The 72,089-nt window shown below is 34.7% G+C and overlaps 3 protein-coding genes across 6 annotated transcripts; 1 reads left to right on the plus strand and 2 right to left on the minus strand.

The window, feature by feature from the left end:
* Positions 1–26,231: 26,231 nt before the first annotated feature.
* LOC142617442 (uncharacterized) lies at positions 26,232–33,361 on the plus strand. 4 transcript variants are annotated; one of them, XM_075790313.1, is made up of 22 exons: positions 26,232–26,362; positions 26,856–27,000; positions 27,521–27,600; positions 27,905–27,991; positions 28,122–28,172; positions 28,265–28,382; positions 28,463–28,519; positions 28,623–28,687; positions 28,846–28,929; positions 29,075–29,125; positions 29,245–29,307; positions 29,394–29,440; positions 29,590–29,659; positions 29,746–29,808; positions 30,892–30,981; positions 31,063–31,101; positions 31,227–31,454; positions 31,560–31,645; positions 31,867–31,915; positions 32,028–32,108; positions 32,258–32,351; positions 32,805–33,361. In XM_075790313.1, exons 2-22 carry the CDS (start codon positions 26,883–26,885, stop codon positions 33,047–33,049), a joined length of 1,866 nt encoding a protein of 621 aa, XP_075646428.1. In that variant the 5' UTR covers positions 26,232–26,362; positions 26,856–26,882; the 3' UTR covers positions 33,050–33,361. The 4 variants fall into 4 exon arrangements, with proteins under 4 accessions (XP_075646428.1, XP_075646431.1, XP_075646429.1 ...); XM_075790314.1 differs by having other exon boundaries at positions 26,239–26,352; XM_075790315.1 differs by lacking the exon at positions 26,232–26,362 and adding an exon at positions 26,522–26,647.
* Positions 33,362–34,320: 959 nt separating this feature from the next.
* LOC142617891 (ABC transporter D family member 2, chloroplastic) lies at positions 34,321–42,164 on the minus strand. Its single transcript, XM_075790870.1, has 9 exons — positions 41,494–42,164; positions 41,345–41,412; positions 40,146–40,472; positions 39,887–40,051; positions 37,782–38,010; positions 36,979–37,217; positions 36,527–36,851; positions 35,131–35,402; positions 34,321–34,715 (listed from the first exon to the last, which is right to left on the minus strand). Exons 1-9 carry the CDS (start codon positions 41,984–41,986, stop codon positions 34,530–34,532), a joined length of 2,304 nt encoding a protein of 767 aa, XP_075646985.1. The 5' UTR covers positions 41,987–42,164; the 3' UTR covers positions 34,321–34,529.
* Positions 42,165–43,063: 899 nt separating this feature from the next.
* Positions 43,064–54,913, minus strand: LOC142617210 (zinc finger CCCH domain-containing protein 37). Its single transcript, XM_075789976.1, has 12 exons — positions 54,540–54,913; positions 52,688–52,935; positions 46,974–47,036; positions 46,807–46,884; positions 46,651–46,713; positions 46,340–46,558; positions 45,929–45,966; positions 45,751–45,797; positions 45,502–45,632; positions 44,623–44,670; positions 43,782–43,922; positions 43,064–43,461 (listed from the first exon to the last, which is right to left on the minus strand). The coding sequence occupies exons 1-12, from the start codon at positions 54,871–54,873 to the stop codon at positions 43,285–43,287; spliced, it is 1,587 nt and encodes a 528-aa protein (XP_075646091.1). The 5' UTR covers positions 54,874–54,913; the 3' UTR covers positions 43,064–43,284.
* Between the last annotated feature and the right edge of the window lie 17,176 nt (positions 54,914–72,089).

Consider the following 72,089-nt stretch of genomic DNA (forward strand, 5'->3'; position numbering starts at 1 on the left):
TAATAACATAATAATTATTTTAATAATAATTACTATGAAAAAAAATAAAATAAGTGTGAAAAAAATTAGCAATCTAAACCAAAAAATGGTATATAAAGATGTTAAAATATATCTTAATTGAAATTTAGATGATATTTCTTCTAATTTGTTGCAAAGATTAGATAATTTATTCAAAATATTTCAGTGAATTTGTAATATATTGATATTATTAGGCAAATGTAATACATTTAAAGTTTATTTTATTAAAAAAAAAAAAACTAACAGGGGCGGGGCAGATGTTCAAGAAGTTAAAAAATAAAAAGCAAAAATCATGGGATAAGAAGCAAGTGTGCGGCCCGGAATTCTTTGGTTTAAAAAAAAAAATCTCAGTTTCCCATGTTAGTTTTTACAGTCCAGTTATTTAGGAACTGTTTGGTTGCGTGATTTTAACACACATTTTCACATTTTAAATAATTTTATATATATTTTAGAACACTTTTTCACTCACACGTATATAAAAAATACTCAAATAGCATTACTCAAACTCTTTTACCAAATGGACCCCTAGATATACTAGCGTCTGAGCGAGCACGTGCTAAGAGGCTTTTCTATTTTGTTGGATAAAGGTTAATAATTTGTATCAATTATAATTTGGAATTACTATATTTTTTAATCACAAAAAACCTAAGGGTGTGATAAGAATTATGCATTTGCAAATAAAATAATTTTTTATCACACCTCTAGGCATTTTTATAATTAAAAAATGTAATAATCCTAAATTATAATGGCTACAAATTATTAATCTTTGCCTATTCTCTCCTGCAAAATAGAATGAGTTTATTTCAAATCCAACTACTGCTACTAGACCTTACCAAAAAAAACTACTGCTACTTGATAGGGATAAATTGTTGCAATTATTTGAATAACTTGGCTGTAGCATTCTGTCGTGTGGCTTTGGGGCCCATGTATATCAGTGAAAAATCTAAAATAAAAATCTAAATCAAACCAATCAGATTCAATTAGAAAAGAAGAAGAAGAAATCAGAGAGAGACAAATAGAGGAGAGACTCTTATGGGAGTGGCAGTCTTTGTTATTCTGAGGAAACAATAATCCTAAACATGAAGTTATTTGAATCAATTGGGACTCAAATTTAAGAAATTAAAAAGTAGAATTCAAATTAGCAAAAAAAAAAAAAAAATACTAGCAATTAGAAAAAAGAAATTCAAATCTTGATAAACTTAATTGACATGGCCATAGCCATGCTTGTTGTGTCCACCATTCCTCCACTTGGTTCTACAAATGAGTCAGAAAAATTAGAACCAAAAAAAAAAAAAAAACCTTTATTTAATATTTATTTTTCATGTTTTTCACCAAAAAGAAAAGTGAAACATGCAACTTACAATGTTCCAATTTGGTAGCTTGAAGAGACATTCGTGAGATCCCCTTGGAGAGTCTTATGAGTATTTTTGGCAAATAGAGGAAAATTTTTATGGAGAAATTGTATCAAAGTTGTGCCAGGAAAATAAATAATCAAAGAGAGGAAGAGAGAGAGAAGCAAATAAAAAAAATAAAATAAGAATGAAGTGGATTTTTTTTTTTTAATATAAGATTGAATTTTACTCTAGCCTAATTTAAGTATATATATGTATGAAGCTTTTTCTTAGAAACTTGAATCCTAACCCTTGCCCCCCACACCCCACGAGTACTTATACTTGTGGAATGACCATCGTACCAAAGATATGCGGTGGTATGAAATGGATTTTTTTAGTGGGAAGGAATATGAAATGTGTAAAACTTGTAACTACCCAGGAGCCAGAAAGATTGAATTTTCATGGTAGTTTAGTGGGAAGTTTGTATTCTATAGTGGGATTGTATGTAAGTCGTAGGAGGAGTTTTTGTTTTGTAGTGGAAAGTTGAAGACGTGAGAGAAGTTATTCAAAAATAGTTTTTGTTTTGTAGATAGTACTTTAAGTGAGAGTTAAAAAATTATTTTTACCAAATTTTGCCCCTACTTTAACGTAGGTTGTAGGGGTATTTTGGAACAAAAAAATCCGATCTAAATAGGAGAAACTCCTTAAATAGTATTATAGATTAAAGAATAGTTACTAAGATTTTTAAAAAATACTAGCTTCATCACACGTGCAAAGCGCGTGCAATGAGGTTTTTTTTTTTTTTAGTGGCCCTATTAAGTAGAATAAAAAAAAAACTGAGTCTTTTTATTTTATATATATAATCTTTATTTTGAAAATCTAATTTCTTAGTGGATAAAGTAATTTAAAAATTTGCAAGAAATTAGTCATATTTTTTATGCAATATTTTAGTATGAGTTAGAGTTGCATTTTTACCAGATGTAGGGGTATATAGGCATTTTTGAACTAAAAAAAATAAGGAATCCAAATAGGAAAAACCCTTTAAATAATAGTAAGTATAGATAATAGTATAGAAAATAAAAAATCAATGATCCACTCGAGGAAAAGTATTTCTCCGTGGGCATTAAGGACTAATTTATTTTTAACGTTTAACTAAATCAGCTAATCTTTCAAATTAAAAAAATTAAGAAAAGATGCTCTTTTTTTTTTCTTTTTTCTTTTTTTGTTCCTTGTCTTCTTACCCATCGTATTATTATTATTTTAAAAAAAAAAAAAAAAAAAAAAACACACATGATCCTAATCATACACCTCATATGTTCAGATTCCCTCAAACATTTTATTGTTGCCCTTTATATTTCTTTATATATTCTTTAAAACTTTGTAATGTGTGACAAATCTTAAATCATCCTTCTATATCACAGTTTACACAATAATTTTAACATTTAGGCCCTTTTTTCCACAAAACAATATAATGTTACAATTTCTTTAGAGAACCTCACCCTTTTAAGAACAAATATTAAGCATTATATTTCTCATTCACTTCCCTCTTTTAAATCTCTAAGTCATCTCTCTATTTATATAGCCAGTGTCCTATTATATCATTCTATTATAAGACATATTTTCTTCTCTTGACCATTAACTTGCAAACTTTTTGGCAATGGAACAAAGATCCTTTTCTCAAGGAAAGAAATAAGAGGCTATGTTTGGTAACAAATTTTGCATGTTTTTAATTTTCCTCACAAATTGAGTTTTGAGAATAATCTTTATATTCTGTCCATTTTTGGTTGCCAAACAAATTTTTAAGTTAAAAATAAAAAATTATTTTGAAAAATAGAAAATAAGAAAAAAAAAAAGTTACCAAACATGTTTGTCATGACAGTTACAGAAAATAGTAAGTATTTTACTCATTATTTTATCATGACAGTCATCTTTCTGTCTCACGCACATCTTGCTATTTTAACGAGTTTTTGATGTAGAATATGATAACAAACTTTAAGGCCATGTATATCATACACCTGGCTTTGCCTTTAAGGCGATGCATTTCATAAAATGTTTCCACAAGAGATATGTATGGACACTTGGATAAGTCTATAATGCAATTCATTTCATAAAATGCTTCCATAAGATATGTGTATGGACGCTTGGCTACCATGTATTTCATAGATATTTTCCTATAAAGCCTGTATATGAACTGTGGGGGGTAAGAGCTATTAAATGAACAAATGGGTTTTGGGCTTGATCAATTGGTACCAGTTTATTTTTGTCATTGGGCCTCTAAGCCCACGAGTCAGCCTACACTACAGAGGTCCGAGGAGTTGTCCGAGGATGAATGTCTCCTCGAACAGGTCCGCTGATGACCCTGGGACTTGCTAAGAAGGTTAAAGGCATAGTTCTGGAGAAAGCTAATGGGTAAGAGGATAATCCAAGCACCCTTTAGAAGTAAGGATGTGAGAAAAATATCTAAGGAAAAGGCTGCAACCTCCACATTAAAGACCCTGCACCTACCTCCCTAGCCGCATTAATGGGGAAATGACCTCTGAATAGTAGAGTTCAGCCTTCCTGCTATTGTTTGAAGACTTCAAGAAGGTGGCGGATGGGACAAGTATTTAGAAGGAAGATTTGTATGACACATGGAGGAGCCAGTAAAGAAGAAGTATATAAAGAGGCAAGAGAGGAAAGAGAAGGGGATCCCGACCTTTCTATTAAACAAAAATAGGAACCAAGGATTGTAAACATTGGCCTAGAAAGAGAACATTTATACGAATCATCATCGGCTTACGTCCGAGGAGATCTATTTGTCATATTTGTTCATCATTTGCACGGATTGCAACAATTCTAATAACCTATTAATTGAACTTCCAACATCCCGAACTTAGATTTCAAACTCATACTCTAAAAATTATATTGTATAAGGCTCATTGGGCCCGAGCCCAACATTCGTTTGTGGGTCCGGGTACAATTGTGCACTTACATGAACACTAGGCAAGGCCTTAGTTATGCATTTCAGAGGAAATGTTTCCATAGAAGACGTGGATGAACCACTTGGCTAATTAAGCCTTTAAACCCATGCATTCATACACTTGGCTAAGCCCTTTAAGCTCATACATTTGTCCAAGCCTTTAGCCATCCATTTCTTACACTTTAAACTGGTAAGCATTTCATACACTTCTTTAAGCCTTTCAGCTCATGCATGTCATACACCTGGCTAAGCCTTTAAGGGCATGTATTTCATAAAATGTTTCCATAAGAGATGTGTGTGGGCAGTTGGCTAAGTCTGTAAGGCCATTCATTTCATACACTTTGCGACGCCTTAAAGGCCAATAATATATTTCATAGGAAAATATTTTTATAAAACTCATACACGAACACTTGGTCTCTTCATAAGGCCTTGCATTTCATAAAATGTTTTCGTAAGATATGTGCTATATGGACTCTTGGCTATATATGAAGCATTTCATAGGAAATGTTTCTATAAAACATGTATATGAACACTTGTTTTGTGTACACCCACTTGTTTTGGAGGATGCCCCCACCTCTGGCTTTTCCCTGGTTTCCTATACACTAACTACCATAATTTTGAGAATGATTAACTACCATATTGATTGTAATAAAAGGTGATTATGGATTGTTTGATATGAAAGATGGGGATATTAAGCACTTGTTTTCCCGAAAACATATTCATTTCTTGATTTCCAAACCTGCCAATTCCCAAACGTTAAAAAAAAAAAAAAAAAAATCATGTTCCGAAGTATGTAAATATGACAATTGGAGTTTGCTAGTTAAATTGTTTTAGAGCCAAGTAAATAGAGGGAAATTGAAAAAGGTCCAAGGAAAAAATGCCCGGGATGTCTAGAATTCATGTGCCCAAGGGCAGTACCGGCCGGAGAACAATGATTGTGGTTTCCGGCCTAGAGCATCGAGAACAAGCTTGAGCAAACTCACCTCACTTCTTAGCTAAACATGCACTCCCTAGTGGGTACTCAATTATTGTTGACATGATTGGCTTTTTAATTACTTTTTTCCTTTTTCCTCTTTCTTTCAAACAGCAATAAGAAATGATTTTTGGTGACTTAATTTAAAGAAAATCAACAACCAAAAAATGAATTATGTCATTTTGAGGGTTACTAACAGCTCTTTTTTATTAACACTAACAAAAGAACTAAATTGAATAAAGTTGAAACTTGGAGGATTGAATTGAATAAAAAGTGAAGATAGAAGGCTGAATTGAATTTTAAGAAAAGTTAGAGGATGCAATTTATAAGTTAGCCTTACATAAATTAACTAAACGGCAAATTAGCAAATAAAATGAGAAAAATGTGAGAGTTACACATATGGTTATTGAAAAGTTAATATTTTAATCTAAATCTCACGTTGAGAGAGAGAGAGAAAGAGTCCTTATTATTTATAAGTGTGGAGATTTATTGAGTTTGTGTAATGCAGGAGAAAATGTGTCTAACGACTCTAACCCACGCACATTGGGGAATGTGAGGAGGGGGAGGAGGTATGAAAATACCATTTACACACTACAGTCATGAGAATAAATGACCAGTGACCCACTAATTGGACTAGTTGTTAGGCCTCTTAACTCCTTTGAAACTCTTAATCACACTCATTAATTAAAACATGACCATTGACCCACTAATTGGACTAGCCATTGAACCTTTATAACTCCAATGAAACTCCTCATCAGACTCCTTTTTTTCTTTTTTTCTTTTTTTGAGAATCCAGACTAAACTTTGATTAAAGAGAGTCGGCTAAATCAGTCTGAAGTACAACTGAAAATTGTGGTGGAATATCCTCCATTCACACTAAAAAATCCAAAATATCAAAAGCATCTCTTGCTAAACAATGAGCGGCAAAATTACATTCTCTCCTTACATGAGAGTAAAGCAATTGATCGAAATTTCCTGCGCTAAACTTAACGTCATTTATTATCAACCAACTCCTCATCAGACTCATTAAAACAAATAACTCCAACATCTAATTAATTGGGTAATTACTCTTGGGAGGTTTATGATCTAAAAAAATAAACAACCATCGACCTACTAATTGGACTAGCCATTGGGCCTCTTAACTTCTTTAAAATTCCTCAAACCCATTAAAACATATAACTCCAACATCTGAATAATTAGGCTATTAATATCGAGAGGCCGAATGGACCTATAAACAGACTACCTCATAAATATTTACACTAATTTTTGTGCCTTAGTTCAATATTTTTGAGATATTCAATAAAAAATTATTGCAATTCATATTTCCATATTTAAACCCTCCTCCATATAAAAACGCAACGTTTATATTGATACAATTTTAGAAGTTCAAGGTTCGATTTAGAACAAACCAAACTATAAAAAGTAATATGTAATTGTCCTTTTCACGGTTTAATTTGATACATTTAAAATTATGGTTCTTATAATTTATAACCACCCTTAAAATATTGTTAAATTTTTTAGGTAGTTAAAATAAACCAAGTATCAAAAGAACATTTAAAAAAAATCATATAATAATGATGAAAATCAAAGCTTCGTATCAATTGAATGTTTCAACACTACAAAAAACGGGGTCTATAGCCGCGTTTCAAAAACGCGGCTATAGACACCGAAAACGCGGCTATAGACCTGAAGCCGCGTTTTCTATGGCTGCGTTTACAACCCCGGCCTAAGTGGCGCAGCAACAGACCCTGCGGGTCTATAGCCGCGTTTTTAAAAACGCGGCTACAGACTTGACCTGAAGCCGCGTTTTTGAACCATGGCTATAGGCTTCAGGTCTATAGCCACGTTTTTTAAAAACGCGGCTACAGACCATACTTGAGCTGCGTTTAAACCGCGGCTATAGCCCCTCCCTAAAAACAAAAAAAAAATTTACTGGGGTTTTTTTTTCCCCAAAAAATTCATAAATTCAGCTTTTTTTTTTTTAAACAAAAATAATTTGATGGGTTTTTTTTCTCCGAAAAATTCAAAATTCAAACAAAAAGAATTTTTAAATTAAACACAAACCCAAAAAATTCAAAATCAAACACAAACCCAAAAAGTTTAAAATCAAACACACCCAAAAAATTCAAAATCAAACACCATATACTGACAGTACAAATGCAACGTGCTCCAAATTTAAACAAAACCAATCCAAATTTAACACTAAATCCATTCAAAGAACACAAAAGCTCAAGAACACAAACCTATTTAAACATAAGCACAATATCAGCAACACAATAGCAAAAATAACTTCTAGAAAAAGTATAATACCCATTAAAAAATTAGAGAATTTTTACCTCAAATAGTAGAGATGAGTGAGCCTTTAGCTTTGCTTATGAAGTTTTCCAGTGACCCTTGCTTGAAAAATGAAGTATAAGGTGGTGTGGAGTGTACCGGTGAGAGGAGTGTGCGTTGTGTTGAAAGAAAAAAAGAAGGAAAGAGAGAAAAAAAGAAGGAAAGAGAGAAAAAAAAGAAAAGAAGCAGCAGCAAAGAAACAAAGAAAAAAAAAAGAGCTGTGTTGGAGTGAAGAAGGAAAAAAAAAAAAAAAAGAGAAAGAAAGGAGTTCGGCGTGACTTGCAGAGAAGAAGGAAAGAAAGAACCCAGGAAAGCAGAGATTGACGAAAGAAAGAAAAGATAAGAAAGAAAAGATAAGAGTGGGGGTAGGTGGGAAAGTGGGTTCAAGGGTTTTTAATTGGTGTTACCTATAGCCGCGTTTTTGAAAACGCGGCTATAGCCCCTCCCTTATACTAAAAAAATTTATTCGGATGCACAGGTCATCCTTTTAAAAAATATATATATTATTTGACTGGACCTATAGCCGCGTTTTCAGAAACGCGGCTATAGCCCCTCCCTTATAAAAAAAAAATTTATTCGGATGCACAGGTAATCTTTTTAACATATATATATTATTTGACTGGACCTATAGCCGCGTTTTCAGAAACGCGGCTATAGTCCCTCCCTTATATATATAAAAAAATTTATTTGGATATACAAGTCATGTTTTTAAAATATATATATTATTTGACTGGATCTATAGCCGCGTTTTTGTGAAACGCGGCTATAACCCTCTCTTATAAAAAATTTGTTCTACTGTACATAGCACCCTATTAAAAAAAATATTTTTGTCTGTACCTATAGCCGCGTTTTGATAAACGCGGCTATAGTCCGGACGTAAAATGCAGCTCAAGGCACTAGAAACGCGGCTTCAGACCGAACCTATGGCCGCGTTTAACAAAACGCAGCTATAGATTGGGTCTGAAGCCACGTTTCTAGGAAACGGGGCTATAGGTTTGGTCTATAGCCGCGTTTCTTTTAAACGCAGCTATAGGTCAGGTATAGCCGCTTTTTTTTATAAACGCGGCTAAAAAACGCGGCTATAACCCTCCCTTATAAAAAATTTGTTCTACTGTACATAGCACCCTATTAAAAAAAATATTTTTGTCTGGACCTATAGCCGCGTTTTGATAAACGCGGCTATAGTCCGGACGTAAAACGCAGCTCAAGGCACTAGAAACGCGGCTTCAGACCGAACCTATGGCCGCGTTTAACAAAACGCAGCTATAGATTGGGTCTGAAGCCACGTTTCTAGGAAAAGGGGCTATAGGTTTGGTCTATAGCCGCGTTTCTTTTAAACGCGGCTATAGGTCAGGTATAGCCGCTTTTTTTTATAAACGCGGCTAAAAAACGCGGCTATAGCGCGCGTTTTTTGTAGTGCAATAAGATTTGATTAATAAAATATTCAACATAGAACTTGATAATAGCACATTCACTAACTTTAACTAATGACTAATATTGCAAATGCGCGTGGGTTTTTAATTTTTAGTTGATTAATTAATAAAAGGTGAGATGAGATATAGGGTAGATTTTTACATCAAAAATTGTCGATATATATTTTTTAAAAATATTTTTTCTTTCAAGTAATAATTAAAGAAGAATTAATTGGAATTGAAGATAAGAAGTAAAAAAAAAGAAACATGGAAGGCAAGGGCAATCCAAATAGTTGCAAGAAAGAGTCATAATTATGTTAAGAACTCAGTATTCATAATTATGCTTCTTTTTGTTTTCTCAGTTGTATTAATTAACTTGTTTATTTTTTTCATTTACTTTCTGTTTACAATCATGTTTAATACAAATTAAAATATTTCATCCCACTCCTTAGATATTAGAATATGAGTTGTCGATTACGTATCTTCTAAATTAAGTCGGATCAAAATTTCATCAGATTGTTTATTTTTTCTCGCTTATTTTAATTATTTTCATAGCAATTATTATTTTCTTATAAAAAAAAATAATTGCTATGAAAATAAACAATCTGAACCAAAAAATGGTATATAAAGATGTTAAAATATATCTTAATTGAAGTTTAGATGATATTTCTTCTAATTTGTTGCAAAGATTAAATAATTTATTCAAAATATTTTAGTGCATTTGTAATATATTAATAATAGTAGGCAAATGTAATACATTTAAAGTTTATTTTATTAAAAAAAAATAACAGGGGGCGGAGCAGGTGTTCAAGAAGTTTAAAAATAAAAAGCAAAAGTCATGGGATAAGAAACAAGTGTGCGGCCCGGAATTCTTTGGTTTAAAAAAAAAAAAATCTCAGTTTCCCATAACGGTATTCCACTCTTTTACGAGCCAGTTACTTAGCAACCGTTAGTTGTGTATTATAACACACATTTTTATATTTTAAATAACTTTATATATATTTTAATATATTTTTTCACTTACATATATATCAAATATACCTAAATAATGTTACTTAAACTCTTCTATCAAACGCGCCCTTAGATGTATTAGCGTCTGAGCAAGTACGTGTTCAAAAACTCTTCTATTTTGTTGAATAAAAGTTAATAATTTGTATCAATTATAATTTGAAATTACTATATTTTTTAATCACAAAAAACTTAAAGGTGTGATAAGTATTATGCGTTTACAAATGAAATAATTTTTCATCACACCCTTAACTTTTTTGTAATTAAAAAATATAGTAATCTCAAATTATAATTGATGCAAATTATTAATCTTTACCCATTCTCTTCTGCAAAATAAAATGAGTTTATTTCAAATCCAACTACTCCTACTGGACCCTACCCAAAAAAAAAACTACTGCTACTTGATAGGGATAAATTACTGCAATTATTTGAATAACTTGGCGGTTGCATTCTGCCGTGTGGCTTTGGGGCCCATGTATATCACTGAAAAATCTAAAATAAAAATCTAAATCAAACCAATTAGATTCAATTAGAAAAGAAGAAGAAGAAATCAGAGAGACAAATAGAGGAGAGACTCTTACAGGAGTGGCAGTCTTTGTTATTATGAGGAGACAATAATCCTGAACATGAAGTTATTTAAATCAATTGGGACTCAAATTTAAGAAATTAAAAAATAGAATTCAAATTAGCAAAAAAAAAAAAAATACCAGCGATTAGAAAAAAATTCAGATTTTGATAAACTTAATTGACATGGCCATAGCCATGCTTGTTGTGTCCGCCATTCCTCCACTTGGTTCTACAAATGAGTCGAAAAAAAAAAAAAAAAACCTTTATTTAATATTTATTTTTCATATTTTTCACCAAAAAGAAAAGTGAAACATGCAACTTACAGTGTTCCAATTTTGTAGACATTCGTGAGATCCCCTTGGAGAGTCTTATGAGTATTTTTGGCAAATAAAGGAAATTTTTTATGGAGAAATTGTATCAAAGTTGTGCAGGAAAATAAATTATTAGAGAGAGGAAGAGAGAGAGAAGCAAATAAAAAAAAAAAAAAGAATGAAGTGGATTTTTTGAGTGGGAAGGAATATGAAAGGTGTAAAACTTGTAAACTACCCAGGAGCCAAAAAGATTGAATTTTCATAGTAGTTTAGTGGGAAGTTTGTATTCTGTAGTGGGATTGTATGTAAGTCATGTGAGGAGTTTTTGTTTTGTAGTGGGAAGTTGAAGACATGAGAGAAGGAAGTTATTTAAAAGTAGTTTTTGTTTTAAATATAGTGTTTTACGTCAAAGTTAAAAAAGTATTTTATTAAGTTTTGCCCCTACTTTAACGTAGGTTGTAGGAGTATTTTGGAAAAAAATATTCAGTCTAAATAAGAGAAGCCCCTTAAATAGTAGTATAGATTAGAAAATAGTTACTAAGATTTTTTAAAAATACTAGTTTCATCACGCGCACAAAGTGCGTGCAATAAGGTTTTTTTTTTTAGTGGTCCTATTTAGTAGAAAAAAAAATGTGTTTATTTTATTTTATATATATAATCTTTATTTTGAAAATCTGATTTATCTATACTATTATTTAAGGAATTGCCTCTATTTGGACCGGAATTTTTTTTTGTCCAAAATACCCTTATTTTCCTAAATTTAAGTAGAGACAGAACTAAATGATAGTCTGGTAAAAATACATGTCTAACTTGTACTAAAACAGTGCCTACAAAATAGAAACACTTTTCCACTAACCCACTTCTTCAAAATAACTATACGTTTTTTTTATAAAAAAAATAAAATAAAATAAGTTAAACAACCCACTGTTGTTTTTTTCCCTAAAAAAAACACATCATGTTTATCCATAAACAAAACTAAATATCAAAAAAAAAAAAAACTAAACTAAACTAAATAGATATAAACACTTTTTTTATATATAAATAAATACATCTTTAACTCCCACTAAAATGTTGCCTACAAAACAGGACCACTCTCCTAATGGTTCTCAAAATAAAAATTATATATATAAAATAAAAAAAATAGATTTTTTTTTTTTTTGCTACTACCACTAAAAAAAAAAGTCTTATCGCACACGCGAAGCGCGTGTGATGGGGATAGTTAGTGGATAAAGTAATTTGAAAATTTACAGAAAAGTGGTCATATTTTTTAGGTAATTTTAGTAGGAGTTAGAGTTGCATTTTTATCAGATTGTCCTTTAGTTTTATCTCTACTTAAACATAGGGGTATATGGGCATTTTTTAACAAAAAAATGAGGAATCCAAACAGGAAAAACTCTTTAAATAATAGTACAAATAATAGTATAGAAAATAAAAAATCAATGATCACTCAAGGAAAAGTATTTCTCCCCGGGCATTAAGGACTAATTTATTTTTAACATTTAATTAATCAGCTAATCTTTCAAATTAAAAAAATTAAGAAAAGAAGCTCTTTTCTTATTCTTCTTTTTTTTTCGGTTCCTTTTCTTCTTACCCATCTTATTTCTTAAAAAAAAAAAAAAAAAAAAAAAAACACATGATCCTAATCATACACCTCATATGTTCAGATTCCCTCAAACAATTTATTTCTGCCCTTTATATTTCTTTATATATTCTTTAAAACTTTGTAATGTGTGACAAGTCTTAAATCATCCTTCTATATCACAGTTTACACAATAATTTTAACATTTAGGCCCTTTTTTCCACAAAACAATATAATGTTACAATTTCTTTAGAGAACCTCACCCTTTTAAGAACAAATATTAAGCATTATATTTCTCATTCACTTCCCTCTTTTAAATCTCTAAGTCATCTATCTATATAGCCAGTGTTCTATTATAGCATTCTATTATAAGACATATTTTCTTCTCTTGACCATTAACTTACAAACTTTTTGGCAATGGAACAAAGATCCTTTTCTCAAGGAAAGAAATAAGAGGCTATATTTGGTCACAAATTTTGCACGTTTTCAATTGTCCTCACAAATTGAGTTTTGAGAATAATCTTTATTTTCTGTCCATTTTAGGTTGTCAAACAAATTTTTAAGTCTTAAAAAAAATTATTTTTAAAAATAGAAAATAAGGAAAAAAAAATTCAGTTACCAAACATGTTTATCATGACAGTTACAGAAAATAGTAAGCATTTTACTCATTATTTTATCATGACAGTCATCTTTCTGTCTCACGCACATCTTGCTATTTTAACGAAGTTTTGATGTAGAATATGATAACAAACTATAAGGCCATGCATATCATACACCTGGCTATGCCTTTAAGGCGATGCATTTCATAAAATGTTTCCATAAGAGATGTGTATGGACACTTGGATAAGTCTTTAATGCAATTCATTAGATAAAATGCTTCCATAAGATACGTGTATGGACACTTGGCTACCATGTATTTCATAGAAATTTTCCTATAAAGCCTGTATATGAACACTAGGCAAAGCCTTAGTTATGCATTTCAGAGGAAATGTTTCCATAGAAGACGTGGATGAACCACTTGGCTAATTAAGCCTTTAAAGCCATGCATTTCATACACTTGGCTAAGCCCTTTAAGCTCATACATTTGTCCAAGCCTTTAGCCATCCATTTCTTACGCTTTAAAGTTTAAAGGGTAAGCATTTCATACACTTGGATAAGCCCTTTAAGCTCATACATTTAACCAAGCCTTTCAGCTCATGCATTTCATACACCTGGCTAAGCCTTTAAGGGCATGTGTATTTCATAAAATGTTTCCATAAGAGATGTGTGTGGGCACTTGGCTAAGTCTGTAAGGCCATTCATTTCATACACTTTGCTACGCCTTAAAGGCCAATAATATATTTCATAGGAAAATGTTTTTATAAAACTCATACACGAACACTTGGTCTCTTCATAAGGCCATGCATTTCATAAAATGTTTTCATAAGATATGTGCTATGTGGACTCTTGGCCATATATGAAGCATTTCATAGGAAATGTTTCTATAGAAACGTGAGAGTTACACATATGGTTATTGAAGAGTTAATATTTTAATGTAAATCTCACATTGAGAGAGAGAAAGAGAGAGAGTCCTTATCATTTATAAGTGTGGAGATTTATTGAGTTTGTGTAATGTATGAGAAAATGGGTCTAACGACTCTAACCCACTCACAGTGGGGAATGTGAGGAGGAGGAGGTATGAAAATACTGTTTACCGACTATAGTTAAGGGAATAAATGACCATTGACTCACTAATTGGACTAGTTGTTGGGCCTCTTAACTCCTTTAAAACTCTTAATCACACTCATTAATTAAAACATGACCATTGACCCACTAATTGGACCAGCCATTGAACCATTTTAACTCCAATGAAACTCCTCATCATACTCTTTTTCTTTTTCTTTTTTTTTCTTTTTTGAGAATTCAGACTAAACTTTGATTAAAGAGAATCGGCTAAATCAACCTGAAGTACAACTGAAAATTGTGGTGAGACATCCTCCATCCATACTAAAAAAATCCGAAATATCAAAAGCATGTCTTGCTAAACAATGAGCGACAGAATTACATTCTCTCCTTACATAAGAGTAAAGCAATTGATCAAAATTTCCTGCACTAAACTTAATGTCATTTATTATCAACCAATTCCTCATTAGACTCATTAGAACAAATAACTCCAACATCTAATTAATTGGGTAATTAATCTTGGGAAGTCCATGATCTAAAAAAATAAACAACCATTGACCTACTAATTATTGGAAGAGCCATCGGGCCTCTTAACTTCTTTAAAATCCTCAAACCCATTAAAACATATAACTCCAACATATGAATAATTAGGCTATTAATATCGAGAGACTGAACGAACCTATAAACAGACTACCTCATAAACATTTACACTAATTTTTGTGCCTCAGTTCAATATTTTTGAGATATTCAATATAAAAAATTATTGCAATTCATATTTCCACATTTAAACCCTCCTCCATATAAAAACACAATGTTTATATTGATACAATTTTAAAAGTTCAAGGTTCGATTTAGAACAAACCAAACTATAAAAAGTAATATGTAATAGTCCTTTTCATGGTTTAATTTGATACTTTTAAAATTATAGTTCTTATAATTTATAACCACCCTTAAAATATTGTTGAATTTTTTAGGTAGTTAACATAAACCAAGTATCAAAACAACATTTAAAAAAATCATATAATAATGATGAAAATCAAAGCTTCGTATCAATTGAATTTTTCAATAAGATTTGATCACTAACTTTAACTAATGACTTAAATTGCAAATGCGCGTGGGTTTTTACTTTTTAGTTGATTAATAAAAGGTGAGATGAGATTTAGGGTAGATTTTTACATTAAAAATTGTCAATATATATATTTTTTAAAATATATATTTTCTTTCAAGTAATAACTAAAGAAAAATTAATTGAAATTGAAGATAAGAAGTAAAAAAAAGAAACATGGAAGGCAAGGGCAATCCAAATAGTTGCAAGAAAGAGGCATAATTATGTTAAGAACTCAGCATTCATAATTATGCTTCTTTTTGTTTTCTCAGTTGTATTAATTAACTTGTTTATTTTTTTCATTTACTTTCTGTTTACAATCATGTTTTATACAAATAAAAATATTTCATCCCACTTAGATATTAGAATATGAGTTGTAGATAACATATCTTTTAAAGTCGGATCAAAATTTCATCAGATTGTCTATTTTTTTCTCACTTATTTTATTTATTTTCATAGCAATTATTATTTTCTTATGAAAAAATAATTGCTATGAAAATAAATAAAATAAGTGTGAAAAAATAAACAATCTGAACCAAAAAATGGTATATAAAGATGTTAAAATATATCTTAATTGAAGTTTAGATGATATTTCTTCTAATTTGTTGCAAAGATTAGATAATTTATTCAAAATATTTTAGTGAATTTGTAATATATTGATATTATTAGGCAAATGTAATACATTTAAAGTTTATTTTATTAAAAAAAATAACAGGGGACGGAGCAGGTGTTCAAGAAATTAAAAAATAAAAAGCAAAAGTCATGGGATAAGAAACAAGTGTGCGGCCCGGAATTCTTTGGTTTAAAATAAAATATATATATCTCAGTTTCCCATAACGGTCTTCCACTCTTTTACGAACCGGTTATTTAGCAATTTTTGCTCGCGCGCGAGTCTAATGCATATTTTTATATTTTAAACAACTTTATATTTATTTTAATATATTTTTTTACTTACATGTTAATCAAAAATATCCAAACAATGTTATTTAAACTCTTTTACCAAACAGGCCCTTAGATGTACTAGCGTTTGAGCGAGCACGAGTTCAGATGCTCTTTTATTTTATTGAATAAAAGTTAATAATTTGTATCAATTATAATTTAGAATTACTATATTTTTTAATCACAAAAAATTTAAAGATGTGATAAATATTATGCATTTACAAATAAAGTAATTTTTCATCACACTCTTAAACTTTTTTATAATTAAAAAAATATAATAATTTCAAATTATAATTAACCGTAAACTATTAATTTTTACACATCCCCTTTTGCAAAATAGAATGAGTTCAAATCCAACTACTCCTACTGGACCCTACCCAAAAAAAAAAAAAAAAAAAAAAACCTACTGCTGCTTGATAGGGATAAATTGCTGCAATTATTTGAATAACTTGGCTGTTGCATTCTGCCGTGTGGCTATGGGGCCCATGTATATCACTTAAAAATCTAAAATAAAAATCTAAATCAAACCAATCAGATTCAATTAGGAAAGAAGAAGAAGAAATCAGAGAGAGACAAATAGAGGAGAGACTCTTACAGGAGTGTCAGTCTTTGTTATTCTGACGAGAAAATAATCCTAAACATGAAGTTATTTAAATCAATTGGGACTCAAATTTAAGAAATTAAAAAATAGAATTCAAATTAGCAAAAAAAAATACCAGCGATTAGAAAAAAAATTCAGATCTTGATAAACTTAATTGACATGGCCATAGCCATGCTTGTTGTGTCCACCATTCCTCCACTTAGTTCTACAAATGAGTCAGAAAAAATAGAACAAAAAAAAACCTTTATTTAATATTTATTTTTCATATTTTTCACCAAAAAGAAAAGTGAAACATGCAACTTACAGTGTTTCAATTTTTCACCAAAAAACCTTAATTGAAACACTGTAAGTTGCATGTTTCACTTTTGTAGCTTGAAGAGACATTTATGAGATCCCCTTGGAGAGCCTTATGAGTATTTTTGGCAAATAGAGGAAAATTTTTATGGAAAAATTGTATCAAAGTTGTGCAGGAAAATAAATTATCAAAGAGAGGAAGAGGGAGAGAAGCAAATGAAAAAAATAAAATAAGAATGAAGTGGATTTTTTGAGTGGGAAGGAATATGAAAGGTGTAAAACTTGTAAACTACCCAGGAGCCAAAAAGATTGAATTTTCATAGTAGTTTAGTGGGAAGTTTGTATTCTGTAGTGGGATTGTATGTAACTCGTGTGAGGAGTTTTAGTTTTGTAGTGGGAAGTTGAAGACGTGAGGGAAGGAAGTTATTTAAAAGTAGTTTTTGTTTTGAAGATAGTGTTTTATGTGAGAGTTAAAAGGGTATTTTTACCAAGTTTTGCCCCTATTTTAATGTAGGTTGTAGGGGGTATTTTGGAAGAAAAAAAAAATCAAGTCCAAATAGGAGAAGCCCCTTAAATAGTAGTATAGATTAGAGAATAGTTACTAAGATTTTTAAAAAATACTAGCATCTGAGCATGCGTTCACGCGCGTACTCAGAGGCTCTTCTGTTGTTTGAGTAAGGGTTAATTTAGAGCATTTATTATAATTTGAGAGTATTATATTTTCCAATCACAAAAAAAAAAAAAAAAAAAACTAAGAGTGTGATGAATATTATGCGTTAGTAAGTGAAATAATTTTTCATCACACCTGCTAACACATAATATTCATCACATCCCTAGGTTTGGGATTTTTTTTTTTGGCTTGAAGTTGTAAAAAAATAGGAAACCAATGTTGAAGTGCTCACCACCCTTAAAAAAAAAAAAAAAAAAAAAAAATAAAAAAATAAAACATTGATGCAAATTTATTAACTAAGGACACATAACACTTGATGCAAATTCAAAAGACATGGTTTGTTTGGAGTCTTTTTGTCTTGCGGTAAGTTATTTTGGATCAAATTAAATTTTACCAATTTTAAAAATTTTAAAATCCAAAATGAAGTAACATTTTAAACTATCAAATATAAGATATATTTAAGGGTGTAGATTTTTATTCCTAAAAGTTAGTCTATTATTTAGAAGCAATTTTCACCGCAATTTATCGAAAAACAAATTGTGGGTTTCATCAATCACAATAGCATACAGTAATCTAAAGAAACAATAACAACATGAAAGTGAAAAGAAATTATAGAAATTCACAAAATGTACCTATTGAAATTCATCCCTATAACAAATTGGGAGGGGGAAAAAAAACCCCCTACCATACTAAAAAGGAGAGACACTTCTCTGCAAACTGCTTTTGCTCATCTCCACAACCAGTGATTTGCTACTCCAAAACAAAGACTCGTGAGATACTTTAAAGGCTACATTGAAAGAAATGATTGAATTCTCTTGCAAGGTTTTCATTATTGGGTCAGAGAATTGCAACATGTCCATACCACTGCCTCTATCAGCACGAATCAGTAATTCTAGCCACCCACATGTCACTTCATCACTATCATCATTAAAGCTTATGGTAAAAGTGTAAAACAACAAATAGCCAAAACACAATAAGACCCAAAAATTTACATAATCGAACTGTAAAAGGAAAAGAAAGAAAGAGATTTTTATAAATAAAAAAAATTCAAACAATGACCTTTTGTGTTCTGTTTTGATTCTTTGCCTCCCTTGGTCCATTCTTGCTCTCAATAAAATCCAAGAACATTTTGTACTTGCAGTCATGTTACAGCCATATTGCAGATAGTTTTCAGTTGCATAAGAAAAGTAATGGATAGAAAAGTAGTTGGGCAATGAAGGATCTACTTGTTGAATTTCATGATCAGTTATTTCAGCCAATTTTGAGTTTAAAACTGTGAGAGTGGTACTATTTTTTAGATGGTGTTTTACGTGGAAGTTAAATGAGCAATTTTACCAAGTTTTGCCCCTATTTAAACATAGGATGTAGGGGTATTTTGGAACAAAAAAAAATCGATCCAAACAGGTACAGCCCCTTAAATAGTAGTATAGGCTAGCCTTTGAGATGAGGCTTTTTTTTTTTTAGTGGTAGTAGGAAAAAAATCTATGTTTTTTTATTATATTTATAATTTTTATTTTGAGAATATAATTTATAAGTGGATAAATAAATTTGAAAATCAATAGGAAAGTGATCTTATTTTTTAGACAATGTTTTAGTGGAAGTTAGGGTTTTATTTTTACTGGATTGTCCTTTAGTTTTGTCTCTACTTAAACATAGGAATGTAAGGGTATTTTAGAACAAAAACAATCTGGATTGGCTTTTTTATATTTATAATTTTTATTTTGAGAATATAATTTATAAGTGAATAAATAAATTTGAAAATCAATAGGAAAGTGATCCTATTTTTTAGATAATATTTTAGTGGAAGTTAAGGTTTTATTTTTACCGGATTGTCCTTTAGTTTTATTTCTACTTAAACATAGGAATGTAAGGGTATTTTAGAACAAAAACAATCTGGATTGTCCTTTAGTTTATATATATATATATATATATATATATATATATATATATATATATATATATTTGTTTTTGAATAAACGTTGGGTGTTTAACTTATTTTTCTATTTAAAAAAAAAACAATAAACGTGTAGTTACTGTGTGGGGCAAAAGGATCCTGGTGGGAATGTGGGCCTTTTGGGCCTTGTTAAAGAAGGCCGACCTGACCCTGGGGTTAGAGATTGTTGGTGCTATGGGTCGGCCTATACGCCGAGGATCCTAGGATCCAGCCGAGGATGGTTTTCCCCTCGGACTGACATCAAAGAACCTGAGACTTCATGGTAAAGATTAGGGAATGATACGGTCAAGACCAACGGTTAAAGGGAGAGAACCCTTGAATGTCCTAGAAGCGCCGATGTTGGAAGAATATTAAAGGTAAAGGCTGCTACCTCCACATTAAAGACCCTGCACCTACCACCCTGGCCGCATTAATGAGGAAGTGACACTTAAACAGTGGAAGGGAAACTTCTAGTTACTGTTCAAAGGCACTAAGAAAAGAAATATCTAGGCTAAGGGAGGAATTGGGGGGCAACACGTGGATAAAGTATTAAAAAGAGGAGTATTTAAGGAGGGACCGGAAACAGAAACAGGACGGAACTTTTTGTAACCTAAAAAGAAGAAGGAAAAAGAGAGAGATATAATATAAGAACAGCTTTCGGCTTACGTCCGAGGAGGTCTATTTACATTACTCCTTTTTGTCTCTAAGTACTTGGAATCTTTAGTTTGTCATTTCATCCTCATACACTTCTAACCTGGGTTTCAAGCCCACACTCTACAAATTCTTATTGTTTAAGGCTCATTGGGTCTGAGCCCATAACTATTCTTGGGTCCAGGTGCAATTGTGCACTTACAGTTACTTTGAAGAAGTGGGTTAGTGGAAGAGTGTTCCTATTTTGTAAGCAATATTTTAGTGTAAGTTAGACATGTATTTTTACCAAACTATTTTTTAGTTTTGTCTCTACTTCAACCTAGGGGGTGTAAGGGTATTTTGGAACAAATAAAATCCGGTCCAAACAGGTGTAGCTGCTTAAATAGTAGTATCTATGTATTTTTACCAAACAATCTTTTAGTTTTGTCTCTACTTCAACCTAGGGTTGTAGGGGTATTTTGGAACAAAAAAAAAAAAAAGGTTCAAATAGGTGCAACCGCTTAAATAATAATATAGACTAGCTTCATTACACACGCATAGCGCATGCAATAAAGTTTTTTTTTTTAGTGGTCCTATTTAGTAAAAAAAAAAAACCATGTTTTATTTTATTTTATATATATAATCTTTATTTTGAAAATCTGATTTATTAGTGGATAAAGTAAGTTTAAAATTTACAGAAAAGTAGTCTTATTTTTTAGGCAATATTTTAGTGGGAGTTAGAGTTGCATTTTTATCAGATTGTTCTTTAGTTTTATCTCTACTTAAACATAGGAGCATATGTCATTTTTGAACTAAAAAATGAGGAATTCAAATAGGAAAAATCCTTTAAATAATAGTATAGATAATAATATAGAAAATAAAAAATTAATGATCCACTCAAGGAAAAGTATTTTTCCGCGGGCATTAAGGATTTATTTAGTTTTAACGTTTAATTAAATCAGCTAATCTTTCAAATTAAAAAATTAAGAAAAGAAGCTCTTTTCTTATTCTTCTTTTTTTTTCTTTTTTTTCTTTTTTGGTTCCTTTTCTTCTTACCCATCTTATTTCTTTTTCTTTTTTTTTTAAACACATGATCCTAATCATACACCTCATATGTTCAGATTCCCTCAAACAATTTATTGTTGCCCTTTATATTTCTTTATATATTCTTTAAAACTTTGTAATGTGTGACAAATCTTAAATCATCCTTCTATATCACAGTTTACACAATAATTTTAACATTTAGACCCTTCTTTCCACAAAACAATATAATGTTACAATTTCTTTAGAGAAACTCACCCTTTTAAGAACAAATATTAAGCATTATATTTCTCATTCACTGCCCTCTTTTAAATCTCTAAGTCATCTCTCTATTTATATAGCCAGTGTCCTATTATAGCATTCTATTATAAGACATATTTTCTTCTCTTGACCGTTAACTTACAAACTTTTTGGCAATGGAACAAAGATCCTTTTCTCAAGGAAAGAAATAAGAGGCTATGTTTGGTAACAAATTTTGCATGTTTTCAATTTTCCTCACAAATTGAGTTTTGAAAATAATCTTTATTTCCTATCAATTTTAGGTTGTCAAACAAATTTTTAAGTCTTAAAAATATATAGAAAATAAGGAAAAAAAAAAAACAGTTACCAAACATGTTTATCATGTTAGTTACAGAAAATAGTTAAGTATTTTACTCATTATTTTATCATGACAGTCATCTTTTTGTTTCACGCACATCTTGCTATTTTAACGAAGTTTTGATGTAGAGTATGATAACAAACTTTAAGGCCATGCATATCATACACCTGGCTACGCCTTTAAGGCGATGCATTTCATAAAATGTTTCCATTAGAGATGAGTATGGACACTTGGATAAGCCTTTAATGCAATTCATTTCATAAAATGCTTCCATAAGATATGTGTATGGACACTTGGCTACCATGTATTTCATAGAAATTTTCCTATTAAGCCTGTATATGAACACTAGGCAAAGCCTTAGTTATGCATTTCAGAGGAAATGTTTCCATTGAAGACGTGGATGAACCACTTGGCTGATTAAGCCTTTAAAGCCATGCATTTCATACACTTGGCTAAGCCCTTTAAGCTCATACATTTGTCCAAGCCTTTTGCCATGCATTTCTTACACTGTAAAGTTTAAAGGGTAAGCATTTCATACACTTCTTTAAGCCTTTGGCTCATGCATGTCATACACATGGCTAAGCTTTTAAGGGCATGTGTATTTCATAAAATGTTTCCATAAGAGATGTGTGTGGGCACTTGGCTAAGTCTGTAAGGCCATTCATTTCATACACTTTGCGACGCCTTAAAGGCCAATAATATATTTCATAGGAAAATGTTTTTATAAAACTCATACATGAACACTTGGTCTCTTCATAAGGCCATGCATTTCATAAAATGTTTTCATAAGATATGTGCTATATGGACTCTTGGCTATATATGAAGCATTTCATAGGAAATGTTTCTATAAAACATGTATATGAACACTTGTTTTGTGTAGACCCACCTGTTTTGGAGGATGCCCCCACCTCTGGCTTTTCTCTGGTTTCCTATAACACTAACTACCATAGTTTTGAGAATGATTAACTACCATTTTGATTGTAATAAAAGGTGATTATGGATTGTTTGATATGAAAGCTGGGGATATTAAGCACTTGTTTTTCCCGAAAACATATTCATTTCTTGATTTCCAAACCTGCCAATTCCCAAACGTAAAAAAATAAAAATAAAAAAAATAAAATAAAATCATGTTCCAAAGTATGTAAATATGACAATTGGAGTTTGCTAGTTAAATTGTTTTAGAGCCAAGTAAATAGAGGGAAATTGAGAAAGGTCCAAGGAAAAAAAGCCCGAGAGGGTTGTCTAGAATTCATGTGCACAAGGGCAGTACCGGCCGGAGAACAATGATTGTGGTTTCCGGCCTAGAGCATCGAGAACAAGCTTGAGTAAACTCACCTCACTTCTTTGCTAAACACTCCCTAGTAGGTACTCAATTATTGTTTACATGATTGGTTTTTTAATTACTTTTTTTCCTTTTTCCTCTTTCTTTCAAATAGCAATAAGAAATGTTTTTTTGGTGCTTTAATTTAAAGAAAATCAACAACCAAAAAATGAAATGATGTCATTTTGAGGGTAACTAACAGCTCTTTTTTACGAACACTAACAAAAGAACTAAATTGAATAAAGTTGAAATTTGGAGGATTGAATTGAATAAAAAGTGAACATAGAAGGCTGAATTGAATTTTAAGAAAAGTTCGAGGATGCAAGTTGTAATTTAGCCTTAAATAAATAAATTAAACGGCAAATTAGCAAATAAAATGAGAAAAATGTGAGAGTTACACATATGGTTATTGAAGAGTTAATATTATAATCTAAATCTCACATTGAGAGAGAGAGAAAGAGTCCTTATTATTTATAAGTGTGGAGATCTATCGAGTTTGTGTAATGTAGGAGAAAATGTGTCTAACGACTCTAACCCACACACATTGGGGAATGTGAGGAGGAGGAGGTATGAAAATACCATTTACACACTATAGTTAAGGGAATAAATGACCATTGACCCACTAATTGGACTAGTTGTTAGGCCTTTTAACTCCTTTGAAACTCTAAATCACACTCATTAATTAAAACATGACCATTGACCCACTAATTGGACTAGCCATTGAACCTTTTTAACTCCAGTGAAACTCCTCATCAGACTCTTTTTTTTTTTTTTTTTGAGAATCCAAACTAAACTTTGATTAAAGAGAGTTGGCTAAATTAGCCTGAAGTACAACTAAAAATTGTGGTGGGACATCTTCCATCCACACTAAAAAATCCGAAATATCAAAAGCATGTCTTGCTAAACAATGAGCGACAGAATTACATTCTCTCCTTACATGAGAGTAAAGCAATTGATCGAAATTTCCTGCACTAAACTTAACGTCATTTATTATCAACCAACTCCTCATCAGACTCATTAAACACAAATAACTCCAACATCTAATTAATTGGATAATTGATCTTGGGAGGTCCATGATCTAAAAAAATAAACAACCATCGACCTACTAATTGGACTAGCCATTGGGCCTCTTAACTTCTTTAAAACTCCTCAAACCCATTAAAACATATAACTCCAACATCTGAATAATTAGGCTATTAATATCGAGAGACCGAATGAACCTATAAACAGACTACCTCAGAAATATTTACACTAATTTTTGTGTCCCAGTTCAATATTTTTGAGATGTTCAATAGAAAATTATTGCAATTCATATTTCCACATTTAAACCCTTCTCCATATAAAAACGCAATGTTTATATTGATACAATTTTAAAAGTTCAAGGTTTGATTTAGAACAAACCAAACTATAAAAAGTAATATGTAATAGTCTTTTTCATGGTTTAATTTGATACTTTTAAAATTATAGTTCTTATAATTTATAACCACCCTTAAAATATTGTTGAATTTTTTAGGTAGTTAAAATAAACCAATTATCAAAAGAACATTTAAAAAAATCATATAATAATGATGAAAATCAAAGCTTCGTATCAATTGAATTTTTCAATTAGATTTGATTAATAAAATATTCAACATAGAACTTGATAATGGCACATTCACTAACTTTAAGTAATGGCTAATATTGCAAATGCGCGTGGGTTTTTACTTTTTAGTTGATTAATAAAAGGTGAGATGAGATTTAGGTTAGGTTTTTACATTAAAAATTGTCAATATATATATTTTTTATAAATATATTTTCTTTCAAGTAATAACTAAAGAAAAACTATTTGGAATTGAAGATAAGAAGTAAAAAAAAGAAACATGGAAGGTAAGGGCAATCCAAATAGTTGGAAGAAAGAGGCATAAAAAATAGTTTGTAATATAAGAATACTGAGGAAAAGGTGAACATGATGTAACCTAAGTAAGGGATAACGTAAACAAAGGTAGAGAAAATCATCGTTAAAAACTAATGTAAAATAAAAAGTAGGGCCTGGCAAGTGGCAAAGCATGGGGTATGGCCTCTTTAGCTGATTGGTTTTTATTTTTTATTTTTTATTTTTTATTTTTTATTTTTTTGTGGGTAGGCATCATTGGATTAGACTAGATTAGACAGGCAACGAGCTAACAATATTATATACTATATACTATATACTATATAGTCTATGATAATAATATAAAAAGTCTCTATAGGTAGCACTAAGGCATGGGAATGAACTTAATTTGTTTGCCTTTTGTCCCGTGTGAATGAATGAATAATTGGTCTATGTGACTAACATAACATCCTCTAATTGTCTGTCTATGTAAACACTTAACACCGTCTGCTTCCTTTTGTTTTGATGCTTCCAACTTTGAAAAATCTTTTTAGGAAATGACCAATTATAGAAAAGCTATAAAAATAATAAATAAATAAAAGGCCAAAAAAGAGAAACCCTAGTAAGTCAAAATGACAAATAGTAATAATAATAATGCCACACTAGGAATTTTGATAAATTTTTGCTGGTTCTTATTTAGGTTTATTACAATATTATTTTGTCATTTATATTAATAATAATAATGCCATATTGGGAATTTTGATAGATTTTTATTAGTTCTTATTTAAACCTATTATTACAATATCATATTGTCATTTATATTAATAATAATAATAATAATAATAATGAAATTTTAATAGATTTTTATTAGTTCTTATTTGGGTCTATTATTACAATATTATTTTTTCATTTATATTAATAATTAGTCAATGAAATATTTTGTAGATATTTTTTCGGTTTTTAGAGTTATTTAAGGAAAACAAAAAGGAGAAAAAAAATCAAGAGGCCGATATTGTTGTTGTTGTTGTTGTTTTTTTTTTTTTTTTTTTTTTGTATTTATAAGAAAAAGGAAAAAGAAAAAAGAAAAAAGAAAAGAGGAGGCATAAAAAGAGAGCGAAGAGACAGTTTAAGAGCTAAGAGTTTTGAGAGCCCGCCGCCTGAGAGAGAGATTGTGAACTCATCTCTGAACTCAAAAACTGAAAGACACAGAAACAAAGGTAAACAAAGGTAGGTTTGTGTACTAATGACAAACTCTTTCTTGGTACAATACTAAGCTTTAACACACAAAAAACACGGTTCCAAAATTACTTTCATTTGAATCCAATTCTACTTTCTTGTCTCATTCTTTCATTTTCTGGTCTTTCTTTTCTTTTTTATTAGTCTTTATTCAAAAGCAGAATCTTTTTCTTTTTGAGAGAGAGAGAGAGAGAGAGAGAGAGACCCACCACAAATCCCAGAAAAGAAAAGAAGAGAAAAAGTATAGACTTTGTAAAAACCGCCATTGCGAACAAGGTTACATTTTTCTCTCCGTTCAGACTGTCTGTTTGATAATATTGTATATAAAATCCCAAAAGGAGAACTGGGTCTTTCTGGATTACTTAAAACCACTGCTATTCTAATAACAGTTTTTGTTTTTTTGGGTTGTGTGTGCTTTTGAGTTTGTGTAATTTAATTAATTGTGTTGTTGTGATTGTTGCTGTTGTTTGGTTTCGTTTGGAAGGAATTGATATAAAAAGAGAGAGAGAAAATGAAGTATGTATTGGTGACGGGTGGTGTAGTAAGCGGTCTTGGCAAAGGGGTCACTGCTAGTAGTATTGGACTTCTGCTTATAGCTTGTGGACTTCGTGTAACTTCAATTAAGATTGGTATACCACTCTTTCATTCCTCATTTTCTCGTTTACAGCCATTGCTTGCATTTGGATTTTAATCAAAATGGGATTTTTTTTATATATATTAATTATAATGGAAATATGATGATTTTTTTGCCCCTTTTCTTATTTAATTTTTTATTGCTAATGAAGTTTTTTAATTATTGGATTGGCTGAACAACCATATTAAGCAGCTATTTTGCTTATAATATAAACCAATGTTTCTATTGTAAGGAATCGAATTCTTAATTTTTCATAGATATGGCAATCCTTTTAGTGCCATTATCTTGTTAAAAGTGCTGGTGCTTAATTTAAATTTACCATCTTGAATGCCAAATTCTTGAAAATATAAGTTATGCAGGTCAATGCACTCTTTCTTTTACATGTCACTAAAAGGGTCACTTCCCATTGCTGGTCCAAACCTTAGTGAGGTATTGGGAGGGATGTGGCTTGAAAAGGTTCAAACTATATATTTGCATTATTCTTATTGTGTTCTAAATTGGTTCCATACATGCAGATCCTTACCTGAACACCGATGCGGGAACCATGTCCCCTTTTGAGCATGGGGAGGTATTTGTCTTAGACGATGGCGGTGAGGTAAGTTAAATTCTGGATTATTTTCTGTTTGTCTATTATCATACAAGGTGGGAAAGAACAAATGCATACCAAATATCAGCTTTTCCTAAATATAATTATAAATGCAAATGCAAGCCAAAGAGTGTTCTGATTCTACTTTGAACCATACTTTCACTGGTTTTATGGGTTATCTGTGTTCATCTCCTATTCTTGAAAGCACATGCATTGATGTTCTGATTACTATGCTTTCTCTAAGGAGGGTGTGTGTGTTTCACGTTTTCATTTTATAGAAGGAATATGACTGGTTTTTTGTTTTGTTTTGAAGGTGGACCTTGACCTTGGAAACTATGAACGGTTTTTAGATGTTAAGTTAACCCGTGACAACAATATTACAACTGGAAAAATATATCAGGTATACTGAAATGAATTCTCCCACTGTTTGTAGTGAAGTCTACCAATTTGAATTAGTATGAAAAATCAAGTGAGCTTAGTATCCCAGAGAATTATTGCTGTCTTTAATTCTTTGTCTTGATGTTTAACAGTCTGTTCTTGAGAAGGAGAGAAAAGGAGACTACCTTGGAAAGACTGTCCAGGTCTTTTTGACATTCAACTTCTTTCCTTTTACTAAGCTTTCCATTTTATTATATGGATTCTGAATTTTTTTTTTCCCTTTGCTTTACTCTAGGTTGTTCCACACATTACAGATGCCATTCAAGAGTGGATAGAGCGTGTTGCAAAAATACCAGTAGATGGACAAGAAGGTCCAGCTGATGTTTGTGTCATTGAATTGGGTGGAACTATAGGTATCTTAAAATAATTTGTGTATTAACATGAGCCCTTCCCTTGTTATTATAAAGATTAAAATAAATTTGTCTTGATTCAGGCGACATTGAATCTATGCCATTCATTGAGGCGCTTGTCCAATTTTCATACCGTGTGGGTAAGATCAATGAGAGCATCATCTAATTTTGCAGGTTCTTGTAAATAACATTGTTATATTGAGTTTATTTGAGCTGGTTTTACCCAAGTGTTTCTGGTATTAGGCCCTGGTAATTTCTGCTTAATTCACGTCAGCCTCGTCCCTGTTCTCAATGTTGTTGGTGAGCAGGTATATAATGCATCATTTTTTATTCGCGGGGCATACTAGTTCTAAGTTTTGTAAATGTGAATTGCACTTAAGTATATAATCATTGATTTTGCTAACTTATATTTTCCAAAAACAGCATGGCTATAATTAATAGTGTACTCAAAATTTTCAATTTATAGAAAACAAAACCTACCCAGCATAGTGTTCGGGGACTCAGAGGAATGGGGTTGACACCAAATATTCTTGCTTGTCGTAGTACAAAGGTTTCCTTCTTTCCCTTTATTTTTCTTTCAGCAACTTAATTTGACAGCAGTAGTCTCAAAGATCCTTTCTTTCTTTCTTTTTCTTTTTCTTTTTCTTTTTTTTTATTTTAATTTTTAGTTTTTTAATTTTTTATGATTTTGACAGGCACTTGATGAGAATGTTAAGGGGAAACTTGCTCAATTTTGCCATGTGCCGGTAAAATCACCTAGATACTTGCACATATGCATATGCGTGTGTGCTGGATGTTCTTTCCGTTGTGTTTCTCTAAACCATTAGTTACAATATTATTCTAAGAAGAACTGACTTATTTACAGGCAGAAAACATTGTCACTCTCTATGATGTTCCAAACATATGGCACATTCCCTTGCTATTAAGAGTAAGTAGTTTCTTTTATCAATTCTGAAACTGTTTGCGGTTATAATTGTTGCACAGCAAGAAATTGAAAATCTCTCTCTGAAATAGAATCAGAAGGCACATGAAGCAATCCTGAAAGAGCTGAACCTTCTAGGGTTTGTCTTTCTAACTCACTCTATTTTTGCTGTGTAATCTGTTTCTCGCTTCTTTCGCTGCATCTCTTTTATGGGATTAAAATTGCGTCAACAGTGTTTAAGAGTCTATTGTTTTTCTTGTGGCCCATTAACGTTTCTATAATTTTCAGTGTTGCTAGAGAGCCTGCTTTAAAGGAATGGACTGTGAGGACAAAACTTTATGACACGTTACAAAAGCCTGTGGGTCTCAAGCATCTCATATATGCTTTGGATTGATTTATTGAATAATGTGAAGAATAATGCTCTAACTTCCTTCTACGTTACAGGTTAGAATTGCCATGGTTGGAAAATACACTGGCCTTTCAGATGCATACCTCTCTGTTTTAAAGGTAAGTTGCTTTATTGTTCAATGATTTGGGAATCCAGTTTCCATTAATTATCATAATTATCTTTTTCAATGTCATATTTGTGTGTTACTTATTTGTTTACCTCTCCTCTCCCATCTTCCTCTGTTCCAAACATACTCTTACATTTATCATAGTTCTGCATCTAGTCTAATTAACTTAGAGCAATAGTATTTGCATTTTTATAATTTGCATTAACTACATGTACAATTTGAAATAACATATTGTGTACCTGCCCTGGTGTATGCATGTGCAAATTTGCCTTTTGTTACATGACTAAATATTTGTCTTATTTTCTATTTAGTGCTTGTTAATGTTGAGGGTATTTTTTTTCTAATGAAGTTGCTCGAAAATGGGTCACACATAATTATACTTTTAGAAAAGCTTGTAAACAGTAAAGGATAGATTATCATTTGAAGTTAATTGTTTCACATTTTGTATGGTCATATATTTATATTTAATATTTCAATATAGATACTTTCAACAGTTTAGTGACTATTATATGCAACTCAAACTGTCTCATGGCAGCAGATGCGTGTTTAGGGATTATATGACTGTAGCTTGGTGGACCAATTATGCGTGTAACACCATTTTGAAACTGCCTACTTGGTCCTTATTTCAGATGTGTGTTTAGGGATTATATGCTCCCCACCTCCTGGTGCAGGATAGCAACCTTCTTAATTTTGACTGGACAGATTTTCCTTCAATTTACACTTGAAATAAGGCTACTGGGCGTATTTGTGCATGCACACTAGGGTTAAAGATATGTATAAACAATTTGCCTTAGTTATCTGGCTGCAAGGGTTAAAGATAAACCTTTACAATATACCATTCTTTCATGCTATAGATGGATGTCATGCATACATTTTGTATGTATTAAGTGTTCTTTATTTATTTTTTGTACACATAATGCCAATGAATGGAGCTATAGCTCATAATAATGGGATGAAGGGTGAAATCGTGGGTTCAAGAACCACTAGGTCCGTGTGTGACCAATAAAAAAACCATACATATCATGCCTCTAAAGTTGTGACACTTCAGGTCATAATATGTAGCTTCTTCTTCCAGGCTCTTTTGCATGCCTCTGTTGCTTGCCACAGGAAGCTTGTTGTAGATTGGGTTGCAGCAGGAGAACTTGAAGACATTACTGCAAAAGAGGTGGGTACTGAATTGTACTTATCTTACGCTTGTTTATTGTAAATGTTTTACAAATTGACTATTATTTCCTAATACTTGCAGGCCCCTGATGTTTATAAGGCAGCATGGGATCTTTTGAAGGTGATTCTACTTGAAGAATTGATTGCCTTATAATAATCTTCTGTTTCTATGTACATTACATTGAATTTATAAATTAATGTAGATTTGTTTTGCCCATTACCCTTCTAAACAGTCTTCCATTGCAGGGTGCTGATGGCGTTCTTGTTCCAGGAGGGTTTGGTGATAGAGGAGTGCAAGGGAAAATTCTTGCAGCAAAATATGCTCGAGAGAATAATGTTCCGTACCTAGGTATTTGCCTTGGGATGCAAATTGCTGTCATTGAGTTTGCACGATCTGTTCTTGGTTTGCATGATGCCGACAGTACTGAGTTTAATGCTGAAACAACAAATCCTTGTGTAATATTTATGCCAGAGGTAAGTAATTGTAAAAGAGTTTAAGTGTGTGTTTGTGTGAGTATATATCTTTGTATGGTAATCAATGTTCAATCTAATTAAGCTAGTGTCTGTTCTACTTACTAGGGTTCAAAAACTCATATGGGAGGTACCATGCGTCTGGGATCAAGGAGGACTCACTTCAATGTTCCTGATTGCATATCTGCAAAGTTGTAAGGACTTCAGACTGACTTAAGATTGCATGCTTTCATATGCCACTCACACTTCACAACTTGCTTGGGGTATCCTTTAATGATGATAAATGTGCTTTGTGTTCAATAATTTATCTCCATATAGGAACTTATGATAACACCATATCACATGATTATAGAAATGGATCCTCATCAAACATTCTCAGCTCTAACCTGGCAATATGATTTGGAATTATGTTTAGGTATGGGAATGTAGGTTTTGTTGATGAGCGACATCGGCATAGATATGAGGTAAATTTCTCCACTGTCTTACATGGTCAAGGCATACACTCTTTATCAAAAAGATGCAGTATATGCTACACTCCTGATTGAGAAGTCACTAGAAGTTATTGATGGTGTACAGGTCAATCCAAATATGATATCACAACTTGAAAATGCTGGTCTATCATTTGTTGGCAAAGATGAAACTGGTCAGCGCATGGAGGTAAGTATTGTAGCAGGAGATGTCATACTGTATTCTATATAAATTAACTTTATGGGGTCGAACCAAATACTAGAATCTTCAGTTCTTCGACTTCATATTTATTTTTATTTATAGTAAGTATGAACATTTTATTCGTATAATGAATGCAGATTATTGAGTTGCCCAGTCATCCATACTTTGTTGGTGTTCAGTTCCATCCTGAATTTAAGTCAAGACCTGGGAAACCATCTGCCCTGTTCTTAGGTACTTCTAAATCCCAATTGTTGATTTCATTAGCATCTCTCTCCCTTTTAACCAAGTGCTGATGCAAGGCAAGTACTAATAAAATTATTTGATATGTTGGTGATTGTTACTAAAAGGCTAAGCCAGTACTTATATGTCAACAATGCATTGATTTATAGATTATTTCCAACCTTCATCATCTACATAGTAAATATGCACCTTTGTGAACACTTGGCATATAAAATATGCACCTTTGTGCCTGTTCCCCAAAAATGGGACTATACTTGTCCATTTTTTCTCATGTACCATCTGCGAATAGAAATATTTCCTAGTTATGTACTGTTAGTCATCATTTATGTTTGCTATAAAAGTATATATGCACCCTATTCACTAAATGGCTAGAATTCAATGGCTTACTTCATGAATGTGCATCTGTAATAATGGGCTGATATAAATTCTATGTCATGTTTACAGGACTAATTGCAGCAGCATGTAAGAATTTGGAGCCTTTCCTACATGATAATGGGCATGTAAGAAAGTCAGTGACTAATGGGATGAGTAATGGACACTCAATGGTGAAAACCCACATAAATGGAGGCACAATTAAGTCATCCAATGGTCCTGTACATGGTGTGTATAGCAATGGTAATGGTCATAGCAATGGTAATGGTCATGGTCATAGCAATGGTAATGGCGTGCACTTGGAAGGAAGTTGCTGATTCTCTTATAGCAGTTTCTTCCGCACACGCCCTTCTCTCAAAAGGGCTTTTTGGTAGCCATCGGTTTTGTCTGTACAGCTGTTGAGGATGGGTAGAAGTTTTAGCTTGGGAGATGTCTTTTGGATGAGGGTGGTGGTTAAGTCTTTTGTATGACGGCTTATGTTTCCAAGAAGTATATGCTGAAGTTGTAATTTTGTTGGACTGAGTTTCCTATTTTCGCAAGGACAAACTTGCTGGCTATGGAAAAGAAAAAGAGAGATGTATGGACCAGTTTCTAATACATGAGAGCAAATCTTTTTTTTTTTTTTTAAATATATTTTGTTATGAATCTAATATACGTTTTCGCCATGATTGAAAATCACTAGGAAGTGTACGTGCAAATGTGCAATAGTAACATTACTTGATTTTTAAGTCGCATGGCATAGAACAGAACAGCTTATACAACTTGAAGTTTTGAAAGAGAAACATTATTTAAGTTGAAATGGTTGTTTAAGGGACATTTCTTTTTTCTATAGAAACTAGTTCCTAGGCCCACAGCCCTCTTAACGGCCAGTACTGTCAGATTTGAAAGAGAAACATGAGGTGGATATATGGTCGTTATTTTAGAAACTGACTCCTAATAGTCCTTATAAGGGGCCACTACTGTCGGTTCTTAAAACAGAAACATGAGGTGGATAAATGGTTGTTAAAGGGACAGATTTTCTATAGAAACTAGGTCCTACGCCCCTCTAAGGGCCACCCTTTCATATTAAATTAGGACTACTTATTGTTTCAGAGGCCGAGGAGCCATTAGGCCCCCCCGCCCTCTATCCTCTATCCGTAAGGTAACCCCCATATCTCATGGAGCTTCCAGATTCGATACCATTTGTCTCCATACGAGAGAGCATCATATCCAAAAATGATTTTGCCTGTAGGATTCATCTTAATTGACCTATTGCTTGTCCGATGTGGGATCTAGCACATGACCACAGAACTCATCCAATAGACACTCTCAATCTGGATATCATAATTAATGCCCTGATTCATTGAAATTTTATCCTACAACAGCGCATGAAAAGACAGGATGCAAGAATTTGGGACCCCAAGTCATGCCATCTCCCTTGAACTCGATGATACAAAATTTGCAACACCAAGAACTCGGCATTAGAATTTTGGTCCAAAAATGGAATACGAAATCCTCACCCCACTTTTAAAAAGAACAAAGACATAGTGGAACTCCATCTAGTTCTCTGTTAAGCCACTAGAGACATTAAGGTGGAAAATAGAGAATTCATTGAAAGTGGAAGAGGAAAATTTGAATAACTGCTTGAAAACATAGTGGCTATAAGTATATACAGGCATAGACGTGTATGACCAAGCAATTCAACTGCCATTTTCAAGTACAAATCTCAATTTAGAGTTCTCCTTCCCATTTTGGAGCATTGAAGCTACCTTACAAAAGACAGCAAACAACACTGAATAATTTCCAGGAATCCCACAATTATAGCTTTAATTTATTATACACTGTGTCACGATTAATCAATTCAATGTGCCAGTTGCGCTGCGTACTATTGGGTTCTGTTGTGGATATACTTAAGTTCCTGTTGTGGTAGTCATAAAGAGTTCGCCGATGGCCGATGCTAATATATGTGATGCCTGCTGCTCCAATCTGCCGGTATAAATGAGCCTGCAAACAGAAGCACAACCATTAAAATCTCAAGTTGAATTGAAGAGGGATCATGCCATCTTAACTCAACTCAACAACCTCTTGGCTGCCTGAAATATTAGCAGCCTAGTAGTCTTGACTTCAAATGTACACACAAATTTGATTTGCATGCCTGGAGTACAAGAAAATGGAAATTCTGCCACTATAATTTCTTCCAGACTTCCAGTGGATCCATATCTCATTGTCTAGTATTTACACATACCGTACAAAACTTGGAACCTCCAGAAAATTTACTTAACAAGAAGTCCACAGGATCCATATTTACAGGACAGGAAAGGTACATTATTTTAAACAAAAACATCTTTCAATGTGGTGCATTCCCTAATCTAAAAATAAAACTTGCATTGTAGAATAGAAGATTAAAAATCCATGATACCTCATTGGCTTCATCTAAAGCACTGGTAGATTCATCCAGTAGAACCAATTTTGGTTTTGAAAGCAAAAGACGTGCAAAAGCAAGTCGTTGCTGCTCTCCAAGTGAAAGAACACTAGACCATTCACATGTTGAATCCAGACTACCAAAACGAGGCAATATATAGCCAAGACGGACGTCCTCTAAGGCCTGTATTAGATCATCGTTTGTGGGCTTAATAGGTTTCTCAATTTCATTTCCTGAGATTTGTGCACGCATCAAGAAAGGCAGTAAACCTGAAACAAATTTGATTACACTCAAAACATCAAAGCTGAGAATGCTTAAATAAAAAGGACTTGATACATGGCAAAGATGAATAGCCAAGGATATAAAATCACTCAATATAATAAGAACAAAGTTTCTCTCCAAACTAGTTTGGAGAGAAACACTTCAAACTTCTCATATATTTCTTTTTTGGGTGTGAATTTTGAGAATCTAACCGTTGAATTTCATGTTTCTTATGTTCTTAACATACGTATCAAATTTCGTTTAAATTGGATATTATTTACTATTTGATCAATTAACTTATTTTTTATACACAACTTTAAATCACAAAAACTTGAAATTATAACATTTATTTGATGACATAACAATTGATCTTTGATCTTCTTGAAATTTTGTAATCATTAAGAATGTAATAAGAACATGCAATCTAATGGTTAGATTTTCAAAATTCACACTCAATATAAAGATATATGATGAGTTTGTAGGGTTTCTCTCCAAACTAGTCTGGAGAGAAACTTTGTTCATATAATAATTAGATAAATCAACATGGCATGTTTTTCATCAATTAGTGTATAAGCTAATATAGAAAGCATAGAGGTATCTGAACTCTTAAGGTCTTTGTTAGTACATCAATGTATGATGTGTTTGATATACATTGTTGGTCCACTTCTTAACAGCTTAAGCTTTTAGGACAAGTGGTTTAAAACAGAGCATCGGAGCCTTGGTTATCAAAGAAGTCTTCAGATCGAATTCTAATAATCAAACCCCTGTTTGTTCTAATTATTTTTCAGTGTTTATGACTCTGTGGAAGGACCGCATTTAGTTCATGGTGTTGGATGTGCTTGCACATTTAGGAGATGAATTATAATGTATAAGCTTAAAATGCATTGTTGAACACATTTCTTATCAAGGTAAGCTTTTCATACAATCATTGTCTAACACTCTCTGATCATAATCCAATATCCTATAGCAAAGATCCATCAATTACCATATATATTTAACTAAGAATTTTTTATTTCCACTTTCTTGTTCAAAAGTCCTTCAAATTACAAACGAATTGAGCAGAAAATGCTAGAGATATTATCTACTAAAGTTTTTAACATTTGAAATTAAAAAATAAAAAATAATTACATACCAGTTGGTTTAGCACTATCTGAGTTGGCAACTGCATCTTCAGCCCACATAGGATAAAGCAATTGTTGACGAAGTGTTCCCAAAACCATATACGGTCTTTGAGGAAGGAAAAATATGCCTCTAGAATTTCTATTTATGTTTCTTTTAAATTCCCCGTGTGTATCATGTATTGTATTTGCTTCAGGAAGATCCCCATCTGAAGAAATTGATGACTGAGGATATTGCCCATCATCTACATAGAATGTGACTGTTCCTCTTCCAGTACTCCAAAGACCAGCCAAAGCTCTTAACAAGGAAGTCTTACCACTCCCGCTAGGTCCTGTTACCTGTTAACACAGGTACATACCAGAATATGTCTTCAACACCCATAAGCTTGCAGAGATTATTCCCCCCCCCCCCCCCCCCCTTCCCCAAAAAAAAATAATAATAATAATAATTAAACAAACCACTCACCAGCAAATGATCCTTCTCATTAATCACCAATGATAAGTCTCTAACCAGTGTAGCTTTGCTTGGAGTCCGTAGGGTCAAATTCTCTATATCCAGTAATTTTTTATACTTGTCTTTGGGCATTGATCCATTAGACTCCAGTACAGGTGAGCTTCTAACACTATTGTATTCAAGACATATCTCTTCTGAGGGGTCAGAAAGACTTTTAGAGCTGCTGCTATCTAAAATGTCATCAAATTCACCTGCATATGTGGAGGGCCAAGTCTGTTATCATTAGGTAAATAAGCATTCAAATTCAAAGATCTACAGCTACCCCATAGAGGATTCCCAATTTCATTAAGTCATGCTAAATGGATTGCACATTTGAGAATACCTTGAATCATTGATAAATTTATGAATGTGTGAATTTTTTTTTTTTTTTGATAAACGTGTGTGAATGAATTTTTAAATCTCCTAGAGATACACTACTTACAGATAATAGCTGAAAAAAAAATGTGTATAGGAAAAAAAAAATCTCACACACGGTGACATTGAGATGCTTTTATCCCATTACACTATATATCCATGGTGAACTCCAGGAACACAAAGGGATAAGAATAAGCACAGCAAGCTTTCCAGACATGGTATATCTATAGCAGAGTAAAAAATGCACCCATGTTTCCCCAAATCTTGTATCTTATCCCTTTTTCATTGAGATTTCCAAGCACGATGGGCCACATGGGTAGCTCACTTAACAGTGTTGTAATTGCTCAAAGATGTAATGGAGCCTAATTATAAAAGGAGAAAAAAGGGCCAAAGTACAGCACCTAGTCGATCAATGACAGCTGAAAATGCGCTGATAGCCTGAAACTGGTAAACAATGAGAGAGAAGTCTCCAAGGATATGATTGAAAGCAGATACTGACTGATTAATGACACCAAACTCAATTTTTCCTGAAAAGTACATGGGCGCAACAACAGCAGCAGGAAGAATTTGAATGAGGTAACGATAGCCATTGGTGAAGAACTCTAGATTTCTAGAAGATATCAATAATTGCTGCAAAGAAAAACAATAAAAGTATTCCATCCTTTAGAGTGGACCACAGGTATCATTTAAATAATAGGACTTCAACATGATAATAAAAACTTGAATTAATTGAGAATCAATGAGAAGCTAGATGAGAACCAATCAAAAGGAAAGTAGGGAGAGTAAAACGATTTGGCCCTGATTAGTATCCATTTGGAAAAAAAAAAAAAAGCAAAATGCTTTTTGCTTTTTGTCTATGTTTTAAAAAAGTTGAAATTAAGCCAACTTTTATCTTTTTGTCTCAAATTTAGCAATAAGCTACCGAAAACCACACAATACCAAACGGACACTTAATGGTATTAATATCAAAGGAAATATCAATATCGATTTGATAATCTATGAAAATTAATAGCAAAAAACATAGATGCAAATAAGAAAAATTTTAGTTGATAATTCATCACTTAAAACAAAATTTTTATAAATAAAATGCATATGTGGTTAGTATATGAGTAGGGTACTTACCAGTACACATTGTCAAATAAATTATATCCAGCAATAAAGTTATGTGAAATGAGTTCACAAATATTCAAAGTATAAGTATCACAACATGATAACACACTACAAGTTTAATATTAGCTGCCTACAACCAGATAGAGTTTTTGATCTCATTGAGTGAGGGTCACGGGAGTGTAACATGGTTTCTAACAATACTTATACCCTGTCACTAAATGTTCATAAAAGAAGAGAAATTCTCATCAAGAAATTCAATAAATGTTGTTGTTTTTATGGCGATATTGGGCATATAGTCACATTATGTATAGACAAACATAGGGGAGCTGTGTGTGTATGGGCTGGAAAAGTCTATAGTCGTCACTTCAAAGAGAAGCACAAATATGAGTTCTGTCTGCAAAGAGCTTTGCAGGCTGGAAACACTACCAAGTAAGATTGAGATCATGTTCTCCAAAAATTAGGTTTCCCTCCGTGGGGAAGAAAGGCAATCAATACCAACTTAACAGTTCCATAAGATTAAGGCCAAAATTTGACTACAAAAAAATAACCAAAAGCTAGGTCACTTGAATAAAGCTGACCGTACCACTTGTATGGATGTTGAAGTCAACCAAAATGACTCTAACCTCAGTGGCATTTTCTGTTATAAGAACTATCCTTTTATAAAAAAAATAGGTAATCAAAGAAATATTATTCATGAAAATAGAAAGTAAAAATACAAGTTGTTAATGATGATGAACAACAAGAAACGGATAAAACAAGCAACAAAAAAGAGGGAAATCAAAAAAGAAACTAATCTAAGAGAAAGCATAAACTCAAAGAGAGAAGAACAATCAGTAAAACCCCAACAACAAGACCACTCAAAAAGACTACGCTGGCATAAAACCTTTAACTCTTCCAAAGTCTTCTCAGTGGCCTCAAAGGAACAACATTTTCGTTCCAACCAAGCAACCCACATCAAGCAACCTGGAATCAAATTCTAAATATTTGAAGTATTCAATTAGGCTCTCCCACTCAAACAATAGACAAACCCTAAACTCACACATGCATTCATTTTTCAACCCCAAAAGAACTACCGAACTACTCTTCAAAGAAACCTGCTCATGTTCTTTTAATAAAATTCTCCTATTCCTATATGAGAGAACCATATGAGCCAAAGCCACCAAAACCCTCAATATTGATGCTTATATCTAAGGCTCTAACTCCAATTCGTTGGTGAATGAGGAATACAAAATTACTTTTTTTGACTAGTAACACCAATTACTTTTGCCATGGAACAAACTTTCCTTCCACTAAAAAAAAACCCAAATAGGTAACTGGGCCAAAATAGGAATTTGAGGCCATTTTTAATAATAGGAAAATGGAAACAGCATAAGGAAAAGAGTGAAAACATCCATACAGTCAAATTTTCAAAAGCACTTCTGAAGCGCTGCAGCAGAAGTTGCATTTCGTTATCTTCGCCACCATAAAAAGCAATTGATTCAGCATTTTCTCTAACGCGTACAAGTCCATAACGAAAATCTGCTTCTTTCTTCTCTTGCAAGAAATTTAGAGTCACCAAACCCTGAAATTAGTAGTGAAACAGTCTCCAGTCAGTCAAACTGGTATCATCTTTATGGGAAAAATTCTACTGTATGTTGAAAACATAGGGTATTCACCTTTCCAAGAAAAACACTTAAAGCTGTTCCACCAATTGAATACACAAGAAGAACGATAAACAGTGGAGGATAGATGCCATACAAGATGTTACTAAATGATATCAAGTCTACAGCAGCATTGAATAGTGTCAAAGAGAAAGAAAGGGCTGTCCCAGTAAAGGAACTTAGATCATCAACAATCCGCTGATCTGGGTTGTCAATAATTGATTGTGATTGAATTTTGTAGAATGTCTGATTCTTCAGATAGCGTTCCATGTAATATCTAGTCATCCATGACCTCCATCTCAAAGCTAGAATTTCTCTTGCATAATCTCTCAATACAAAAAACTGTGAAACAACAACATATAATTGGACAATTATATAAATATGATTAGATCAATGGTAATGAAGGCAACGGCATCAACATAGCAAGATACTGCACACAAATTCTATGGTGGCAAAGAAAATGGATAGAAGTGGCTGCTCATACATAGGAACCCCAAGGACCAATTGGTTCATTTATATTTTCAAACCGGTACGAATATGTTTGATATATCCATTTACGTGTCATTCTCATCTCCTTTTCTAATAAAAAATTTTACTTACCATAAAAATATGTTTGATATATGTGGAATTGGATACTTATCTCTAATATGCAGCCAAACAAAAACTGCAAAATAAACAAATCCCATGTTTCCATGATCTAATGGTAATTTCAAGTTCTATGTCTGTACTTGAATAATTTATGCAGATGGGTGTCAGCATTTATATAGAGATCACTTAGAAAAAATAAGACTTTACTTTAAAATAATTGAGGAAGGAAGGGTAGATCACAAATTTGTTCAAAACAAGTGGTTATGATCAAAGCTCTATTTTTTCTTTTGTGGGGGGTGTTTGTAATGCATTCAAATAGCTAGAACAGAGGGCTGAATTAATGGGGTTTCCTAAGTAATGAAAAATGTCAAGTTAATTGAACAATGTTTGACATTAAAAGTTAGGGGGAGTGTTTTTCCTTGTTTATCTCACTCACATAACATTAAGTAATAGGCCTATAGGGTGTTGTTGACAAGCTAAGGAAAAACCAATCTAACGTTAAATTATGAACTATACTAAACAACATTGCAGGAAATCGTTTTTCAAAGAAGAAACAGGCAGGTATTAGCAGAGGAAATGGAAATGGAAATGGGATACCTAAGAAAGTGGAGCAAAATTGTGCTCACCGGAATTCCACCAGCAAAGGCACCCAGGTAATACAGAAGTTGCTTCGTGAATTCTTCTTGGTCCTTGTCTAAAAAAGTTTACAAAAAAAAGTTATAGTAATTATAGAGAAGAGAAAAAAATGGTAGTTAGAAAGTAGTAGAGAAAGTACTGGCAAGAGCATTGTAGAAGTCACGGCCGAGGAAGTTGAAGCCGACACTGATGCCTGTGGTTCCTAGAGTGAGAGCAAACACAGCCGCCAACTGCCATCTGGCTTGGACTTTGTCTTCTTCACAATACCAATATGGGGCTGCCACCTTCCAGAATCTCCTCGCAAGCGTTTTGAGATCAGGGCCCTTTCTATTACTGTTATTATTGTTGTTATCCACTTCTTCTTTTTCATTTGACTTTGGGGTTGAGGTTGAAGAAGAGTCATTAGATGATGATGATCTGGGTGCAAAACTGGTCCTCCTCCTACTTCTGGGTCGACTCCTAACATTGGTAACACTGGACATAATAGTTGATGAATGTCTAGAGAAACAGAAACCAACTTTTACTACTTTACTTTGCTTTTGGTTTTGGTATCGGTTTGTGCAACTGCAACACATGGATGACAGACTCTGTGCTTGTTGAGTCTGTACTACTCCAACTCCAACTCCCATCATTTTTCTTTTTCTTTTTTTCTGGGTAAAACCTACAAAATTATAACTCACTCATTTTAGCCATTATTTTTGAACTAATACATTGTAATTGCCCCCTAAGCTATGCTAGCAAGTAGAAACTCTCTCTCCTTCTTTCGGTTGCTTTCTCTGAGTTATGGTTTGACTTTTTCAACTTTTTCTCTTCTGTTTATCTATCAACCAATTATCTTTATCTGCTACTTCATGGGGGAAGTTTTGTCTTAACTCCTTGCGATCCTAGATATGCCACGCCTCCCTCACATCTTCTCTACATTTTCAGCCTTTCTTTTTTCCATCTATACAATTTTTCCCTTCTTTGATTTGCTGGCCTGTCATTATATAAATACAAAAGATAACCTTTTAATTCTTGAAGGGGGGAAAAAATCCCATTGAGAGAAGGAAAAAAAAAAAAAGGTTACTTCTGAGTGCAAGTAAAATGGAAAGATTACCGTAAAATTTATAAGAGTTCGTTCGGAATCCGCTTCTTTTATTAAGACTGAAATTTTTTTACTAAAACTACTTTGTACCTATTTGGATACCGAGTAAGGCGCTGCATGTTTGCATTTTGACTTTTTTCTTTTTTCTTTTTTCGAAGAGCATCATAAGTGAGATTATGCACTGTTTAGTAGGTTTTGTGCACTGTTTATGAAACTCACAAACTTCTTTATTCAAGAAAAAAAAAATTTTAAATTGAGTCTCACAGTATTACTCACATTTAAAAATTATTTTGCTACAATATTTTCAATTTTCAGTTTCTGCAATATAAGTGGTATCCAAACACACCATTTAGATAAAAATAAAAGTTAATTGAAATAATACAGTGAAACTCATAAATAGTACCAAAAAGTGCAATAAAGCCCATAACTAGTAGCAAAAATAAGTTAAATAGTAAAATAAACTAGCTTTTTTTTAATTTAGAGCTGGCACACTAAATAACGTTTAGAGACCTCACATTGATTAAACTGGTGCAAACAAAGCTTACAAATGGAAAGAAACTACACATTCCTCAATGATAAGATTTAATTGCCAAGCAATGAAAATCCAAGGTATAGAAAATCCAACTCAGCCCCAACCACATATTCACTAAATTTAATTAACACATAATAATAAAAACTAAATTACGTCAATAAAGAGCGTTTGGGTTCATCACTCAAGACTTACACCAAAATCACACAATACAGAGTGCTAATAGAACAAGTCATTCATGTACATTATCTGAATTACATTTGCGCAACATCAAAAAAAAAAAAGAAAAAAAAAGAGGGCCCTTCTGTTAAGTGACCTCACTGTTGCTGTTCCTGCAACAATTCAACCTCTTTCTCATCCCCTTCAACAGCTGCGGATGTTCCTTGCGATGTTGCCATTGCCATTACCTCTCCAGGAGGTGGGTGGTCGAACTTACAGGTTGCACCAAACTTGCATGTGCCGGTTTTCAAATAATACGGGCAGAGAACAGCACCCTGTCAGAGCGTGTCGCCATATTAGTGCTCTCATATAGCGGCATTTATATGCATGTATAAACAAATGTAAACTACATATATAAATAAAGGAAATTTTCAATTGTATCTCATCCCATTACCATTTCTTGCATATTTATATTTCCTAATGTGCCAGAACTCTTTGGCACCTGAGGCACTTGCCTGAGCACTAAAGTATCTACTAGTACAGTCTACTTGCCTGAGTGCAAAATTTCTTGCAAAGATTGAAGAGACAAGAAATGTTTGTGTGTGAAATATGTGGATATACTACATTTAATTCTAAGAACATGTACATTGCCTACCTCTCTCCTAGGTAAACCTGCAAGAGTGAGCTTAACAGCTTGTTGCTGAGCTTGTTTTAACAGTGATGGTGCAGAACGGTCAATAGGGTGATGGAACTTGCAGTTTTCCCCGAACTTACACTCCCCAGTCTTCATATAGAACTACAACATTTTTAAAAAGACAATATAGAATCATCAAGGGAGCATTGGTTTATTAATAAATAAAAAATTGACTTTGACAAAGTAAACCAAATCTAGATACAGACTGGAAATAAGAAATCTGTAGACTGGATAAAACAGCCTTGAGACCTGTCATAGCATTACAATACAAGCAGTGTAACAAGAACTAGCCAGATGGCCAGTTGGCCTCCAAATGTGTCAAAATCTAGTTGTTAATAATAACCCCCACCCCCCAACTTCTCTCCCAAACACTACAAAATCAGTTAAACCCCCTAGAGCCTCAAAATTGATAATCCTAGCAACATTAAATAATTACAATTTGACAGAAGTTAATAACTATAATAAGGCACTATTTGCAATTTTGAGAATTTAGCAGGTTGATAGCTCAGTTTTCAAGTTTAAGAGACACACAGTACATCGGGTGGTAGTTTAGGGTGGTTTTTCTTGCAATTATTCCCATTAATAATAGAAATAGTAGTAAATGTTTCTACCGGTGCATCAACAAACATCTTCATAGTTGAATTGCTTCTTAATAGTTGAACCCCCAATTTTCATTCCATTTCAAGTAATCATCTAAAACTCTAGGTCTGTGACAAGCCAAACATCATATGCATTCAAAACTCAACCCAACAATGTAGACCTCCATTATAACTAGAGTACAAGTCAGGAAAAATGTACGCACGTCACATTCAATCTGTCCAGGTCGTTGAGGGTAAACAGTTGGGCCCACCTGCAGCAAGCAAAACAAGAAACATTCATCAGTCTTTCTTTTCTTTTTTTCCTGAAGTAAAAAACATGCACCAGTTCTTAAGTAATTATGACCATAATCACAGTGTCTAAAAAGATGAAGAAAATTTATATCTTTGCACCAAATGCAGCAAATTATGTTTTTCTGGCAGGTAAAAAAATTGCAAAGCATACAAAGGACTGCTGGAACTAGAATTTCAAGAATGAGGGGGGCCAAGTAAAAACAAATATAAAAATTTAACCTACTTAAGATCATTAAAAATATGAAGCAGTTGGGGGGGAAATCCATATATATATATATATATATATATATATATATATATTAAATTTACATAAATATAAAGGTGAAAAATCTAATTCTTGAAAAGTCTTCTATGTAGTTCCGCTCCTGAAAGGAACTCTTGAACAACCCATGACACAAATTTAATAACAGAACATCTTTCTGTAATCATAAATTACACACATCAATTTGTAATAGATGGAAGTACAGGGCATGTGCAAAGAACTTGATATAGGGTCCAGGGTTTGTCCTGAGCCTGTGTGCACAAGGCACAAGCCGGACATACCACGTCTCAGATGACTTGTGATGCATCCAGTTTGTGTCCTATGCACATAGGACATCGGATGCAAGCAAAGTATGTATATGCTAAAGGACAATCAGTAAAATGGAAAAATGAATCTGAACTTTGAGCCAAACCATCCCAATTCATTCTAGTGCAGAGAGAGCTAAACCTAATAATAGACCTTTTTATTTTGGTGGGGGGGGGGGGGGGGGAAGGGAGGGGACAAACAATAGTAACAGTTTCCAATTTACCGTTGGCTGAGCCAATCTAGGGTCAATAGTCTGATAAATGGAAGCTGCTGGATTGACAACTCCAATGTTCAGATTGGTTGCTGGGGAGGCAACAATGGGAAGGCCTATTGCAGCGGCAGGTGGATTAATCGCTGCACAAAAATCTCAGTGAAACTTTGAATCACAAGTATTTAAATCAACAGTTGAATTAAGATAAATCATATATGCATCTGAAATCAGAAAGAATGAATTTCAGCTTTGTAGGCCTACCATGCCGGTCAGGATGGTTGTAGCGGCAAGTGGCACCATACTTGCAACTGATACACAAAAAAATGAAAAAAAGTTAAGAACTTTTGCTATTCTATACAAATTCTTAAGTCAATTGGGCATATATATCCAAAATATTTATTAAAAAAAAAAAACTGAGCATAAATAGGCAAATAGTCACCTGCCAGTTTTGAGGTAGAATGGACAATCAGCTTCACCCTGTTAGAAGCAAACGATATGTGAGTAATGGAAAACCAGATTTTACTACATTGCAGAACCAATGAAACGAACAAAACAAGGAAAAGGTAAGAGTGTCAGCTAGCATTTTGATGGCAGAAAAATCCCCCCTCTATGGGAGGCCATGAAGCAAAAAGAACAGAACACCAAATTGACACCCCAAAAAGCACGAGGAGAGAAGGGGAGGCAGAAAGGCATAAAATATGTCCAGAAAAATACTTAGAGGTGAAGCTAATAAACCATAATATCAAACTTCACCCAGAAATTAATATAAATTCACAAATTTAATTGAACATTACATATAAATAATGGCAGAATGAATTTAGCAATCCCTTAATTGTCAAAATTACATTACCGGTCTAACAGGAAGTCCCTTGGAGTTATATATTAATGCTGGGGTGTATGAAGCAAGACTATTAGCTAGTATTGCATCTGCAGTTGCTAGTGCCTTAATTGCTAATTCAGTCTGTTCACCATTACCATTCTCTTGCCCAAGCAAAGGTATCTGAATATCTTTTGGGTGATTGAACTTGCAGGTTGGACCAAATTTACATTTTCCAGTCTTCATATAGAACTGTTTAACATTAAACAGTATAAAAGAAAGCCAAATTAACAACACAAATAGACAACAATGCTCAAGAAGAAAAGAAGAGTTAAATATCTAACAGCACATGGGGGCTCAGATGGCCTCTCAGGTAATGCATATATGCCAGCATTCTCTGCAGCAACCTGAAACCAGGCAATGCATTACATTACTATAAATAAGGGGAATCAATCCACATAACAGCTAGATGTGGCAAATTTTGAGAAAATAGAACCAACCTCAGCCACCAACTTATCTTTTGGATGATTAAACTTACACCTCAATCCAAACTTGCATCTTTGAGTTTTCAGAAAAAACTACACATGGATGGGAAATGAAATAGTTACTTCAAATGATCAAATGCATATAAAGAAAAAAGAGAACAATAACTTAATGTACAACTCACTGGACAATCTGGCATCCCTGGTCTCTCAGGAAGGGATTCAGTTGTTGTAGCAAGAGGTGGAACCTGAATAAACAAGATATCAAATTATAGTTTCACTCTTTCAGAAATGATCAGCAAATAGGCAGAAACATATAATCCAAAAATGATGTGCCAACAAGGAAACAAAAGTAGATACAGAAATAGATTTCTAATTACAACAACCAAGCCTTATCACCAAAAATTTTGGGTTAGCTATGGATTCTCAACAAACTAGTCAGGGTTCGCGATGTAGGGAGCATTAGCACCAAATTCATTTAAGATTTTCTTTCTAAATTTGAAATTTTTTTTGAATTTAGTTTTTAATGTTTAGGGTTTTAAGAGATTTGATTAAGCATTTTCCATATTGGTGTACTCCCTAAACCCTATTAAAATAGTGCTCTTGTAATTATGAAAGTGGTACTATTTGAATAAGAATTATATTATTATGATGAGTTGAGAATATGTCACTTCCTTTGTTCTCTTTGTTTGGTGGTGATGTCAAACGCCCTTAGGTGGTGATGCCTAGGGTTTCCAAGCATATTCTAGGTGGTAGGGGTTGTTATGTTGTTCCATTTTGCTACTATTTTTTCTCTACTTTCCTATTGTGTTAAGCATCATTCTTTTCATCCATTCTATTCTATCCAAGGTCATACTCTATTACTTCCTTAATTGACAAGTCATTTTCACTACTTCTATTAATACTATTTTTGGCCTTCCTCTACCTCTTTTCATACCCACAACTTGAATCAACTCATTTTGTCATTGTTGCATTAATCACTCTCCTATGAACATAACCAAACAATCTCAAATAACTCTCCCTTGTCGTTTCATCAATAAGGGCCACCTCTATCTTTTAGCAAAAAAAATTCTCATTTCAAATCCTATCTTTTCTTCTCAATAGGCCATAACCATCAGGCATAGTTAGCCTTATAGCAGTCTAACAAAATTTTCCTTTGAACATGCCTAGGGCCTTATAGCTCAGCGCCTATGTGTGGTCTCGTTTATGAGGTGAATATAGGTCGAATCCCCCCATGTGTAACAACTAGATTATATTAAAAAATAAAAAAATAAAACCCTTTTAACTTAATAGGTATTCTACAATCACCTCAAATACTCCTGATGTAATTCTAAACTTCATCTACCTTGCTCTAATCTTATACTTTTATTCTATGATTCATATCCTCTTTAATCTTTCCATTCTTATGAATTATTAAATCCAAGATATCAAAAAATTTCGCACGTTGGTATCTCTTTGTTTCTACTTTTACTAAACTTGCATTCCATGTACTTTGTTCTAGTCCTACTTTACCAAAAACTTTTGGATCCTAAAGCATCTCGCCAAATTTCTAATTTACATTTTTTTAAGGGCAAAACTTAGATACAATACCTTATATATTGTTCCTTAAATTCCCCTCTTAGCCATCTGTCTAATTTAAAAACTAAGTAAATGGGGCTAGGAATAGTGTCTTTCTATTTTCTTCTTCTTCTTCTTGTCCTCCTTGGCCCATGAGAAAACCCCATTCCCCCACGGCTTCACACCTAATCTCTAAAGAAGAAAACCCCTTGGCTTCAAACTCTCAGATTTCTAACTGAAATTAAGCAAAGAATGACAAAGGGGCTGGAAATCCTTGCTAGTGAGGATCTTCTCTATTAATCCCAATATTTTCATGAGAAGATAGGTCAATTTGTCCATATGCTTGGTTGGTTCACAAGTTCGATCTGTCTGTCTCCATTAATCCGATTGTATTCATTGGATCTCATCCTATTCATGCAAAAGATCAATTTTGCCCTCTTAGCCGCTAGGTTGCAAAGATCTGTTATTTGATTCAAGTATTAGATCACCGTGATTCTTTAGTTTGCTTTTAGTTAAATACTCAAAGATCAAATAATGGATCTAATGGATTGTTTATTTTATTGAATGGTATTCTTCTTCTAGATTGTGTGTTTGAGAGGTATGAAGCTATGGTGAATGGGGTTTTCTCATGGGCCATAGAGAGGGAGAAAAAAAAAGGTGCTTAATGTCGTTTGCTTTAATTTTTTAATTAGATAGATGGCTAAATTCTAAACGGGGAACCTAAGGAATAATATACAAGGAACTGTATCTAAGTTTTGCCATTTGTTTATATGTAAAGAGCTAGAGAGGTGGCCTGATAAGTTTCAAACCCCAATGCCTAGGCACTACAAGAGGTGCTAGAACCACTAGGTATATTTCTAATTGATATCAACTCCACGTCTATTTTGCATCAATTAAAACTATATTATCTGAAAAAACATACACCAAGGGACTTTCTCTTGAATAGATTTAGTAAGCTCATCCATCACTAGTGCAAAAGATTCGAATATCTCCCTTGTTCTCCCTTGTTCTTGTAAATAGGTATTAGAGTACTTCTCTCCCACTCACTAAGCCTTTTGCTATCACCGAAGATCTTATTGAAAAGGTCTGTCAACAAACATACAGCCACATCACCAAAGCACTTTTAAAATTCAAGTGGCACTTCAACCGATCCCATGGCTTTTGTAATTTTCATCCTCCTCAATGCATCCTTTACCTCATTCATTCTAATTCTTTGAAAATACATAATTGTTTTTATCTACATTTCATTCTAATTCTTCAAAAAAAAAAACATACGGTTTTTATCTTTATTTGGGTTACTCAATTCAACATAAAAGACAATCTTTTTATATACCTTCCACTCCAAAGTTTTTAAAATAACTTTCCCATTCTTCAAATTTCTATGTTTTTACTCTCTCTCTCTCTGATTATCATCTTTAAACAAGTGTGTTGTGCTGGCTTGTGTTGAATCCATAGTGAGTGTTAACTCTAGGATCTTGAATTTATAAGTTATGTCAAGGAGCCCCAATTGCATAACTAGTCCTTTTGGGGTGTAACTAGATATGTGGCTACTGCTATCCTTGGGTCGTCACAAATTGTATCAGAACAAACCTGGTAACACCATGTGACTTAAGGCACTACAACACAACATGGGCCTTGGCAAGAATGTCAAGAATTTAAGTGGGGGAGATTGGGGTACCCAACTTGTGCAAATTGGATTGGATTGTTTGAGTGTGTATTGTGTGGGGGTGTGCTGAGTCTCACATTGGTGTTTACTAAGTGAATTTTAGGTTTATAAGTGATTATGAGGAGCCTTGATAGTAACTTAACTAGTCCTCTTGGGGTGTAAGTGCAAATGTGGCTAGCGCTTTCCTTAAGTCGTTACATTAAGTCTCGTCTTCATTTTCCTTGACTTAGTATGTTTATAAATATTCTTTTCTCCTTCATTCGTCCCCAACTTGCTATATAATTCATTGTATGCCTTACATTCATCCTCTTGAAAAACCCTTTTTTGCTTTCCTCTTCACCACTTCTTAATTTTCATAACATCGCCTCTACATCGAGGATGGCACCTATAACTCTCTCTCTAAACCTAATTGTTGCTTGAAACTTTGTATTCCACCGTGGAGTCTCCTTACTTGATCGCCTAGGTCCTTTAGAATTAGCCATTTCATTCTACATTTTATCAACATCTTTCTCCAATTCTTGAGTTTCTTATTTCTACTCCTTCAAACCTCACCACCTAATCCTTGGATTTTTTTTGTCTAATACTTCTTCTTTTTCATCTCTCACCAACTACTACCTTACAATCTTTACAACATCTACTATTCACTAACTTGTGCTTTTCGACCAAGTGCTTAATGTTTTGTCCCTTAATTGCTAAAAAGTACGAAGATCTTAGGCCATGAATGTTGCGTGCATAAAATTCAATATGGACAACACTCCTGCAACTTGACATTTCTAGAAGACATAATTTCCCTCATAATTTGCGAGCAGTAAATTCCCAATTCCATTATGCATATAATTAGAGGATTTGATCTATTGCTTCAGACTCACAGATATGGATTGAAAGATTACTAGTAGCTCAAACGTTGGCCATGACTAATACACATTACCATGTCACAAACACAATTGGCAAAGAAAGAAGTCATGTAAACTAGAAGAATCCATGAAACAATATACAACAGTAGACTAGTACTGCATGCACCACATACAGAAGAAATGCATCAGGGAGGCATCAGCATATCATTCTTTTAATAAAATATACTATGTTTTTTCAGGAATTCTATTCTAATTATTTTAAAATAAATAAAATAAAATCCTTACCCTTCATAGAGAACATGCCTACAAAACTGTCATGGACTTAACGTTAATTTGTGCAGAATAGATGTAATTACAAATGCACACTTTTCCATTATCAATATTCTTAGCTTGAGATGTTAGAAGTAAATTTAATGTTTTTTACAACTTTTATTTTCATCAGCTCCTTCTCTAATAGATTTTTCGTCTTCTACATTATTCCTTCTCTGATACTCTACATCAATATCTTCCATATGAGGTGATGCATTGGCCTCTAATATGCAAAAGATCTTTAGGCATGTCTTTCCATTGTACTTGGAGATATCTTACACCAATTTAATTGAGATTCCAAACAAATCCATAAAATTGATAACATAGGCTAACTAAAACTGAGATGAACAACGGCACTTTGAACCATCCCCACATATGGCATATTTAACATAACAATAAGTACTCAACTCAACTCTAATAAAAAAACCCATAATTCCAACTAGTTGGAGGAAATCTTGCAGACAATCTAGGGCATTTTGAACTTCTTGACCCACGTCTTCAATTAATTATAAATAAATAAATAAAAAATAAAAACATAATCAAGGAAAAAGTAACTTCAAACCTTCCATTTAATAGAAAAACACAAATTATCAAACAAGAGAAACAATAGTGACTGGAGAAAAGTTACGTAAAACATATACCCCTCTTTCTTCCAAGTAGCTTGGGGACCATCCAGTATTTGATGATCAAATGAGTAAACCCAACTCACTGAAGTGAGATATCATCTACTTATAGTTACAGCCAATCATTCAAAATAGAGAACCAAAAAAATATAAAAGAGAAAAACTAGGAAACTTAAGTTATGAATTTACTAGATTTAATATAATTATTGCTATATAGAAAATAGGATTTTTTTTTTTTTTTTTTAAATGGGGAGGGGGGCAAGAAAAAACATGTATATAAAATTTTAATTTTTTTTCAAGCCCAACTCTGATGCCATGCCAGTTTACTGGTTGCATGTCCAGTGGCCTCTATAACAGCATTGTATACAAGATATTGGAATTGTCGGAAAGCAAAATTACATTATAGATACAAAAGATAAGGTTTTATCTATTATCATCTTTAAGTTACACCCAATGGGTCCTGAGCTTACAACCTCACCCTCCACCTTGCTCTTACAAGGCAAGGAGATGTCATTTGAGCTAGAGCTCATTGGCTATAAGTTACACTTGATTAGTATACAACAAAATTATACCAAAGATGCAAATGACAATCATAAAAGCTATTGAATACCAATTTAAAATAATTAATTAAAAAAATAACCGGAAATTCAAAATATAAGCAAATTAGTCTCATAATAATGTTTATCCATGCATTAAGGTAAAACCATATAATTCTTGGTAAGGCATAGTTTACACCATTAATTAACTCATATATTAAAATATAGTTTATGAGAACATATAATTTACTAAGCAACTGTACTACTACTACTGCTATTGTATGATAGTGTTTATATTGGTATTCCAATAAAATAACATCATTATAGGCATAGAAGATAGCAAAAAATTGTCACCTCTTTCCAATCTGGGATTCCACCCTCAGGAACCCAAATAGGATGGTCAAACCTGCAGCTATCTCCAAATTTACAGGTTCTTGTGAGCATATAGTGGGCACAATCCTTCTCTCCTGGCCTCTGTGGATATATAGGCAAATTGCTTGCACTGTCGAATCTAGGGCGCTTGGCTAAAGAGTTTGTAGAATACCAAGCTTCAGTTTGCCCAATTGTGTTATGGGCACCCAAAACAGTCTGATGGTAGAGCACTATAGTACGTAGTAGACAAGTATATACAAGAAAACCACAGGAAACATATATGTTACTATATAATAAGTATGGCTTAAAAGCTAATTTGGTAATAAGAACATACATTTACTAGTAAGCTTACATAGAATAAATTTTGTAGCAAAATAAAAGGAATTAAATGCAAAATTAAGCATCATATTACTGGCTTTAAACAGCCATTTCTATGTAGTTCAATAGACATCTGAAAATATTGGATCTATCTAGTAAGATCATACACTTTTTTACTATTATTTTTTAATCATAAGATAACTACAGGGTAAAATAGGGTGAGATGATTTCATATAAGCAAATACTGAAATTTATTAACTACAAAATTATGAAAATAAATGTAAGATTATTGACATAATTTCTATATAAAGCAGCAATCAATCGGTCAAATTAGAGGCCATGCCACACGGTTAAGTGAAAGACAGATTCTTCCAATCCACCCAGTTATAAACCTAAGTGCCAATGTTACAAAAAAAAATTTTAAGACTTGGAACTCTTATGCCCAGGTAATATTAGGCAAGCACCCAATATCTCCTTGAAAACATTCCTTTAGTCACTTTTCTACGAAGAGGTCATGCACTTGCTACATCAGACCCAAAAAAAAAATATTTAAAAATCTTCCACATATGATTAGGAGCAAGAAAAGTTTCAAAAAAGAAATCTCCATAACCAAACTATAACTTACAGAAAAGACCATTTCCTAAACTTACAGTGTCATTTAACATCCACGATAAATAATGCAACCACCAAATTAGTACTGTTGCTACTAATAATGACTTGAAAAAACTTTCCAGCAAATGTTCTGGTGATTTCTGAATAGATTGCAGTCACAGATTGACTTGATTTTTAGGCTCCTCAAAGGTATTTGCTTACTTGGAAACTTAATTTTAAGATTCATGAGTCATGACAGCCCATAGTCTGATTGGGTTACTAGTTGGTACGAAAATCTCAAGCATAAACACTTTTTATTTTTTTTTCAGTAATCATTTCATGTGGCAAATTGCATGAAACCAACAAGGGGTAACACCTAAGCTTCCTTTAAGCTGCACTAGCAAGTGTGATAACATATTTTTCTCACTCAACGCACTTTTCAAACGCACACGCAAGTACCAATAAACGTTGTTGCGCTGGAAATGCTGTCTACTAATTTCCTATATAAAAGTGATCTAAACTACTAAACCCAAAACACAAAAAAAGGAAAACAAGAGCAGTGGTAGCGATACAAACTAATGTGTCACAACAAATCGCAAACAAAGAAACTCAAACATGTATGTCGCAGGAGTGGCTTTAATCACATTCATCCTAAACTCAAACAAGGAAAATTGCTAATGAGAATACAAATTGAAATGTCAACAATAAGCAATTCCAGACATTTATTATCATCATTATGCAATTGAAATCCACCACCAATCACATTTACTAATATTTCCAAAACAACAATTACATAATCGGAGAAGCACTTCACACATAGATATGAAAAAAGCATAATGTATTAAATTAAATTAAATCTAGCTCTGCAAAACCTAAACAAAACAAAGGAGGAGACGATTATGTTGAGAGAGAGAGTAGGGCTAACCATCGGAGGAGCGTTTGAAGGCGGCGAGGGCGTCGGAGGCATCGGACCAAGAAGATTGGGAGGCCAAATGCGACGTGGAATTGGGAGTGGAGGAGGAGGTGGAGTAGTGGAAGCCGCCGTCGTACATGGCTGCGGAGGTCGAGTATTTAGCGGCGGCGGCGGCGGAGGAGTATCGGATCGAGCTGGGTACGTACTGGTCGGAGCTTAGAGAACGGGAAGACGACGTCGTATAGGAGGAGGCGTTGTGTGTGGGAGTGGCGGCAGCTCCGTAGACTGAAGAAGTGGAAGCAGACGAAGAAGAAGAAGGGTTGTAGCCGTACAATTGATGAGCCATCCAAATGCAAAACCCAATCCCCAATTATTATTATTATTATTATTATAAATCTTTAAAAGCAAAATCCAATCCTATTCCTTCCCTTCATCCGTGATACCATTGCTTTTTTCTTTTTTTTTTTCTTTTTATTTAAGATTGAACTTCGTATATTTTATTCAAACATAAGAAATTTTATTAGTTTAGCTAGTTAGAACTCCCTTTTTTCTTTTATTTTATTTTTAAGTTAAAAGCTAATGCAAAAATGGTTCAAAACTGACCGACTTTTTAATCCTTAATTATCGTGATAAAAATAAAGATGAGCAACTATTTAGGGACGAAATTGGATTTAAGGCTAAATTGATCGCTTTTAAAATGTCTTAATTTAACTTATATTACGTATTTTACTGTATTTTACCATTTTCCTGATATTTTAATTCAACCAAGTAGTTGAATTCACTGATAAATTATGTGGACATTAAAAATTGAGTAATTATAAAATACTCTCCGAATATAATAAATGTATATTCTATTTTCTCACTTAAGAGTAGATTTCACATAATAGTACATATTTATAGTACTATCGGAGTATTTAATAATTTTTCTTAAAAAATAGTATCACTCCAATAGCACCCATCATATTTATGCTTTGCAAATTTATTAGAAACTCTCAAGGTATAGTAACATGATACTCCTTTTAGATCTCACTATAGGATTCATTGTAAATGTGAGAGAGGTGTGAGATACATGGCAAGCCTAAAGTCTAGGCCACTTAAACCTATCATAAGTGAGCTTTAAAAAAAAAAAAAGTGAGTTGTATATTCTTTTTCCTCCACTTTTAAAAAGATCAAATAAATTAAGTAATCATAGAAATATTACAAATTTTATTACATAGGATAGGGCATACAAATTGTTGTGTCATTGATTACAATAGTTAATGGGTATTAAGAGAGAGAGAGAGAGAGAGAGAGAGATGCACACTCTAGAGAAAAATTAGACCCTAATTTTTATTCCTAATGTCGGTTTTAAGCTAATTGCATGCGTGCCTATTAGTATATATATTTAAAGCAAATTTGATTTCAAATTTGAATATAATTTTCCACATTTATCTCATTTAATTTTTAAATTATTTATGCTAATTTTTTTAGAGATAATTACAATATATTGCTAACCTCGTAACTTCAACCTTTTCCCTCCTAATAAAAGGTATTTTGTATCAAATGATATTACATCATCTGTATCAAAATCCAATAAATAAAAGACATGTATGCAAAAATAACTAACCTATCATTGTTAGTTATTTTGAGACATTAATGTACAATAAACAAAACCACTTTATAAAATATATATGACATTTACTTTAAACTAACCTATCATTTTGCATTTAGGCAAAAACACAGTACCAGGTAGTCAACAACATGTACCCATTTCTATATATCCAAAAAAAAACACGTACGTACCCATAAAAAAAAAATACAACATTAAAGTTATATAAACAAAAATGTAAAGAAATTGGACAACACAAGTTTTTTAAATAAAAAAAAAAATTTGGCAAACAACCACAAATTAAAACACAGCTGTATAGCAGTAAAGCACACAGTAATTCAAAACAAGAGGATTTAACAAGAACCCAATGGAGTGGGAGGATTGGAGCTGTCCATTTCACTTGTAGTTGATTTCAAAAGCCCAAATGGCCTGAGTTGACATTATTGTTGCACTTAAATCAAATTCCATGTTGAAACCAATCTTCAAATTTTATAATGCTCAAGAAGAAAAGAAGAGTTAAATATCTAACAGCACATGGGGACTCAGATGGCTTCTCAGGTAATGCAGATATGCCAGCATTCTCTGAAGCAACCTGAAACCAAGCAATGCATTACATTACTATAAATAAGGGGAATCAATCCACATAACAGCTACATGTGCCAAATTTCGAGTGAATAGAACCTACCTCAATCACCAATTTATCTTTTGGATGATTAAACTTACACCTCAATCCAAAACTGCATCTTTGAATTTTCAGAAAATACTACACATGGATGGGAAATGAAATAGTTACTTCAAATGATCAAATGCATATAAAGAAAAAAGAGAACAATAGTTTTTTTTTTTTTTTTGAGAAGCAAAGAGAACAAGAGTTTAATGTTCTACTCACTGGACAATCTGGCATCCCTGGTCTCGCAAGAAGGGATTCAGTTGTTGTAGCAAGAGGTAGAACCTGAATAAACAAGATATCAAATAATAGTTTCACTATTTCAGAAATGATCAGCAAATAGGCAGAAACGTATAATGAAAAATGATATGCAACAAGGAAACAAAAGTAGATACAGAAATAGATTTCTAATTACAACAACCAAGCCTTATCCCCAAAAATTTTGAGTTAGTTATGGATTCTCAACAAACTAGTTAAGTTCGTGATGTAAGGAGCACTAGCACCAAATTTATTTAAGATTTTCTTTCTAAATTTGAAATTATTTTTGAATTTGAATTTTGAATTAAGTTTTTAATGTTTAGGGTATTATGAGATTTGATTAAGCAATTTCCATATTGGTGTACCCTAAACCCTATTAAAATAGTGCTCTTGTAATTATGAAAGGCAGTAATAAGAATTACTTTATTATGATGAGTTGAGAATATGTCTCTTCCTTTGTCCTCTTTGTTTGGTGGTGATGTCAAACGCCCTTAGGTGGTGATGCATAGGGTTTCCAAGCAGATTCTAGGTGGTAGGGCTTGTTATGTTGTTCCATTTTGCTACCATTTATTCTCTATTTTCCTACTATATTAAGCAGCGTTCTTTTCTTCCATTCTATTCTATTTGAAGTCATACTCTCTATTACTTCCTTAATTGACAAGTCATTTTCGCTACTTCTATTAATATTATTTTTGGCCTTCCTCCACGTCTTTTCGTACCCACAACTTGAATCAACTCACTTTGTCATTGTTGCATTAATTGCTCTCCTATGAACATAACCAAATAATCTCAAATAACTCTCCCTTGTCCTTTCAACAATAAGGGCCACTCCTATCTTTTAGCAAAAAATTTCTCATTTCAAATCCTATCTTTTCTTCTCAATAGGCCATAACCATCAGGCATAGTTAGCCTTATAGTAGTCTAATGAATTTCCTTTTAACATGCCAAGAGCCTTATAGCTTAGTGCCTATGCGTGGTCTCATATATGAGGTGAATATAGGTCGAATCCCCCCTTGCGTAACAATTGAATTATATTAAAAATAAATAAATAAATAAAACCCTTTTAACTTAATAGGTATTCTATAATCACCTCAAATACTCCTAATGTAATTCTAAACTTCATCTACCTTGCTCTAATCTTATACTTTTATTCTATGATTCATATCCTCTTTAATCTTTTCATCTTTACAAATTATTAAGTCCAAGATATCAAAAGTTTTCGCACGTTGGTATCTCTTTGTTTCTACTTTTACTAAACTTGCATTCCATGTACTCTATTTTAGTCTTACTTTACCAAAAGCTTTTTGATCCTAAACTATTTCGCCAAATTTCTAATTTTCATTTTTTTTTAAGGGCAAAACTTAGATATAATACCTTATATACTTGTTCATTAGGTTTCTCTCTTAAAATTTAGTCATCTGTCTAATTTAAAAACTAAAGCAAATGGGGTTAAGAATAATGTCTTTATGTTTTCTTCTTCTTCTTTTCCTCCTTGGCCCATGAGCAAACCCCATTCCCCAATGGCTTCACACACAATCTCTAAAGAAGAAAACCCCTTGGCTTCAAACTCTCAGATTTCTAACTGAAATTAAGCAAAGAATGACAAAGGGGCTAGAAATCCTTGCTAGTGAGGATCTTCACTATTATTCCCAAAATTTTCATGAGAAGATAGGTCAATTTGTTCGTATGCTTGGTTGGTTCACAAGTTCGATTTGTGTTTGTCTCCATTAATCTAATTGTATTCACTAGATCTCATCCTATGCATGCAAAAGATCAATTTTGCCCTCTTAGTCGCTAGGTTCCAAAGATCTGTTCTTCAATTCATGTATTAGATCACCATGATTCTTTAGTTTGCTTTTTGTTAAAACACTCAAAGATCAAATAATAGATCTAATGGATTGTTTATTTTACTGAATGGTAATTCTTCTTCTAGATTGTGTGTTTGAGAGGTCTGAAGCTATGGTGAATGGGGTTTTCTCAAGGGCCAAAGAGAGAGGGAGAAAATAAAAAAGAAAAAAGAAAAAAAAGAAGGTGCTTAATGCCGTTTGCTTTAATTTTTTAGTAGATAGATGGCTAAATTCTAAACAAGGAATTTAAGGAATAGTATATAAGGAACTGTATCTAAGTTTTGCCCCTTTTTTATATGTAAAGAAGGGGAGGGGGGCCAGATAAGGTTCAAACCCCAGTGCCCAGGCACTACAAGAGGTGCTAGAACCACTAGGTATATTTCTAATCGATATTAACTCCACGTCTATTTTCATCAATAAAAACTATATTATCTGAAAAAACATACCACAAGGGACTTTCTCTTGAATAGATTTAGTAAGCTCATCCATCACTGGTGCAAAAGACTCGAATATCTCCCTTGTTCTTGTAAATAGGTATTAAAGTTTTTCTCCTCCACTCACCAGGCCTTTTGCTATTGCTTAAGATCTTATTGAAAATGTTTGTCAACAAACATACAGCCACATCACCAAAACACTTCTAAAATTCAAGTGGCACTTCAATCGATTCCATGGCTTTTGTAATTTTCATCCTCCTCAATGCATCCTTTACCTTGTTCATTCTAATTCTTTGAAAAAACATATTGTTTTTATCTACATTTCATTCTAATTCTTCAAAAAAAAAAAAAAATGGTTCACTCAAAAAGTTATTTAAATAACTTTCCCATCTCTTTAAATTGCTATGTTTTTTCTCTCTCTCTCTCTCTCTAATTAACATCTTTAAACAAGTGTGCAGTGCGGGCTTGTTTGATTATCATCTGATGGTTGAATAAGAGATGTGGGGTTCAATCCTCATATATACCAAAAACTGATTGATGTCTTGGTCTGATAATAAAGAGTTATATCATCAGGAGCGGACGCCATAGGTTGAAACTCTCTCTAAAAAAAAATGTCTTAATTTAACTAATATCACGTATTTTACCATCTTCCTGATAAATACTACTATTATTACTATATTTGCAAAAATAGTGGTTATCACTTATCATGTGTATGTGTGTGTGTGTGTGTATATATATATATATATGCAAAAATAGTAATCAAGATATATTATAATTTCTTTAAAACTGATCATTACTTTATCAATTAAATTCAACTGCCTATCAAAAATAAAAAATAAAAAACTTAATTCAACCAAGTAGTTCAATTCACCAATAAATTATGTGGACATTAAAAATTGAGTAATTATAGAATACTCTCTGAGTATCATAAATACATATTCTTTTCTCTCACATAATAGTGGATTTTACATAATAGTATATAATTATAGTACTCTCAAAGTATTCAATAATTTTCCTTAAGAAAGGGTATCACCCCAATAGCACCCATCATATTTATGCTTTGCAAAATTATTTGGCGCTCTCAAGGTATAGTAACATGATACACCTTTTAGATCTCATTATAGGATTCATCATAAATGTGAGAGAGGTGTGAGATACATTGCAAGCCTTAAGCCTAGGCCACTTAAACCTATCATAAGTGAGCTTTAAAAAAAAAGTGAATTTTACTTTTTTTTTCTTCCACTTTTAAAAAGATCCAATAAATTAAGTAATCATAGAAATATTACAAATTTTATTACATAGGTATGTCATACAAATTGTTGTGTCATCAATTACAATGGTTAATGGGTATTAAGAGAGAGAGAGAGAGAGAGAGCACATTCTAGAGAAAAATTAGACCTTGATTTTTATTCCTAATGTCAGTATTAAGCTAATTGCGCGTGCAAGTGAGTGTGTGTGTGTGTATATAAGCAAATTTGATTTCAAATTTGAATATAATTTTCCACATGTATCTCATTTAATTTTTTTAAAATTTCTTATGCCAATTTTTTTAGAGATAATTACAATATATTATTAATCCCGTAACTTCAACCCTTTCTCCCATAGGAAAATGTATTTTGTATCAAATAATACCATACCATCCATATCAAAATCCCATATATGAGAGACATGTATGCAAAAATAACTATGTTAGTTATTTTGAGACATTAATGTACAATAAACAAAACCATTTTATAAACAAAACCATTTTAGGCAAAAACACAGTAACAGGTAATCAACAACACATGCCCATTTCTATCCAAAAAAAAAAAAAAACACATACGTACCCATAAAAAAAAATACAACATTAAAGTTATATAAACAAAAATGTAAAGAAATTGGACAAATCAAGTTTTTTTTAAGAAAAAAAGAAATTGGCAAACAACCACAAATTAAAACACAGCTGTATAGCAGTAAAGCACACAGTATTTCAAAACGAGAGGATTTAACAAGAACCCAATGGAGTGGGAGGATTGGAGCCATCCATTTCACTTGTAGTTTATTACAAAAGCCCAAATGGCCTGAGTTGACATTATTGTTGCACTTAAATCAAATTCCATGGTGAAACCTGATGAAGCCGAAAAAATCACCAGTAGTGGCAAGCACTCTCCAGCTCGAATCAACACCTGCAAAGGGAAAAACAAAGAGACCTAAAAGAGAGCACCGGTGTGGTGCCGGCCAAAAACCCTCCGAAGGTCAAGTTAGAATTTTCTTTTTAACCCTAGAGTGCCAGAGTTAAGTTAAATGTGCGTACCTTGATATCTAGGGTTCTTGGGGTATTTATATTGGGTAGAATTACCTTTCCTTTTAGGATACAACTTCCTTCTCAAATTCCTTTCCATATAGGAGTCTTCTCAAACGTGTGCCGCAAGAAGTCCAAGTGTACACGCTTGCGTGGAGATAAAGCAAAAGTTCACTCAACCATATCAAATGACATGCAACCTGGAATCTGCAATTAATTCATATATGACGGATGCTTAGCAAAATTGGACCGTCATATTCGCGTCAACTACGGTGTCTATCCGTCTGCATACTCTCCGTCCCTTCAAGTTCAGTGGAAATATCCGTCTCCTATTTTTATCCCCTTCAGTTGCCCCTTTCAGTCCTTGGATCCGTCTTTAAAACCTGACGGATTCAAGGAATGACTCAGCAATGTATTGAGATGGGACGGTCTTAGTATACCATGACAGAGGACACGTGGCCTGCATTTCTGGCGAAGGACACGTGGTCCTTACGGATTGGCTGTTTCCCCAAAACAAGGCGTCGCTTCGTATTCTGTGCCCCTCGTTCTATAAAAGCCAGACATTTCTTCCTTCATTTTCTCTTCCTATCAAAAATTTGTGAGCAGAGCGCCACCGTCATAACTACTGTGCATTCTTCTCGTTCAACTAATCTATCCGTCGTCTCTCATTAGAAGCCATCTCAATCCGGTATGTACTCCAAACCCTTCTCCGTCTTTCTTTTTGTTTTATTGTTTTATATATATGCGCTTTCTTTAGATCCGTCGGTGTCTTAGGTTATACCGTCATAAATGTAGGTAATGTCTAGTGCGTCAAGTAATCAGTCGTTTGTCCGTGAGGGGGCGGGCTACGATGAAAGGTTCCCGTCAGGTCCAAGAGATCCTGACACTTCAAGTGAAGAGAGGAATCCGTCCAGTACCTCTTCTTCCCTAGGTGGAGGTCTAGAGACGAAGAGTTCAGAGTCGTCCAGTAGTAGCTTAGACGGTGTGGATCCCCCCCTTCAGTCAGTGATTGGCCCAGATGGTCTTAGGGAGTTCGTCATGCTGCCCCTTTGGACGGTAAATGATTTTAGGTCGTCAATGACCGAATCCCAACTCAACACGCTTAGGACCAAGTACCAAATACCAGATAACATCCGTCTACGTCTTCCCGAAAAATCTGAAAAATGTTATTATAGGGGGGTAGACGGTGTTGGGATTTATGAGCAAGCCTTAAAGGCTGGGCTCAGATTTCCCTTAAGTTCTCTCCACCATCATCTTCTTCAGTACCTTGGCCTGTCCGTCACCCAAATCTCCCCAAACGCCTGGAGAGTGTTCATTAGGGTAGAAGTTTTGTATGGGGCAATGTCTAACGGTTCCCGAAGGTTGACGGTGGAAGAATTCTTCCACTGTTATCGTCCAACAGAGATCGTCAAATCAAAGGGGATGTACAATTTTGCTGCTAGAAGCCCATTATTGAGGCTCGTCAGTGATACACCGGACTCAAATAGAGATTGGAAGAGTCGTTACTTCTTTTTGGAAGGGGACGAATGGATGTGTCGTCCAGGGGATAGAACTTACATGCCCGTCGACACTACATGGGGCATAATGCCTCTGTCGGGTATGCCATAGTTTTTGTTTCCGTCCAACTGACCTTTGAAAGTTTGTTTATTATTTATTATTATAATTATTTTTTTTAAAGGTCTAACCGTCTTTGTTGCAGCTCGGGACCGTCCTCAAGTTAGCTTAGAGCAGTGGAGTTTTCTGGAGAAGATTTTCAACAAGACAAAGCTCCAGGAGAGGACGTGGGCACAGCTCGTCACCCTCGACACCCTCCACTGGTACTGTGACGGTCCTGATCCTTCACCCGCTGCCCGTCGTTACGATACTAGAATTAGAAAACGTAAGTTAGCTATAATTTCCTCCGTCTTATTTTAGCGTCGTCATTTTTTGCTTCTATTCACCCCGTCTTTGATTTGCAGAGATGGACGCTGCCAAGAGAAGGACCTTCATCAAACAACAGGCAGCAAAGAAAAAGCAGGAGGGTGGCCAAGCTAAGGGGACGGTTTCGTCCCTTCCGTCTAAACGTACACAACAAGAGAAAGTGGACCGTCCTCCTAAGAAGTAGAGGACCACACCAGAGCCCGTCATGGCGTTGGAGGCTGAGAAGGCACCCGTCAGGCATGGAAAGGGCAAAGGCTTGATGAAGGGTCCAGCTCCCGCCGGGGAGAAAGCACCCGTCCTTTTCAGGGAAGACTCAAGCTATGCCCTGGGCAAACTTTCGTCCATCCTGACGGCTGACGACTATGAAGACCTCGGCAACCACACGACGGAGGCGATGGTAGAGACGGGGCTCTTCAATATTGTGCAGGTATTTTTAAATCCGTCTTACTTGGTTATTTTCATGCCTATCCGTCATTTTCACGGTGTTGTACCTGGTTTTCAGGCCATGCTGATGATGAAAGGACTAATGGGCCGTTGCGTCAATCACGAGACGGCAGTGGACCGTCTAAGGAAGAAAAATAAGACGATGGAGGATGAGTTTCACGAGCTAAAGACCTATAAGATCAATATGGACAGAAAGCTCAAATGCTCGGAGCAGGTCAGAGGTGAGGTGGAGAAGGAGAACGAGCACCTGCGCGAAATTTTGAAGGACAAGGAGAAAGAGTTGACGGACACAAAGACTAAACTCCATAATGCAAAGGAGATAGCCGTCCAGGAATATCGCGACTCCGACCTCCTTTTGACAGAGCTTGGGAGCTCCTTTGCAGACGGATTCGACGACGCCATCCGTCAGGTGAAGTTGTTGTATCCAGATCTGGACGTATCCCATATTTCAATTGATGCTCAAGGGCAAACACTTGCACAGTCCGTCCGTTCAGAAAGCACAGACGAAGTGTTTGCCGTCACTGCTCCAGCTAACGAAGGTGAAGCTCTTCCTCCAAGTCAACCAAACGACGGCCAGATAATTGAGAACTCTCCGAAGAATTTTTATTTTTTTTTTTTTTTTTTTTTTTTTTTTTTTTTTTTTTTAATCTGTAAAAATTCTTACAATTGTAAGTGAACTACGTTGAACCGTCGTTTGTAATTTAACTTATCGAATCTTTCATTGCTTGTTTGGTTGCTTTTTATCCGTCGCATATTTCATGCATGTTTATCTCATTTAGATAACCCGTCTTTTGCGAAGAACTTGAGATATCCGTCCTTTATTTAGGCTGGACTTTCCAATGTATTTTTGAAACCCGTCCACTTTGTGGACTTTGGACGTCAATTTCCGTCTCTTAGGATAATCTATCAAATTTATGATCGTTAACTTTCATCCTTTGGGATGATCCGTCCACCTTGTGGACTAGAAGATTTTTTATCCGTTGGATGATCCGCCCCCTTTGTGGACTAGTAGAATTTTCATCCGTTGGATGAACCGTCCACTTTGTGAATTTGAAGAATTTTCATCCTTTGGATGATCAGTCCACTTTGTGGACTAGTAGAATTTTCATCCGTCCACTTTATGGACTTGGAGAATTTTCATCCTTTGGATGATCCGTCCACTTTGTGGACTAGTAGAACTCTCATCCTTTGGATGATCCGTCCACTTTGTGGACTGGTAGGATTTTCATCCATCCACTTTGTGGACTTGGAGAATTTTCATCCTTTAGATGATCCATCTACTTTGTGGACTAGTAGAATTTTCATCCGTCCACTTTGTGGACTTGGAGAATTTTCATCCTTTGGATGATCCGTCCACTTTGTGGACTTGTAGGATTTTCATCCGTCCACTTTGTGGACATGGAGAATTTTCAACAGCATGCATTTTATATTTTCTATAAAAATTCCTCTCATCATATTAGTTCAACAGACCAAATTGTTTATGGAAAAGAAAACTTGAGTTCTAATAAGTAAAAGCTATGACTGATTAAAATTAAACTGAAAATAAGACGGTAGATATTGTCTTATGACTGCTGTACTACTGGTAGTACTTCTTCAGGTGCTCCGTGTTCCAGGGATGGCTCAATTTCCTCCCGTCTAACGTTTCCAAGTAGTACGTTCCTTTCCTATGTCATGAAACAATTCTGTACGGGCCTTCCCAGTTAGGACCCAGCTTTCCCAGGGATGCATCCTTCGTAGTGCCAAGCACTTTTCGTAATACCAGATCTCCCACCTTGAAGTCCCGGTGCCGGACCTTGGAGTTGTAGTGTTTTGCCATCATGTCTTGGTACCGCGCCAGTCTCTGTGTTGCTGCTGCCCTGACCTCATCTACAAGGTCAAGCTCTAGACGCAATGCTTCATTATTCTTGCTCTCGTCATAGCTTTCCACGCGGTAGCTCGTCAATCCCACTTCTGCCGGTATGAGGGCCTCAGCACCATACGCCAATCGAAACGGCGTTTCACCTGTTGGCGTTCTTGCCGTTGTCCTGTATGCCCATAGTACACTTGGTAGTTCGTCCGGCCATATACCCTTTTCCCCCTCAAGTCGGGTCTTGATAATCTTTAACAAGGACCGGTTCATGACTTCAACTTGTCCGTTGGCCTGTGGGTGGGCGAGTGACGAGTAGTGATTCTTGATTCCCAGCTGAGAACAAAAGTCTCGGAATGCATCGTTGTCGAATTGCTTCCCATTGTCTGAAATGAGCACTCTTGGGATCCCATATCGGCAAATAATACTTCTCCACACAAAGCTGCGAATGTTTTTCTCCGTGATAGTAGCAAGAGCTTCTGCTTCCACCCACTTGGTGAAGTAGTCAATACCAACCACCAAGAACTTCAGTTGTCTTACCGCTATTGAAAATGGACCCATGATGTCTAATCCCCATTGTGCGAACGGCCATGGAGCAGTCATAGGTGTGAGTTCCTCCGTTGGCTGTCTAATGAGATTGCCAAACCGTTGACACTTATCGCAGGTTCTAACGTACATATGGGCATCCTTTTGCATTGTCGGCCAGTAGTATCCTGTTCGGAGTAGCTTGTGCACCAGAGACCTTGATCCCAAGTGGTTTCCACAAATTCCTTCATGAACTTCCCTCATCACGTAGTCTGCTTCCTCACGGCCAAGGTATCTTAGATATGGTCGGGAGAATCCTCTTTTGTAGAGGACGCCTTTAATCAGGACGAATCGGGCAGCTTGCCGTCCTTGATGTACGTCACAATTGGAACCGTCCAATCGTCTTTAGTGCTTACTTCCTGCATTCGAACGTTATCTAGTAGCGATGAATGTTGGACGAAGGATAATACCTGGTCTGGGGCGATCATAGGTTCGACCGAAGCAGCCTTTGCGAGTCGATCCGCCTCTTGGTTCTCTTCTTTTGGGATCTGAACTATCGTGAATTGGAGGTCACTCGTTCGACCCTTTACTTCCCCGAGGTACCTTCTCATTCGTTCATTCCTACAATCGTAGCTACCATTAACTTGGCTGGCTACGATTTGAGAGTTGGAGTAGACTACCGCCTTTCTAGCCCCAGCCGCTATCGCAAGCTCCAACCCTGCCACCAGGGCCTCATACTCTGCTTCGTTATTTGTAGTGGTGAATTCTAGACGGATCATGCATTCGATTTTATCTCCTTCCGGGGTGTGGAGTACAACCCCGATTCCTCCCGCATGCTTGTTGGAAGATCCGTCTGTGTGAATTCTCCATGTGGGCGTCTCTTCTTCCCCTTGCTCCTCAGGTGTAGTGAATTCCGCAATGAAGTCTGCCAGTATCTGTCCTTTCACAGCTGTTTGTGGCTGGTATTGGATATTGTATTCACTCAGCTCGATAGCCCACAAAGCCATCCGTCCTGCAGTTTCAGGATTGTTCATTACTCTTCACAAGGGCTGATTCGTTAGGACTCTTATGGTATGTGCTTGAAAATAGGGCTTGAGTTTCTGAGCTGCAGTTATAAGAGCGAAAGCTAGTTTCTCCATCCGGGGGTATCTTTCCTCTGCGCCTCTTAGCGCCCGGCTAATAAAGTATACAGGTTTTTGTACCTTCCCCTCCTTTCTGATAAGAGCTGCGCTTACTGCTGCTGATGAGATGGCAAGGTATAGGAACAATTCCTCCCCCGGCGTGGACGGACTAAGCAATGGCGGGGCAGAGAGATATGCCTTCAACTCCTCAAATGCCCTTTGGCATTCGCCCGTCCACTCGAAAGATCTCCTCAGCGTTCTGAAGAAAGGGAGACACTTGTCCGTCGCTCTCGATACGAACCTATTTAAGGCTGCTATCTTCCCTGTTAGGCTTTGCACTTCCTTCACCGTCCTCGGAGGAGATAGCTCCATAACCGCTTTCACTTTCTCTAGGTTGACTTCGATACCCTGCTGGGACACCATGAACCCTAAGAATTTTCCAGCGATAACTCCGAATGCGCATTTGCTTGGATTCAATTTCATTTTATACATCCGAAGAGTGTTGAAAGTCTCCTGGAGGTCCCTCAGATGATCAGATACCTTTGCGCTTTTCACCAACATATCATCTACATAAACCTGGACGTTTCTACCAATTTGGTGCGCGAACATTTTGTTCATTAATCGTTGATACGTGGCTCCCGCGTTCTTGAGCTCGAACGGCATCACCTTGTAGCAGAAAAGCCCCTGACTTGTCACGAATGACGTTTTCTCTTGATCAGCTTTATCCAATTTAATTTGATTGTATCCTGAGAAGGCGTCCATGAAACTCAACAGTTCATGTCTTGCGGTGGAGTCTACCAAGGTGTCAATGCGCGGGAGTGGGTAACTTTCTTTAGGGCATGCTCTATTCAGATCCGTGAAGTCAACACACATTCTCCACTTCCCGTTTGATTTCTTGACCATTACCACATTGGCCAGCCAATCAGGGTAGTACACCTCCCTTATGAAATTTGCTTCTCGTAGCTTCTGCACTTCCTCTGCCACAGCTCGATCCCGCTCGGGGGCGAACACACGCTTCTTTTGTCGAACTAGAGAGAAAGAAGGTGACACGTTCAACTTGTGAACTATGATTGCTGGGTCTATTCCTAGCATGTCGTCATGGCTCCATGCAAACACGTCTTGGTTCTCTTTGAGGAATAACAGGAGCGCATGTCGAACCGTTTGGTCGACTGAGGTTCCGATCCTGGTGGTCCGGTCAGGCCTAGAATCGTCTAGTCGTACCTCCTCCAATTCCTCCACAGGTTTTGCTACCGTTCTCTGGTCCTCGATGTTCATTACCTGTACGTGGTCATCCATCTCCATCATGGCAACGTAACATTCCCGCGCAGCCACCTGATTTTCGCGCAGTTCTCCAACTCCGTATTTGGTGGGAAACTTGATCATTAGGTGGTAGGTAGAGGTGACGGCCTTCCATGTATTGAGAGTGGGTCATCCGAGTATAGCATTATATGCTGAGGAGCAATCAACCACGAGAAAGGAAACATCCTTGATTATTTGCTGCGGGTAGTCTCCTACTGTCACCGTCAACATGACGGATCCTAAAGGATAGACCCGGGTTCCTCCGAAGCCAATGAGGGGCGTGCCTGCCGGGATCAGGCGTTCTTTAGCAATCCCCATCTGCTGGAACGCGGGGTAGTAAAGGATATTTGCTTAGCTCTCGTTGTCCACCAAAACTCGGTGGATGTTGAAGTCCTCTGCCTGTATGCTAACCACGAGCGCGTCGTCATCGGGGTGGTGAAGGCGCCGGGCCTCCTCTTCCGAAAATTCGATGCTGGAGCTATTCCGTCGTTTTCCTTCTGGTGAGGAGCTCGTTGTCTGGATGCTTTGTACCATCCGTAAATAGGTCTTTCTGGCCTTTTTAGATGACCCTGCTGAAGTACTGCCCCCTATTATCATCCGTATGTCTGCTACCGGTGGTCTGGGACGTTCGTTTTCCCGTCGGAGGTTTTGTTCATGGTTTTGATCCGTTCTCTCCTTCCTGACGAACCTCTGCAACCTACCCTGTCTGATGAGAGCTTCAATTTTCTGTTTCAAGTCGTAGCAGTCGGCCATATCGTGACCATGATCGCCATGAAAGCGGCAGTACCTGTCTCTTGGCCTCTTATTAGGATCTCCATTTAGCTTACCAGGAAATGTCAAAGTTCCTTCGTCCTTAATCTGCATCAACACCTGGTCAATTGGGGCTGTGAGGGGGGTGAAGTTTGTAAACCTTCCTGTAGACGGCTTGGGTCGTCGATCCTCCCGTCGTTCTACGGTTCTTACCCTTTTGTGCCCCTTGTCGGGTTGCATATCATCCGGCCTTTCCCGTTTTTTGGGCTTGTCTTCTCTGGAAAGCAAGGCGTCCTCTGCATTCATATACTTCGTCGCCTTGTAATACACGTCGGACATAGTCTTTGGGTCATTCTTATATAAAGAGAACAAGAACTTACCCTTTTGTAGCCCGTTTGTAAATGCCGCCACGAGTATCTTGTCATCGGCCTCGTCTATCTGGAGAGACTCTCTGTTGAATCGGTCGAGGTATGATCTCAAGGTCTCGCCCTCTCGCTGCCTGATGTTCAACAAACATGCAGTGGACTTCTTATGCCGGTGACTCCCAATGAAGTGGGAGACAAACTGTGCGCCTAGCTCCTTAAAAGTGCTGATGGAGTTAGGCGCTAGCCTACTGTACCAGTCCCTCGCAGGTCCTTTCAATGTGGTGAGGAAAGCCCTGCACATGACTTCGTCCGGTACGCCCTGGAGGTGCATCAAGGTCTTGAAAGATTCCAAGTGATCCAAAGGGTCCTTGGATCCGTCATAGTTCTCGATGTTCGGCATGCGAAATTTTGCAGGAAGGGGGCACGAAGTCACGGGTGTTGTGAATGGCGAATCTGTTCTGTGGACTAGGTTGTCCAAGTCGCTAGATATTCGTCCCCTCAAGGCACTCATCATCATGTCCATACGTTCCCTCATCTGCTGCATCTCAGCCGCGATGTGAGGTGGTAGGGAGTCAGAGACGGACGGAGGGTTTGTCTCCGGCCGCTCCGGTCTAGTCGGTGCAATGCTACCTTCAGGCCCGACAGCGTTCCTCCCTTCCGGGCTCGCGACTTCCTGGTCTTCCTCTGGTGCACTCTGATGTGCATTCCTTTGTTGCAGTTGCTCTTCTAAATCATGATTTTGCTTAGTGAGGCGTTCCACAGCCGCAGCAAGCGTTTGGACTTGCCTTTCTAGCGCTGTAGCATGCGGCTCTTCGCCTTGATTGTTGATTGTCGCCATCGATCTGGTGAGTACCATGCAACTTTTTGTCTTAGGAATAGAGCAAAGGCTAAATAGTCTTCCCCACAGACGGCGCCAACTAATGAAGCCGAAAAAATCACCAGTAGTGGCAAGCACTCTCCAGCTCGAATCAACACCTGCAAAGAGAAAAACAAAGAAACCTAAAAGAGAGCACCGGTGTGGTGCCGGCCAAAAACCCTCCGAAGGTCAAGTTAGAATTTTCTTTTTAACCCTAGAGTGCCAGAGTTAAGTTAAATGTGCGTACCTTGATATCTAGGGTTCCTGGGGTATTTATATTGGGTAGAATTACCTTTCCTTTTAGGATACAACTTCCTTCTCAAATTCCTTTCCATATAGGAGTCTTCTCAAACGTGTGTCGCAAGAAGTCCAAGTGTACACGCTTGCGTGGAGATAAAGCAAAAGTTCACTCAACCATATCAAATGACATGCAACCTGGAATCTGCAATTAATTCATATATGACGGATGCTTAGCAAAATTGGACCGTCATATTCGCGTCAACTACGGTGTCTATCCGTCTGCATACTCTCCGTCCCTTTAAGTTTAGTGGAAATATCCATCTCCTATTTTTATCCCCTTCAAAACCAATCTTCAAGAAAATGAATGCAGTTGGAAAATCTGGTTAGCCTTGAGGCTGCTGTATAAATACAAGGAGGCATAGTTACTTTAGATTGAAAAGAAAAAAAGAAAATTGAGACTATTTACAATGCCACATCACTGTCTCAAAATAATTTCATAAGCTAATTTCTGTAGATGTCTAATTTCCAGCCTGTCCACCTAATCTAGAGGCAATTATATATGCTATTTAATAACAAAACTTTGTAATTAACAATCTCAAGAATCCAATGGAAGCTCTACGTGGCATGCATGGCTTGTGTTGGGCCTCATGCTTAATGTGTTTAGGAAAATGCATTGCATGCACAAATAACTATGATAATGACTACCATTGTACAGGGTTACAGACAAATTTGCCATGAGATATGTGATAAAATGGGACTTTACAAAAGGAGGATTGGCCTTGAATGGTAGCTTGGAGAGTAGGTGAAAATAGCGTCACATGTAAATTTGAATGGGTAGTTGTATGGATGCTTCTAACCTAAGCAATTCCCTCTATAAACCCCATAAAAACCCCATTGGGCTTATATAAGTTCCGAAGGAGCTACTAGGAACTTTTGCTATTGATGTGCATATTGTGTTAGACATATTCTAGGGATCTTGGTTAGCTTTATACCACTATATAAGCACCAAACCACCTTTTCTTCAAGGTACGTGTAATTTCTTAGCTCTTACACTTTTGTGTTATTAGAGATTCTTTTATCACTGACTTAACCTTTAGAGGGTCTTTGGCAAGCATCCCACT

Source organism: Castanea sativa, chromosome 11 (assembly GCF_040712315.1).
Source record: "Castanea sativa cultivar Marrone di Chiusa Pesio chromosome 11, ASM4071231v1".
Taxonomy (NCBI): Eukaryota; Viridiplantae; Streptophyta; class Magnoliopsida; order Fagales; family Fagaceae; genus Castanea; species Castanea sativa.

Coding starts and splice junctions, on each gene's coding strand:
- LOC142617210 (XM_075789976.1), bottom strand. CDS start 54,873: ATGGCTCATCAATTGTACGGCTACAACCCTTCTTCTTCTTCGTCTGCT. Junction 47,037..52,687: donor GAATCCCAGATTGGAAAGAG/GTGACAATTTTT, acceptor TTGTTTATTCAG/GTTCCACCTCTTGCTACAAC. Junction 45,967..46,339: donor AGGGACTTCCTGTTAGACCG/GTAATGTAATTT, acceptor TGCTTCTAACAG/GGTGAAGCTGATTGTCCATT.
- LOC142617891 (XM_075790870.1), bottom strand. CDS start 41,986: ATGATGGGAGTTGGAGTTGGAGTAGTACAGACTCAACAAGCACAGAGT. Junction 37,218..37,781: donor AGCTGTCATTGATCGACTAG/GTGCTGTACTTT, acceptor CCACATATGCAG/GTGAATTTGATGACATTTTA. Junction 36,852..36,978: donor ATGAGAAGGATCATTTGCTG/GTGAGTGGTTTG, acceptor CTGTGTTAACAG/GTAACAGGACCTAGCGGGAG.
- LOC142617442 (XM_075790313.1), top strand. CDS start 26,883: ATGAAGTATGTATTGGTGACGGGTGGTGTAGTAAGCGGTCTTGGCAAA. Junction 28,173..28,264: donor ACCTTGGAAAGACTGTCCAG/GTCTTTTTGACA, acceptor GCTTTACTCTAG/GTTGTTCCACACATTACAGA. Junction 29,441..29,589: donor AAAGAGCTGAACCTTCTAGG/GTTTGTCTTTCT, acceptor TATAATTTTCAG/TGTTGCTAGAGAGCCTGCTT.